Source organism: Zea mays, chromosome 4 (genome assembly GCF_902167145.1).
Source record: "Zea mays cultivar B73 chromosome 4, Zm-B73-REFERENCE-NAM-5.0, whole genome shotgun sequence".
Classification (NCBI taxonomy): domain Eukaryota; kingdom Viridiplantae; phylum Streptophyta; class Magnoliopsida; order Poales; family Poaceae; genus Zea; species Zea mays.
In genome coordinates, this window is record NC_050099.1 from 126,594,752 (window position 1) to 126,666,840 (window position 72,089).

Consider the following 72,089-nt stretch of genomic DNA (forward strand, 5'->3'; position numbering starts at 1 on the left):
GATTTGATTAAACATTGAATCGCTTCTTGGTGATTATAAAAGTTATGTAGTACTTTTTCTAAGATTTCCAAAAAGTATTGAATCACTCTTTTTAATGATCTAAAGATTAAGTTATGGATGTTAAAGTGTGAAGACTGAATCTGTCCAATTCTGGACAGCAAAGCCTTCTAGTGTCTTTTATCCTTAATTGCATATTTAATCACCTTGAGATATTTATAAATGATTTCTATAAAATTTCATTAGCTTTCCAGAAAGTCTAGGATCACCTGTTTTGGATGCATGAGTCTCTAGTTATGAATTTTTGAAACAAAGGGCATGAATCTGTCCAACCTGGATAGAGCTGTTATTTTGCACAATTCGACCTTGCTAAAAGTCTAATCATGTTGATACGATAATACCAAAGTTGTAGAGCATTTTATAAGCTTTACAAAAAGCATTTGTTCACTATTTTTGGGTAAAAAACGTGTGAGTGATGACGGAAACAAACAACTATTGTGCTGCTATCCTAAATGTGTTAGAAGTGATTGATTGCTCTACTCTATTGTGTTTGCCTTGAGTGACTGCTTGCTTATTTTGGTTTTAAGTGAATATGAGTAACAATGATAGTAACTAATATGATTGGGTTATATGTAAGTAACTAGTCCACGTCTCTCTAATAGTAAATTAAATTGTTGAAGTCTAGAATGTAATCAGCTTCAATCAACGTTATTTTAGCAAGTGTCGTTATATGGATAAGAAACACAATAAACGAGATGTTACCATTTTTTATACTTGCGTAGCAAATATAATATTGCTAAATAACCAACCTCATTAGACTAGTATAAGAAGTAGTGTGATTAGGCTGTCGCTTTCCGTGTGTACTCTTGGGTGTATGCTTGCATTAGAATATTGAGAATGTTGGTAGAACCCGATTAAGTAATTATTCCTTATTCAACTAAGTTTGTCTATATATAAGTCTTAGCGAACTTAGGTACTTAACTAATTTAATGTTAAGTAACTAATGGATGATTAAAGTGAACGTGGTAAATGCTTGTGCTCGTGATGTAGTGTTGTGTTGGGTAAATATAGGAAATGTCTATCGTCCTTCTAGTGGTGTTAATGTTGAAATCCAATGACATGTAGTTAACTAGCACTGGTGTGTGTGGTTGCTCATGATGTCTCGCTAATTAGTGTTTAATTCGCTAGCATGTACTTGCAGTATCTTGTGATATTTTTCATTATATTCATACATATGCATCTTGCATCTCATTTAGGACCGAGAGAGGATGATCGTACAAGTGATGTGGTGCCAACCACAAGATGCAGTTAGTGGACGACTGTCACACCCGGCTTTAAGGAACAAAGTCAGGTGCATCTCATACATGCGCCAAGAAGACAACAGATTGTATAGAGATAAATTTCACAAAACATCAAAGTATTTATTACATAGCGAAAGTCTTATTACAAAATAAAAGATAAATATAAAACAAACTAAGGATCGTCATTGGCGCAAAAGTCAACTAGGGAAACACCACCTAGATCAGATCGAACTCCTCAATACGTGACTCCTCCTGAACCACCTGTTCTTCTCCTATGGGGGGTGTGAGACAGCAAGGGTGAGCTCACACATGATCATCGCTCAACAAGTTGTGGGGAATAATGTGACATGAACTCACCAAAGGTGGGAGTTCATGTGATGTGTAAGGCTGATCAACAATAGGTGTTAAAGCTGAGCATTGCTTTTAATAAGTTGGTCAAAATTTTATTAGCAATTACTAGATGTAAGTAAATACCAAACCATAATAAATAATAATAGAACAAAATTAATAATAATCCCATGCATATGAAAATGAAAAAATTGAGTTTAGGTTCCATATTTAATCATCAGAGAGTCCCGAGCTGCTCATGACCGTGAGCTCGGCTAGTATACCAGTTTTACACTCTGCAGAGGTTGTACCCTTTACCCACAAGTCGTGTATCCCATGTCGCCAGGGTTAGCTAGACCCTTAGACACTACCGAGGTGAATGGCTAGGGTCCAATACGAGGCCTTTACAAAGTTCCACTAGCTTCTGAAAACCCGCTACAGTTTATGGGAAGAGCACTTGCAAGAATCCCCCGTCTGACCGCCATCGCAGCAAAATCAACCCGAGAACCTCCTTGCATGCAATCCCCTACTGCCCTTGCCCCTTTCGGGTAAGGTAGTCTTCCACTAGCTTTCCTAGTTAGTTGGCCAAGGGCGTCCCATTAAACCCTTGTGGTGGCACGTGTTTCTCAAGTTAAGCTCCATGTTCCAATTAACATTTAATGATCTTGACATGAACATAAATAGAATAACAAAATAACTGGAACATGGATATAATGAAACATTTATCCCAAAACCATGTAAAGCAATAGCAAAACTACACAAGTGATTCAGGAATAACAAGGTAAAGAGATAAACAATCTAGGGTGACCTATCAGGTCCCATCAAAATTAAGCCTATGCACGGTAAATGATTATAAAGAACATTATTGGGTAACAAAAGTGAATCAAGGGCACAACTTGCCTGGCACTTGAGATTCCAGTTACCACGGTGATCTTCAAATCCTCGTGACCTCACTACTAGTCGTAGCAATACAAACAAACATGGTATAGACAAAATTAACATCACACCAAACATAAGTACAAAACGAATAATAATGATCTACGCGAAGCTACGAGATCGTGGGATCGAGAACTACTAAGATCGAATTCGTGGTTAAGGAGTTATGATTTTATGGAAGATTTGTGTGATAAAAATATTAAACTATACTATAAATTGGTTAGTATAAATCATATGAGAGAATATCTTATAAATAATTAACTCACTTTGATCTAAGTTATAAATTGACCATAGATCATACTTTAATAAATTATAATGATAAGCAAATTAACATGACTAAACAAAATAAGTTAAATAAAGATCTAATTATCAAAGAATGAAACATGGTATAATCAATGTTGTTACTGCGTAGTAAATATTTATACGAGACTAACGCAACTGGAACGAGTCAATTTGGAATTAAAACGAAGAAGTTATGAATTTCCAAGGGTTTTATGTGTTTAGTACAAGATTAAATAGGACCTAAATTTTAATGTGACTTTTATGTCAAAACAGTGGTACTGAATGATAAACAATAATTTTATAAAATTATAGAAACTGGAATCGATTATTTTGGAGCTAAAATGAATTTAATATGAATTATATATGTTCTTTGGAATTATTTTTGTATTTAAAATTCAATTTCTCTAACTATTTATCTAGTTAATCGATTCACTAGACTGGGCACACGATTTTAGAGAAAGGCAGGGGTCTCTGCGAAACAATCTCTAGACTCAGCCAATAGTACACGGGACGGCGGGTTCATTTCTTGGTTAGCAGAGGGCTCTTATGAAAAACGTGCTCACGAAGGGGTATTCAGAGATCTCGGCCGCCCAATTACAAACAAGCGGCCCAGATCAAGTCCAGAAGGTAGTGTTTGAGCGGTCAACGCGGATCGCCGATTCCATGATGGATGGTTCGGATTTTAAAATGGCTAGATCCAATCGCGCTCATTAGATCCGAATCGAACGCCGCAGATTTACATGGATGAACCGTTAACTAGGGTCTAATCTCGACCGCACACGGTTTAATCTACGGCTAGCAGCTGTCTTCCTTCCTCAGCCGAACCAGCACGGCGGCACGACACGGACCGTGGCGGCGACGACGGCCATTGCCGGCGATCACATACCCCACGATTTCGCCCACGCAAATCCTAACTGTCTAGCGCATCTCAATGCTAGGATTCAATTTGAGTCGAGGGCGAGGAATTACCAGAGAAGTAGATGAGTGCGGTGCTATCCACGTGGACGTGATGGAGAAGAACTCCGGTGAGGAATCAAGGTCTCACCGCCCGACGATCCCACCAGCTAGCTTTTCGGACAACTTCGCTACTTCTCGGTGCAGGTCCCCGACTAGCTCCCGAGACCAAAACGACGAGCACCGAGGCGAATCGTAGTGGCGGCGTTGGTCAACTCGAGGAAAGGTCGCTACTCCCTTCACCCTCTCGGTTTGAGTTCCGGTTGTCAATGCGATTGAATTGGTCACAGGAACGCGACGCGAGCGGGTTTTTATATGCACGACGAGGCCAGGGCGGTCATGGCCGAGGATCTCGCGTCGAGCGCTGGCCACCCGCGCGATGCGGACGATTCTGTTGAAGAAGGGAAGTCTGACCGCATGGGCCCGCACGGCAGTGAAGTGGGACGCGAGGCGCGGGGGAGAATTAGCGGACGGGGCTGACAGATTTGCCCGCGAACGCAGTGAATTGCAGAGCGCGAGTGCGAGCGAGAGACCGCCAGGTGGGTCCCACGCGACAGTGCGCGCGGCGCGGGGAGCGGAATTGGGCTAGCCGCGCGAAGGGAAAGGTAAGTGGGCCAAATTCACGTAACTTGGCCCGCGAATGGAGGTTTCCTTTTTTCCTTTTTCTGGTTTATCTTTTCTTTTATTTTCTAGAATTCAAATTTGAATTAAACTTTAACTGTGAACTTATATTCATCTTAATTGTACAAGTTGAACCCAATTAGGATAGTTTCACTAATTTATCTATATTTATTTTCTTTATCTTTGTTTAGTATTCTTTCTTCTCTTTCTCAAATTCTTGAATTCCCTTTAGACCTTAAATTCCTATTTGGGAATTTAATATATTCCTTTTCACATTATTTTATGTTACCACAAAATGCACAAAATAAAATCCGGCATGATGCATAATTTAGTGGTATATCTTTTTATCATTTATTTGTTGTTTGAATATGGTATTCACATGTGATGATAAGTAAATTCAACACACACAAAGAATATGGGAAAATGACTTTTCTCTCCTTTTATTATATATTAAAAATTGAGTATTACAAATCCTACCCCCCTTAAAAAGAATCTCGTCCTCGAGATTTATGAAGATCTAGGGAAAAGGTGGGGAAAATCTATGCGGAGTTCTTCTTCTCTTTCCCACGTAGCTTCATCTTCCCCATGATGGCTCCATTGCACTTTGCACATCTTTATAACTTTATTTCTTGTAACTCGAGTCAAAGTATCAATAATCTTAATAGGGTATTCCGTATAAGTCAAATCTCCCTGAACACCGAGCTCTTCCATTGGTAGCTGCTCCTCAGGTACACGGAGACACTTCTTAAGTTGAGATACGTGGAACACGTTATGCACATCAGATAGATTATCAGGTAGCTCGAGTTGATAGGCCATCTCTCCAACTCGCCTAAAAACTCTAAAGGGTCCAATAAAGCGAGGGGACAATTTGCTCTTAACTTTGAATCTCTTCATTCCACGAAGTGGTGACACCTTGAGGTACACATAATCTCCTTCCTCAAATTCCAGTGGTCTCCTTCTATTATCAGCATAGCTCTTTTGCCTGGTTTGAACTACCCTCAAGTTCTCCCTGATTATATAGACTTGTTCTTCTGCCTCTTGAATAAGTTCAGGTCCAAAGAATTGTCTTCCTCTAGTCTAATCCAATATAGAGGAGTCCTACATTTCTTGCCATATAGAGTCTCGAACGGTTACATCTTCAGACTGGCCTGGTAACTATTATTATATGAGTACTCAGCATAAGGTAGACTCTTGTCCCAACTACTATCATGTTGAAGGGCACAAGCTCTCAACATGTCCTCCAATACTTGATTAGTCCTTTTGGTCTGTCCACCAGTCTGAGGATGGTAGGTCGAACTAAAATTCAACTTCGTATCCATATTCTCATGAAAACTTTTCCAAAATCTGGAGGTAAAATGTGATCCTCTATCTGAAATGATCTTCTTTGGTACACTGTGTAGAGACACAATCCGAGCCACATATAACTCTGCCAATTGAGATTCCTTATAAGTGAAATGAGCCACTTTGGTCAATCTATCCACAATAACCCATATAGAATCATATCCTTTCGGGGTGCGAGGCAATCTAGTAATGAAATCCATACCAATCTCTTCCCACTTCCATTCGGGTATCTTTAATGGGTACAATAGTCTAGCTGGTCTCTGGTGTTCAGCCTTAACTCTTTGACACACATCGTACATAGCCACATGTGCAGCCACATCTCTCTTCAATCCATACCACCATTATTTTTGCTTCAAATCCTAATACATCTTGGTACTCCCAGGATGAATAGAATAATCCGAGTCATGGGCCTCCTTTAAAATAGTCTCACGAAGGCCTTCACTATCAGGAACACATATCCTGTCCTTGAACCATATGATGCCTTGCTCATCTTCCGTAAACTCTGGACCTCGACCTTCAGTAATAAGTCTTGTATCTTAGCACCACCAACATGTCCTTTGTGGATTTCTTGCTCCAAGGTAGGTTCCACATCAATAATAACTCCTTCAGTGTGGCCAACTATCCCCAGGTTAAGTCTCCTAAAATCCTCAACAATCTCATCGGGTAGCTGGGCAACAACAGCTGAATGAACATGCTCCTTTCGACTCAAGGCATCTGCAACCAAATTTGCCTTGCCCGGGTGATAGTGAATCTTCAGATCATAATCCTTAGTAAGCTCCAACCAATGATGTTGCCTAAGGTTGAGATCCTTCTGAGTGAATATATACTTCAAACTCCTATGATTCATGTATACTTGACACTTGGTTCCCATGATATAATGTCTCCAAATCTTAAGCGCATGCACAACAACTGCCAGTTCTAAGTCATGAGTGGGGTAGTTCAACTTGTGTTTCCGCAACTAACAAGACGCGTAGGCGATCACATGTCCTCCTTGCATGAGCACCCATCCTAAGCCTTGGCCACATGCATCACAATAGATATCAAATCCCTTCTGTAGATCTGGCATAACCAACACTGGTGGTGACATTAACCTCTTCTTTAATTGATCAAATCTGTCTTGGCACTTTTCGTCCCACTTAAACTCTCTTCCCTTCTCCAGAAGCGAGATCATAGGCTTAGCAATCTTAGAAAATCCTTCAATAAATCTCCGATAATATCCTGCAAGTCCTAAGAAACTTCGGACTTCAGTAACTGTAGTGGGTATGCTCCACGCCACTATCTCCTTGACTTTAGCAGGATCCACTGATATCCCTCCATTAGAAATGATATGTCCAAGGAATGACACCTCGTCAATCCAGAACTCGCATTTACTGCACTTGGTGTAGAGTTGATTATCTCGTAGCTTCTGTAGCACCAATCTCAGATGTTCCTCATGATCACTATCACTCTTGGAATAAATTAGAATATCGTCGATGAATACTACGACGAATCCGTCCAAATACTCCATAAACACCTTATTCTTCATATCCATAAAGTAGCTGGTGTATTAGTTAATCCAAATGACATAACAGTGAACTCATATAATCCATATCGGGTCGAGAAATCCATCTTGGAAATATCCGATGGCCTAATCTTCATTTGATGATAACCCGATCGGAAGTCAATCTTCGAGAATACCCTTGCACCTCTCATCTGAATAAATCCTCAATGCGGGGTAATGGACACTTGTTCTTCACAGTGACATCGTTAAGGGACCTATAATCCACGTACATCCCTTGTGATCCTTCTTTCTTCTGTACAATTAGAATCGGCGCTCCACAAGGTGAAGAATTCGAACAAATGTACCCAGCCTCATGCAACTCCGTTAACTGCTTCTTCAGTTCCTTTAACTCTTCTACAAACATCCTATATGGTCATTTAGAAATAGGAGCAGTTCCAGGTAAGAGATCAATAACAAACTCAACTTCCCTATATGGTGGCATTCCTGATAACTCTTCTGGGAAGACATCCGAAAAATCTCTAACCACACGGATGTTGACACCAACAAACTTCCCATCTACTAAGAATGCCACTAGTCTGATGGTGGTAATTACTGCAATTTCAACTTCAAATCTTTCTCCTTTGGAACTGGTGAGTTCTACGGTTCCCTTAGCACAGTGTATATACTGCCTTTGCCTTTCTTAATCATGTCATACCAAGGATCACGTCTATAGTGTTCTCTTCTAACACTATAGAGGTAGCCCATCTGGGTTAGGAACACAGGGTAAGAAAGAAAGGATCGTAGACAAGGCGAGTAATTACGAGGAATGTTACTGCGGGGGATTTATTAGCTAAGTAGATTAGTGTGTCACCTACTAACGCTAATACATTACCTTATGGTGGTACATGCTAAGATGCCCGTCTATACTATTTCAATCAAACAAAAAAGCAAATCAGACATTGATCATCAGAACAATCAACCAACATTTTTAATAGAGAAAATAATTTTTATTTTTTTCTTAGGTCTCCTATCTCTTAAAAAGGATATAAATGTGGGATTCCAAGGTGTGAAATCCTTCTTGTCTTAGAGTAGAAAAGATAAGAATGATCAGAGTGGAACAGTAGAAGGTGAGACATGATCAAGATAAGTATAGAAAGAACCAGAGTAAGGTAAGTATAGAATGAATCAGAATAAGGTAAGTAGGTAAGGGTTTGTCCATTTCTATCTAGGTTTCGTCCTACAGTCAACATTTCCTCTGATACCACTTCTGTCACACCCGGCTTTAAGGAACAAAGCCAGGTGCATCTCATACATGCGCCAAGAAGACAATATATATAATAACAGAGAGTATAGAGATACATGTCACAAAACATTAGAGTATTTATTACATAGCGAAAGTCTTATTACAAAATAAAAGATAAATATAAAACAAACTAAGGATCGTCATTGGTGCAAAAGTCAACTGGGAAACACCACCTAGATCAGATCGAACTCCTCAATACGTGACTCCTCCTGAACCACCTGTTCTTCTCCTGTGGGGGGTGTGAGACAGCAAGGGTGAGCTCACACATGATCATCGCTCAACAAGTTGTGGGGAATAATGTGACATGAACTCACCAAAGGTGGGAGTTCATGTGATGTGTAAGGCTGATCAACAATAGGGGTTAAAGCTGAGCATTGCTTTTAATAAGTTGGTCAAAATTTTGTTAGCAATTACTAGATGTAAGTAAATACCAAACCATAATAAATAATAATAGAAAAAAATTAATAATAATCCCATGCATATGCAAATGAAAAAAATGAGTTTAGGTTCCATATTTAATCATCAGAGAGTCCTGAGCTGCTCATGACCGTGAGCTCGGCTAGTATACCAGTTTTACACTCTATAGAGGTTGTACCCTTTACCCACAAGTCGTGTATCCCATGTCGCCAGGGTTAGCTAGACCCTTAGACACTACCGAGGTGAATGGCTAGGGATCCACTATGAGGCCTTTACAAAGTTCCACTAGCTTCCGAAAACCCACTACAGTTTATGGGAAGAGCACTTGCAAGAATCCCCCGTCTGACTGCCATCGCAGCAAAATCAACCCGAGAACCTCCTTGCATGCAATCCCCTACTGCCCTTGCCCCTTTCGGGTAAGGTAGTCTTCCACTAGCTTTCCTAGTTAGTTGGCCAAGGGTGTCCCATTAAACCCTTGTGGTGGCACGTGTTTCTCAAGTTAAGCTCCATGTTCCAATTAACATTTAATGATCTTGGCATGAAAATAAATAGAATAACAAAATAACTGGAACATGGATATAATGAAATATTTATCCCAAAACCATGTAAAGCAATAGCAAAACTACCCAAGTGATTCAGGGATAACAAGGTAAAGAGATAAACAATCTAGGGTGACCTATCAGGTCCCATCAAAATTAAGCCTATGCACGGTAAATGATTATAAAGAACATTATTGGGTAACAAAAGTGAATCAAGGGCACAACTTGCCTGGCACTTGATATTCCAGTTACCACGGTGATCTTCAAATCCTCGTGACCTCACTGCTAGTCGTAGCAATACAAACAAACATGGTATAGACAAAATTAACATCACACCAAACATAAGTACAAAACTAATAATAATGATCTACGCGAAGCTACGAGATCGTGGGATCGAGAACTACTAAGATCGAATTCGTGGTTAAGGAGTTATGATTTTATGGAAGATTTGTGTGATAAAAATATTAAACTATACTATAAATTGGTTATTATAAATCATATGAGAGAATATCTTATAAATAATTAACTCACTTTGATCTAAGTTATAAATTGACCATAGATCATACTTTAATAAATTATAATGATAAGCAAATTAACATGACTAAACAACATAAGTTAAATAAAGATCTAATTATCAAAGAATGAAACATGGTATAATCAATGTTGTTACTGCGTAGTAAATATTTATACGAGACTAACGCAACTGGAACAAGTCAATTTGGAATTAAAACGAAGAAGTTATGAATTTCCAAGGGTTTTATGTGTTTAGTACAAGATTAAATAGGACCTAAATTTAATGTGACTTTTATGTCAAAACAGTGGTACTGAATTTAATATGAATTATATAAGTCCTTTGGAATTATTTTTGTATTTAAAATTCAATTTCTCTAACTATTTATCTAGTTAATCGATTCACTAGACTGGGCACATGATTTTAGAGAAAGGCAAGGGTCTCTACGAAACAATCCCGAGACTCAGCCAATAGTACACGAGACGGCGGGTTCATTTCTTGGTTAGCAGAGGGCTCTTATGAAAAACGTGCTCGCGAAGGGGTATTCGGAGATCTCGGCCGCCCAATTACAAACAAGCGGCCCAGATCAAGTCCAGAAGGTAGTGTTTGAGCGGTCAACGTGGACCGCCGATTCCATGATGGACGGTTCGGATTTTGAAATGGCTAGATCCAATCGCGCTCGTCAGATCCGAATCGAACGCCGCAGATTTACTTGGACGAACCATTAGCTAGGGTCTAATCTCGACCGCACACGGTTTAATCTACGGCTAGCAGTTGTCTTCCTTCCTCAGCCGAACCAGCACGGCGGCGCGACACAGACCGTGGCGGCGACGGCGGCCATTGCCGGCGATCCCATACCCCACGATTTCGCCCACACAATTCCTAACTGTCTAGCGCATCTCAATGCTAGGATTCAATTTGAGTCGAGGGCGAGGAATTACCAGAGAAGTAGATGAGTGCGGTGCTATCCACGCGGACGCGGTGGAGAAGAACTCCGGTGAGGAATCAAGGTCTCACCGCCCGACGATCCCACCAGCTAGCGCTTCGGACAACTTCGCTACTTCTCGGTGCAGGTCCCCGACTAGCTGCCGGGACCAAAACGACGAGCACCGAGGCGAATCATAGTGGTGGCGTTGGTCAACTCGAGGAAAGGTCGCTACTCCCTTCACCCTCTCGGTTTGAGTTTCGGTTGTCAATGCGATTGAATTGGTCACAGGAACACGACGCGGGCGGGTTTTTATATGCACGACGAGGCCAGGGCGGTCATGGTCGAGGATCTCGCATCGAGCGCCGGCCACCCGCGCGATGCGGACGATTCTGTTGAAGAAGGGAAGTCTGACCGCATGGGCCCGCACGACAGTGAAGAGGTACACAAGGCGCAGGGGAGAATTAGCGGACGGGGCTGACAGATGGGCCCGCGAATGCAGTGAATTGCAGAGCGCGAGTGCGAGCGAGAGACCTCCAGGTGGGTCCCATGCGACAGTGCGCGTGGCGCGGGGAGCGGAATTGGGCTGGCCGCGCGAAGGGAAAGTTAAGTGGGCCAAATTCACGTAAGTTGGCCTGCGAATGGAGGTTTTCTTTTTCCTTTGTCTGGTTTATCTTTTCTTTTATTTTCTAGAATTCAAATTTGAATTAAACTTTAACTATGAACTTATATTCATCTTAATTGTACAAGTTGAACCCAATTAGGATAGTTTAACTAATTTATCTATATTTATTTTCTTTATCTTTGTTTAGTATTCTTTGTTCTCTTTCTCAAATTATTGAATTCCCTTTAGACCTTAAATTCCTATTTGGGAATTTAATATATTCCTTTTCACATTATTTTATGTTACCACAAAATGCACAAAATAAATCCGGCATGATGCATAATTTAGTGGTATATCTTTTTATCATTTATTTGTTGTTTGAATATGGTATTCACATGTGATGATAAGTAAATTCAACACACACAAAGAATATGGGAAAATGACTTTTCTCCCCTTTTATTATATATTACAAATTGAGTATTACAATGACCCAAAGAAGGATGGACTTAACCAGTGGATGCTCGCCAAGCGAGTGTCATCTAGCAAACACTATCTAAGTGTTGAATTCTAGGCAAGCCCCGGTTTTATGCATAACCGTTATATATGCTATTTTACTGCAATTAATGTTTGTAGGCTTGTACCGTGCACTTAAGTGTAGGAGTTGCCTGAAACCCTAGTTGCATGAACTCAGGATTCCTTTTGAGATGGATACTAGTATGCTAGATCGAGTAGCTGCTATGCTAAATCAGGATCTCGGTAGAAGTCGAGTGATTTTTCTAGCACTCGCGCGAGGTCAGGAATTGGTTGTATCCATTTTCATAACGGAATGATGATGGTCTATGGACACGGATCCATGGGGATGCGTTGTCTACGAGACAAAATTGGAATAAGGATTAACGTGTGGATACCTGTGTCAAGCATGTGAACGTACTAAACACATGTCAGGAAATATGGTAACCGGTAAGCCTAGTACCTAAGTGAAGCCGGGCACGGACTTTCCCCCTCACTTGTCCTGAGACGTGGTCTCCCATTCCGGATATGGTGGGTACAAGTGCGGTCACTGCACGGCGGCAGCCGGGGTCAGTGGAGTTTTGTATGCCAAGGCGGTGAGCCCTGGCCGCGAACGAGGGATCGATGGGGACGATTGACGTGTGTGGGGACGGAGTGCCATAACATGTTGTGTGTTTAGGTTTACCTTGCAAGGTTAAAACTTGATTCGAATCGTCTGCTTCTCGCAGCTAATGAGACTGCTTGATCCATTGTACTACATTGAGTAAAAAGTGGAAATGAGGTTACTTAGAAAAGATGTTGATTGAAATAATGCTTGATACCATGTATGGATAGTTAGGTGCTCATCTAGTCTAAAAGTATTATTCTAGAACCTGGAAAGCTAAAATTTGATTTTAGACTCAGCTAGTGCTTTTGGCAAACCAAACCCCCTCAGCTAGACAGCTTCATGGTCTAGAGGTAGAGGAGTAGACTCCTCACACCGGGTAAGTCTAGCTGAGTATTAGTATACTCAACCTTGCTTGTGGCATAATTTTTGCAGGTACCTCCTTGAGTTGGTTGGTGGTGTGACTTGGCCTCCATCCCTGCCACCGGGATAGACGGTCGAGTGGGTTACTGCTTCCGCGGGAGAGGACCAGGAAGACTAGCGTGGCCAGGCTTCGCCATGTTACTCGGTTTTTTCCGTTAGTTATTTCCGCTGCATTTAAAATTATGGTTACTATTTCTGAAACTCTGATAATGTAATCACTACTGATACTTCCTTAAATTTGTGGTATTATGCTTTATTGTATTTCTCTGTGCCTCACCTTCGAGTGAGCTAGTGGTATTCGATCCTTGGTAAGTGGCTTTATCGGACTAGATCCGAGGGACTGACGGGTTATTTCGATTTAAGTGTGTTGCTGCTTTTAAGGGTGCGACTTGGGCACTTAAGCTGGAATAATTCGAGTGGTTCCGCCACACCTACAAGCCACCGCACCTTCCCATGTATGATGGGCATTCTGATCCGATGCAATTTCTTATGAGTTACGAGGCAACCATATCTTCAAATGGTGTCAACATGGCTGTCATGGCGAAATCCTTCGTCATGGCAGTCAGGAGCGTGGCTCAGACATGGTATTCTTCCCTTCGCACGAGAATGATCACATCATGGCAAAAGCTGAAGGACATGTTGGTAACCAGTTTTTACGGTTTTTAGAAAAACCAGTAACTGCCCAAGCCCTGTTCTAGTGCACACAAAACCATGAGGAATACCTGCAGGCATATGTCCGAAGGTTTTTGCGTCTCAGGGCTCAGGCGCCAACGGTGCTAAACGAGATTGTTATCGAAGCTATGATCAAGGGGCTTCGACCAGGACCAACAGCACAGTATTATACCAGGAAGCCACCACAAACTTTGGAAAAGCTCCTCCAGAAGATGGACTAATACATCAGGGGCGATAATGACTTCTGGCAGAGAAGGGAAGAGGCCTACAGACACTCAGAGATGACTAGGGGCTTCGGAGGAAGGCTCCACCCCAGACATGTCAGATCAATCCACAATCCCAGCTCAAGTGACGACAGAGGAAACCATGCTCAAGGCCATCAGCAAAGCTCCCAGTCTTCAGGGACGCAACAAAGCTCCTATAGACCACCATCTACAAGAGGCAGAGGAGGAAGAAGCTTTGGAGGAAGGTTCAATTCCCAACCTAGAAGGTTGTTCTAATTATTGTGCGGGGAAGATAAGGGACATACAACAAAGACGTGCCAAGTCACGATCCAAAAGCAAAAAGAGATAGTTGAAGCCGAAGCAAGGCAGAATCAACTGAAGCAGGTCCTGCATACTGCTTCGTGCTATTCTCCATACATTCCCGAGTATGTGGGCAACCAACAGCCCACAGCATCGGTTGCTTCGGCAAGCCACTTTTAAGCAGCATGAGCCCCACCACCACCACCCATGGCACCAACCTTGACTCACAATCAGCAGCTAGAAGGGCACCACCAAGTGCAGCAACAGCGTGACACACGTGAAGAGTCCAAAGCGTGGACATTAAACAGTATCGTGCCTGAGTCAAGTCATATTTACTGAAGCAATACAGGGCCTCAATCAGAAGATTTTCATGCGTAATGTACTCGTTACTATTATTTCTTTATATTTTTTCTTCGAAAGACAATATAAGAAGGTTCAACCTTCGGCCTGATGTAATGAATCTAGAGTTACACCATCGAGTGTAATAGAAAGGGTGACGAAGCTCCAAAGTCGTTCCTAAGGGAATGCAGAGCTAAAATACCACCTAAATAAAAGGTGAAGAAGCTCCAAAGTCGTTCCTAAGGGGATGCAGAGCTTAGCTCCAAAGTCATTCCTAAGGGAATGCAGAGCTGAAATACCACATAAGTAAAAGGTGAAGAGACTCCAAAGTCGTTTCTAAGGGGATGCAGAGTCTTATTTTTATGTTTTGTGCATCAATGTCATTTGCATCATACCATCACGTCGTATTGCATGGCATCGCATCATACATCATTTTGCATCGGCACAAACAGTAAAAAATGAAGGAAAATTGCTCCTTCAACCATACCGGCTAACCCATGAGGTTAAGTCTAGCTTCGGCAAAGATTCATGAAAGAACGTATCAATAAAGCAAGACCCATGCTTGTGACAGAGGTACTGGCGTACGAGGATTATGCCTTCGACAATGGTATTCTTATGCAACATCTATTGCAAGAGCTTCAGAATCGCTTCGGCAAAGAAGGGGAATTTCTTTCTTTATGAAGCGTGAAAAGAAGGGAAGGTGTTTTTTTGCCTACGACTCAAAAAATGGTACGTACGAAGATTTCACGCCTCACAAAGAAATATATTATATCATTAAATATACAGATAGTTAATAAGTGTTGCTTACAAAAGCAAAGTTATATACAGAGAATCTAAAGTCTTAACAAATAAGCTCTAGTCATCCTCCTTTAAAACTTTATCAGTAGCTTTGTTCAGTAGTCTGTTGACAGCTTCATCAACGGCTTGTAAGCAATCTTAATTACATCAAGCGTCCCCTTCACAGATGGATCAGCTTCAGGGTCATATGGCTCTGGAGGGAGAGAAAGCTCAGTTGTACCACAATATAAGTGTATGTTACTACCGAAGCTAAAATAATTTACGAAGCTAAATCATGAAAGGTATACCTATAATCCTGGCACGTTCAGTGGCTTCTTCAGCTCTTCTGGCCTATTTCAAGGCGTCATGAGATTCTTTCTCTTTCTTTCTAATAGCTTCGTCAGCTATCTCTCGGTCACCCTAGCCATACTTCGGAATAAAATTTTCCACCTAATGAAGTAGTTTCGGGCGAAGGGTTCTTAATATCGTTGGCTAAGAGCGAAAATCCTGGCTGAACCATAGCCTTGGCATGTTCGTAGCCAACCTTTTCCAGGACCGACATGGCCCCATGGGCACCGACAAAGGCACAGAAATCCCCTCCGTCACTAAGAATCTCCTCAAAAGCTTCGGTTTCACCATTAATCCACCGGATAACCCCGTCAGGATCACCGCGGATAAAATTCTACTCTAAGGAAAATGCGCCAACTTTATAAAAGCTATTCTTCAAATTCTTAGCACATTCTATAGCAACATTGTAGCACTCCTCTTTAGCTTGATGAAGCTCTTCGACATTTTTCTGCACTCTTAAGCGTTCAATATCAGATATTTCACGTTTTTAGCTCCACATTGAAATTTTCAGTTGCTTCGCCAAGTTTCTTTTCTAGTTCTTGTACTTCAGATATATGCAGTTCTACTTGAGTGGACAGTTTAGCTTCGCTAGATTTTTAGCTTTTCATCCAAAGAGAGTAGAATCTTATCTTTTTCAAGAGCTTCGTTCCTCAAAGTTATAACCTTCGATCGAAGGTTTCCAATTGCCATCTGGTACCTTTAATCCCATGCATCTTTTTGAGCTTTTAGAGCCTTACTAAGAATTAGACCCTGCCAGACAACGAATAAACAAAAAATAAATATAAGAATTACCACAAAAATAGTTCACCGTAACAAAAATTACCAAATGTGAAGCCAAAATGTATAAACATTTATGCTGTTGTAGGCAAGGCTATCAGCAAGTTGATCCTTCGTCATCGCACACAAACCAAGCTCAAGTTTTGGATAGCCCATCTTGTCCATCATCTCATAGCAAACATTAATCTCTTTACTGTCTGGCAGACAGTAGAGGAAGTCATCTTCGTCATTTCCTCCGTATACCAAGGACCCTCGGGGGTATTTCAAGTCCTTGCCATAATGTTGCACTTCGACAATTTGTTCTGATGATAACTGCTTTCCCGAAGCGTGTCGAACAATACATTCCAAATCACTCTGCGAAGGTGCTTCGGGAGCAGGTGACGTGGGCTCTTCTGGAAGTCTCTCTCCTATCAGCTTTACTGGCGCAGCTCCCGAAGGTCCTGCTTCAGCATGAATAGAAGTAGCGCTGGAAGTAACCACTTTCCTTGCATCTCCAATTTTCTTGCCAGAATCTTCGGCTGAAGCAGGAGTTGGCGTTTCCATCGATTCTAAAACAGCATCCAAAACACTAGCAATCCTCCTCTTCCTCGGAGTTGTTATTGTAGTAGTTGATAGCTTTGGCAACTCTGCCACTACTAGAGGGCTCAGCAGCTTTGGTTGTTCTTCTGCTGTTTTCCTTATTTCTGGCTCTTCTACCGCATCAGCACTAGCCTCGACTGGCATGGTAGGAACTGTTTCCGTAGCTACGGCTGGCATGGTAGGGATAGCTTCGACGCTCTCAATAGACTTCACCTCCTCTATCGTGGGCACCACAGCTGTCTTTTCTAAAGATTGCAGCTTCAGCCTACGGGTCAGGACCTTGGCTCTCTTCGGCTTCGGCGCACCAGAAGAGGTTGAAGTAGCAATTTTTCTTTTCCCTCCTTGCTTTCGAGCAGGAAAACAATAGTCAGGATAAACAAACCCAATCACATCAAAAACTCTATTTAGTCTATTTTTTCCTCGAGCACCGAAGGCAACGGTCATGGCCTCGTCCTCTGCCTTCGTGTAGGCCCCCAGCATCTCATTACTAGTTGTCTCAACAACATCTAGCCAATCGTCATTTGGTTCGTCAAACTGGTTTCTATACCGGAAGGTGTATCTAAGATAAACCAAACCACCTTGACTGGAGCCAGCAGCAGTTTCCTTCGGCATCTCTCACTCATTCACAAGAGGCCATACCTTGTAAGCAATGTGTTCCTGTACCAAATCCCTGGTATCCATGTAAGTACACACAGTGTTGAAAGCCATTAGATACGCTTGCACCTCATTTCCAATTGCAATTGACGGCCTTCTAATGCCGAAGCGTGACCATATTGGACGCTGAATAATGCCCCTCACATCCTCCCTCTCGCTCAGATCATTCTTTACATAGAACCATTGCTTCATCCAAGAACCCGACCATTTCTTCCAAAATATTGGCACAGGATAACTTGCCTCAGAGCGGGGCACAAAGCTGTAGCACCGGAAGTTGTTATAGATTGCTCCTTCCCAGTTGCCTTTGTCTAGTAAGATAATTCATGTATATTACAGAAGTACCTAGCATCTGGCTCTAGCCCTTGGCTCCTCATAGCCCAAATGAAAACCCCCACTTTAATCAATGCTTCGGGAGTAAGTTGATGAAGGTTTATTTCGAACGTCTTCAATACTTCAACCAGCATCTTGTGTGTTGGGTCTATGCTTCGTCGCCGAAGGTCTTATAGAAAGAAGTGATCCTCGGATGAAGCTGTTCGCACAAGATAGCCGAAGGTGCCTTTTCGCAGAGCTTCGGCATTACAAACCGACTTAAAGATAGAATGACCTTTTAGTCCATAAAGGTCTGAGTCAACGTTGTAAGTTCTTATAAGGGGCATACTTGTAATTCCTCACAGGCTGCGTCCTGTGCCTATAAATAGTGAACAGTATTCCGTTACTGTTCACGCATTTTTTTCTGACATTTGCAATCGCATTTCTCGGAATACAACCTTTGTCAAGGCATAGGTATCATTGTATTTTATGATTCAATATATTAAGTGAATATTATATAATGCATCTGTGAATCATTTATTCATTCTTACCTTTTATTTTACATTATTCTACAACGTTTATTGAAAGTTTATTACGAAGGTTCAACTTCGTAATAAGACGCTTATCAACCTTCGTCTAAGATCCATTATCCTCAAAGGAATAATGCTTCGCGGACGAAGGACAGTATCATTTAACATTCTATGTTGCCTTGTTCTTAATTCATAGCATTTGAGAACAAGTCCCCAACATTGGCGCCCACCTCCGGTGAACTCACTTCCACTTTTCTGAGCTGATGGCTTCGTTCAACAATCAAGCTGGAGTTGCTTCGGACCCGAAGCTGGTGCTCCCGATCACAGGTGGCTCGTCCTCAGAGCCAGCTAACAAGAAGCAGAAGAAGGAGGCACAGAGAAGAGTACAACATGTTGGGGTGCAAGGACCCTTCATCAAATCAAGATGGTCTCACATTCCTATTACCTTCTCTCAAGAGGACCTTCAGCTCAAAGATTACCCACACAACGATGCCATGGTTATCTCTTGTGTTATCAAAGGATTTCTGGTTCACAATGTCTTGGTTGATACAGGCAGTGCAGCTGACATCATATTTGCTAAAGCCTTCAGACAAATGCAAGAGCCAGAAGATAAGATTCATGATGCTACACATCCTCTTTGTGGCTTCGGAGGAAGACAGATTGTAGCACTGGGCAAGATCACCATGTCAGTAACCTTCGGATTCGTCAACAACACCAGAACCGAACAGGTTGTGTTCGATATTGTTGACATGGAATACCCCTATAATGCAATTATTGGTCGTGGTACCCTCAATGCCTTCGAAGCAATTCTTCATCCTGCTTATCTTTGCATGAAGATACCTTCGGATCAGGGACCCATCGCTGTTCATGGAAGTCAGGAAGCTGCCAGAAGGGCCGAAGGAAACTGGACTGACTCAAAAGCAATTCATAACATAGATGAAGCTGAGGCTTGTGAGTAGTACAAGTTTAGAAGGGAGAAAGCAGCTTCAGCAGATCAGCCGAAGCCCATGCTCTTATGTGAAGATATAGCAGAGCAGAAGGTGTTGTTGGGTTCTCAGTTATCTGAAGAGCAGGAGAAAACCTTAATAAGGTTTTTGTTCAACAACAAAGATGTTTTTGCATGGTCAGCCAATGATCTCTGCGGAGTTAATAGGGATGTTATTGAACATTCGCTCAATGTTGACCCATCTTTCAGACCCAGGAAGCAGAGGCTTCGGAAGATGTCGGATGATAAGGCCGAAGGGGCTCGCAATGAAGTAAAAAGACTCCTCGGTGCGGGAGTTATCAGAGAAGTAAAGTATCCAGAGTGGCTAGCTAACACTGTTATGGTGAAGAAGGCCAATGGCAAGTGGAGAATGTGTATCGATTTCACAGATCTCAACAAGGCTTGTCCGAAGGATGAATTCCCGCTGCCAAGAATAGACTCTTTAGTCGATGCAGCAGCTTCTTCAGAGCTTATGAGTCTCCTGGACTGTTACTCAGGCTATCATCAAATTTGGATGAAGAAGGAAGATGAGCCGAAGACTAGCTTCATAACCCCAAGTGGCACGTATTGCTATCTTCGAATGCCTGAGGGGCTCAAAAATGCTGGGGGAAGTTTTAGCAGAATGACTGCGAAGGTCCTCCAGTCTCAGATTGGCAGAAATGTGTTGACTTATGTAGATGACATTATTGTAAAAAGCACGAAGCAGGAAAATCATATTGTTGATTTGCAGGAGACCTTTGCCAGTTTCAGGCAAGCCGGCTTAAAGTTAAATCCAGAAAAATGTGTCTTCGGAGTGAAGAAGGGGAAATTTCTTGGATGCTTGGTTTCAACAAAGGGAATTGAAGCCAATCCAAGTAAAATTGAAGCTATACTTCGGATGGAGCCACCAACTACAAAGAAGGGGGCTCAAAGATTGACAGGAAGATTGGCATCTCTCAATAGATTCATATCCAGATCAGCAGAGAGAAATTTACCATTCTTCGAAGTGCTGAAGTCGGCCGAAGTCTTTCAATGGGGACCAATCCAGCAAAAAGCCTTCGAAGAGTTGAAGCAATACTTGATAGATCTCACAACATTAACTCCGCCAACGCCAGGGGCTCCTCTGTTGTTATATGTGGCAGCTTCGCACTCAGCAGTAAGTGCGGCACTTGTCCAGGAGAAGCTTTATGGCCAGCTCAAGAAGCAAGTTCCAGTGTATTTTGTATCTGAGGTCCTTAGTGTCTCAAAGAAAAATTATACAGAGCTGGAGAAGGTATTATATGCCGTTTTAATGGCATCCAGGAAGCTTCGGCATTATTTTCAGGCATACAATATCATTGTTCCTTCTTCGCAGCCGTTGAAGGATATAATGAGAAATAGAGAAGCTACTGGACGGATTGGGAAATGGGCTGCAGAGCTCAACGAATTTTACATTGATTATGTGCATAGATCTTCGATCCAGTCTCAAGCATTGGCAGATTTCATTGCCGACTGGACGCCAGGGGCTCAGGATGAAGAAGCAAATAAAGATGCCGAAGTGTGGACAGTGTTTTGTGATGGCTCTTGGGGAATCTTCGGAGCAGGTGCAGCTGCTGTGTTGGTTTCACCATCCAAGGTCAAAACTTGTTATGCAGCAAGACTTGATTTCAGCTGCACGAACAATATTGCTGAGTACGAAGCCCTGCTTTTGGGCCTTCGGAAATTAAAGGCAATGGGAATCAGAAGGGCAATTCTTAAAACTGATTCCCAGGTGGTTTCGGGTCATGTTGACAAAAGTTGCAAGACTAAAGATCCGAAGCTTGAAAAATATCTAGATACGGTCCGAAGGATCGAAGCATCCTTCGAAGGATTCTCTGTCAAGAATATTCCTCGAGGACAAAATGAGCATGCTGATTTGCTAGCTAAGTCTGCGGCACAGGGGCTGCTGTTACCTTCGGATGTGTTCTTCGAAACAATAAAGGCACCTTCAGTGGAGCTCCTTGAAAGAGCAGTCCTCAACATATCTCCTGTTTACAGCGAAGATTGGAGAACTGAAATAATCTCTTACCTTCAGGGTAAGTTCCTTTCAGATGACGAAGCTTACAATAAAAGAATAGAGGCAAGAGCTCGTCCGTATGTCATGATAGAAGGGGAATTATACAAACATGGAGTTTGCGCTCCGCTGCTCAAGTGCTTATCTAGAGCCGAAGGTATAGAGTTGATGAAAGAGATACATGCAGGCCTGTGTGGATCCCACATCGGATCCAGGCCATTACTTGGAAAAGTGTTCCGCCAAGGTTTTTATTGGCCGAAGGCAGCTTCGGATGCAGCGGAGTTAGTCCAAAAGTGCGAAGGTTGTCAAAAATGTGCAAGAGATCAAAAGCAACCTTCGTCTTTGACACAGCTGATACAACCCATCTGGCCATTGCAAAGATGGGGCCTTGACTTGTTGGGTCCATTACCACCGGCCCAAGGGAATCTAAAATATGTTGTAGTAGCTGTGGAGTATTTTTCCAAATGGATTGAGGCGAAGCCATTAGCTACAATAACTTCGGCCACTGTCCAAAAGTTTTTCTGGCAGAACATTGTCTGTCGCTTCGGAGTACCGAAGGCCATCACTGTAGACAATGGAACGCAGTTCGACTCCGAAGCTTTCAGAAACTTTTGTGATCAAATTGGAACGAAGATCCATTTTGCATCAGTCAGGCATCCGGAGTCGAATGGGCTTGTTGAAAGGGCCAACGACATTATAATGACAGGAATAATGAAGTTAATCTTCAATCAACCCAGGGGAAAGTGGCCAGACCAGTTAACCAAAGTGGTGTGGAGCCACAATACAACAGCATCAAGGTCTACAGGCTTTACCCCATTCAAGTTATTATTCGGAGACGAAGCAATAACCCCGGAAGAAGCCAAAGCTGGATCAATAAGAGTAGTAGCTTCGGCAGAATCAGGTCCCGAAGATGCTTGCCTTGTGGAAAAGGATGCTTTAGAAGGGATCAGGCTTCAGGCCGTGGAGAATATCAATAAATATCAGGCTGAAATAGTTAAATGGCGAGATAGAAAAGTCCGGCTAAAAAATATTGAGCCGGGACACTTGGTGCTTCGGAGAGTGGCTAACCCAGATACAGTGGGTAAGCTACAGTTGAAATGGGAAGGACCATTCTTAGTAGTATCTTCGTCAAGGCCTGGATCGTACAGATTGAAGGACATGGATGGCAACGAAATTCCAAGGTCTTGGAATGCGGATGAGCTTCGGCGATACTATGTATAACATGATGTAATTTTTTATGTTTTTTCTTTTCTTTTTCATGGCACCCTTTTCCTTTCCGAAGGGGGAGAAAGGTTTTTAATGGGGCCATCATGTGTAATTTCCTTTTTTAGTCTTATAAGAGCAAAATCCCCCAAAAAATGTAAATGTAACAGCTGAGAACGCACCATCGAGTGCAGAAACTGAAAAAGAAAAAAGAGAAGAAGCTCCAAAGACGTCCCTAAGGGGATGCAGAGCTCTCAGCGAAAAGTCAACGCTGGTACCGTCTAAGTAAAAGACGAAGAAGCTCCAAAGACGTTCCTAAGGGAATGCAGAGCTTATACCGCCTAAGTAAAAGGCGAAGAAACTCCAAAGACGTTCCTAAGGGAATGCAGAGTTTATACCGTCTAAGTAAAAGACGAGGAAGCTCCAAAGTCGTTCCTAAGGGAATGCAGAGCTGATGTGTGGTTGATTCCAAGGAAATAATGGTTGAGTGTGGCTTCGGTTATATGTTTTGGACATTCATTCGCACAACTCATTACATCATAGCATTTGCATTCATAAGCATTCATTCATGGGATCTGTGTTACTAAGTGGTTGCTTCGGCAAAAAGGAGAAGTATTCTTTTATGTTTTGGAGTGTACAAAAAAGCAAAGCTTCCGCAGAAAGAAGAAGCAGTCTTTAATGCTTCGTTGTGTACGAAAAGAAGGGAAGGTGTTTTTTTCGCCTTCGGCTCAAAATATTGATTTCGTCCACATCAAAGCGTCTTAATAAAAGGGTAAGGATATATTACAAGGTATGAACAAAGTTCCTTGAGAACGGTTTAATTGTATTTACAACAAGTTGTTACAAATTTTCCTCAGTATTTTCTAGCCTACTACTACTAATCTTCTTCAGGCTTCCGCTTCGGCGGCATATTCTTTAATCACCTTCAGCTTCGTCATCCTACATGAATCCAGGTATCCAGAGTAAAAATCAAGTATGAAGGAGAAGGTAAGTACAAAGTAGGATTTCTTACTGGTTCAAGATGACTTCGAGCTTCGTCTCCAGCCTTCTCCCGCCCGCCTTTTGTCCATATCATTTTTATAAATCTATTTGAGATACTTCGGGCGAGGTCAGGTATGTCGTCCAGGATTGATGGAGACAGGGTGAAGTTGGGCCTGTTGACAATCTTTCCATGCTCGCAGCCAGCCTTCAGGAATGCTGCAGCAGTACCCCGAGAAGCTACCCAGGCACAGAAGTCACCGTGCCCAGCTATAACTTCGTCAAGTTCTTCAATTTCAGCTTCGATATGATCGAAGGCTTTTGGTAAATCTTCATCCGAAGGGGTAAATTTCCCGCTGCTGGCTCCAACTGAGTAAAAGATCTTCTTTAGTTGTTGGATACAATTGTTGCTAAAATTCAAACATTTATCCTGAAGGCTTGTTAATGATTTCTTCAAATTTGAGTTGGCTTGGACTTCGGCTTCAAGTTTAGAATTAAGCTCTAGCTTTTCTTGTTCAAACTGTTTTGATTGACCGATAAGCTTCGAATTCAATTCTGATATTTTAGCTTCGGTCTCTGCCAGCAAGCCTTCGGTTGATTGAAGTTCGAAGTCTTTCTTTTCGATGATGGCTGATTGTTCTTTTATTTTGCTCTCTAAATTTCCAATTATAGCTTCGTGTTTTTTGTCCTCCAAATCCTGCTGCATCTTCAGAGCTTTGCTCAGTAGCATGCTCTGCACAAAAACAGTTTTCGTTAGTAACATTTTCATTATCCAAAGCAATAAGGAACAGAGAAAAGATTGTTTACCTTGAAATTGGAATAAAATAAGCTGCCGACGATATGCTGTCGTCGGTAGCGGCTGATGTCTGTCTCTAGTTTCGGAAAACCGATACTCTTTGATAGAGTACCGATGACCTTAGCCCCAGCTGAGTCCCGGATGCAGCCCAGTTTTTCATCATCAATGCCTCCAAATAGAAGAGCTCCTGGCTTGTATCCGCAAGATTTGGCGTATTCCTTAAGCTCTTCTTTTTCGGCCTTCGACAGTTTTTGCCCGACTAAATTTTGAAATGAGTAGGCTTCGTCGTCCGAAGTGTCTTCGGCTATTTCTTTCCCTTTCCCAGGCACTGTGGCCATGGTTTCTTCAGCAGTGGTGGCAGCTTCTTCTGCAGCCATGTCTGTTAAAATTTTGTTGATGTCTTCAATAGTAGATTCTAAGTTTACATCTTCGGCTGTAGCGGCTTCGGTAGCCGCGATCTCCGAAGGTGCGACTTCGACATTTTCTGTGCCCTCAACAGCTGGTGTTTTCTGAATTGACGCCCTCGGTGGCGTCTTGTCAATAACTTCTGTTACGGCAATAATTCTTTGCCTTTTCGCTTTGGCTATCTTCGTTTTTTCCGGCTCCGCCACCTTTTGAAAAAGCTTCGTCAGTCGAGGCCCTAATGGACTTAGCTTCGTGGGCATGGGTTCAGTCATTACCTTTAGAATTTCCTCCACGTCGCTAGTAGAAGGTGGTGTGGGGGTCCCCTCTTCTTCGGATAGTTTTCGCTTTGGAGTTGATATTTTTCTCTTGACAATTTTCTTCTTTTTTGGTGGTTGTTCTTCATCCTTGTTTAAAGCTTCGGCCGCTCTTTTTCTTCTCTGGCCCTCAGCACCCTTGTTCAGCTGCGCATAGTCAGGATATTCGAAACCCAGTGCATCAAGCACTCGGTTCAGCCTTCGCTTCGGACGGGTGCCGAAGGCTGCTGTCATCAGTTGATCTTCTTTTTTCGAATAATTTCCAAGAATTTCATTACACATCACCTCAACTGTATCCAGCCACTCTTGGCAGGGCTTCTTAAAATATTTCTTGAATTTGAAGTGGTAAGGAAGCCGGACAAGATCCCCTTCCTTCTTCTCCCCCTTTAACTTTGGCATTTCCCATTTTTTCAGAGTAGGGAAGACTTTGAATGCTAAGAATTCTTGAACCAGATCCCTGGTACCAATATGCTCTGCAATGATTCTGAATTCATCCATTGCCCGTTGAGTTTGACCCTCTGGTGTCATGTTGCAGTGGGGTCGGGTTTCTCCGAAAGTTAGCTCGAGTGGACTTTGCACAAGCTTCTCCTTGTCCTCATCAACCTTGACATAGAACCATTCTGATTTCCAGCCTGCCGGCCATTTGCTTCGGTAGCTGATTACAGGAAACTTTGCGGTTTTCCGGTAGGCAAAATTGTAGCAACCGAAGTTTTCATGAAGCCCATCTTTTCTGGCCTTTGTTTGATAATGCAATTCATGAACTCGACAGAAACTGTCAGCAAAAGGCTCCACTGCTTGGCTTCGGAGGGCCCAAATATAAACGCTAAGCCTAACGATAGCGTTAGGAGTTAACTGGTGAAGGTAGATGCCAAACCTCTTCAATATCTCCGCAACAATCTCGTGAACAGGGAATCTTAGCCCAGCCTTTAAAAAGCTTTTGAAGATGACAACCTCGTCCTTCTCTGGCTTCGGGGTGGTCTCTTCTCCCCCGAAGCGAAGTAGCTTCTTCTGATCTTCACTGAAAAAACCTGCTTTCACCATCTTGGCGAGATCAACCTTTGAAACAGTCGATTTTCCGAAGTCTAGGTGGCTGGGTTTGCTGGGCATGGCAATACGGTAGTCATCTTCGGAGTCGGTTTCTTCAATGTTCCCTTCTCCTTCGGCAGCTGTCGGGTTTGCTTCGGCAGCAGGCATTTCTTCCGCAGTCACCAGTCCGGAGCGCTGCATCGCTTCGGAGATGGGCACAGTCTCCGAAGCTTCAGTTTCGTCCCCCTCACGCTCAACCCTAGCTGTAGAGCGAACTCTGGCCATTTAATTATGAACTTGTGAAACTTTGATACTTTTTTCTCCGAAGCAGGCTTCAAGATGGAGCTTCGTTCAAATCTGACAAACAAGCTTCGGCGATGGTTAAAAATTTTGGCAGCAAAACAGTGCAAATAGCAGTAAATGCTGTGGTAACTTCACACCTACTCGTCTGTTTATATAGTGCCGCAGGTAAGAAGGTGAAGTGCTAGGAGTTTTACACCAGGCGGACACCCGCTCGCACTCGCTGTACGGTGGACCGCAGTGACCGAACAGTAACTCTGCAAGGTGGGGCCGCTGCGCGCAGGGAAATCCAATCGTTTCTCGACAACGAGCTCAGGGAAGGTGTTTTTTGAGACCTTCGGCGCTCTGAAGCTTAAGAAACTTTTTTCACGGATCAAGCTCGTTACGAAAAACGATCTAGCACCGCGAAAGGGGCTACTGTTGGGTCTATGCTTCGTCGCCGAAGGTCTTATAGAAAGAAGTGATCCTCGGATGAAGCTGTTCGCACAAGATAGCCGAAGGTGCCTTTTCGCAGAGCTTCGGCATTACAAACCGACTTAAAGATAGAATGACCTTTTAGTCCATAAAGGTCTGAGTCAACGTTGTAAGTTCTTATAAGGGGCATACTTGTAATTCCTCACAGGCTGCGTCCTGTGCCTATAAATAGTGAACAGTATTCCGTTACTGTTCACGCATTTTTTTCTGACATTTGCAATCGCATTTCTCGGAATACAACCTTTGTCAAGGCATAGGTATCATTGTATTTTATGATTCAATATATTAAGTGAATATTATATAATGCATCTGTGAATCATTTATTCATTCTTACCTTTTATTTTACATTATTCTACAACGTTTATTGAAAGTTTATTACGAAGGTTCAACTTCGTAATAAGACGCTTATCAACCTTCGTCTAAGATCCATTATCCTCAAAGGAATAATGCTTCGCGGACGAAGGACAGTATCATTTAACATTCTATGTTGCCTTGTTCTTAATTCATAGCATTTGAGAACAAGTCCCCAACATTGTGCATTGGAAAAAAATGAAGCCTAGCCTTCATGATGCTTTAAAAAACCACTACTTCATCTGCTTCGGGAAGAGGAACAGTGCTTTCTCCTCTAGCCCTCATAATGGATATATCGTGAAAATATTTTCCCTTCATCCCTTCAATCTGTCCTTGTTTAACACTGGACTTTCCAAAAACAACATGGCTCGGCCTCCACGGTCAATCTTCGGCATCTTCATTTCCACTCTCCACATCAAAGCTATCACTATCGCTAGAATCCCCAGATAGCCCAGCCAGCATCTCATTGGTAATTTTTTCAATGTTGGTCTTTTCCATTGCTTCGTAAAAATCAGCAGCTAAGGGGTCTACAATCTTCTTATCCTCAGCCATTTGATGATGATCACAGCAAATGCCGAAGCTCAAAAAACAATCGCGCTCGCAAAAGAAGAAGGCTAAAATGGCAATCACAGCACAAAATAGTTAGATGGCATGAAAAACATTCACAGCACAGGCTTCTGTATATATACTCAAAGCTCCACCGCTTGGTGGGTCCCATAGTTCAGAACGATTCGCTATTCTAGCGAAGGGAAGGTGTTTTTCGGACCTTCGACTAAAGGTCTTTGTTCATATCACAGTCTAAATTTGTTACAAAGAAACTAACTAACACTGCGATGGGCTACTGTTGGGGTTTTCCTCTTCTGGAGGTCCTCAAAAACATGACTAACCATTTGCTTCTAGCATAATATTGATTACTACAGGGAGCTTCAGTTCATGTTGGGAGTCTTCTCCTATGGCGAAGGTATGCAAGACGAAGGTATAGCCCGAGGATGATAAGAATGAACGCTGAAGATATAACCGAAGAGTAACAGCTTCAACTTAAAATGGTGACGAAGACCAAGCATGGTGCTGAGTCGAAGAGGAAAAGACTAGCTAGTCCCAAATGATTTATGTTACAATTGTGAGTAAATGTTAAGGACACAAATGTACTTTTACCCGGGCTGTGTCCCATGCCTATAGGTGAATAGTGCCACCGTACTATTCACGCTGAATTGTAATCGCTCTCGCATCAACACCTTCGAACAAGCCGAAGGTATGTAATGTAAATTTAGTTATTGTTCATGAGTGCATTATGAAATACATATGTGTATTTGCCGATGAATTACATTCATTATTTCTATGTACTCTTATCATCATGAATGATAAAGGCATGATCTTCATGACCTTCGTCTGAAGATCATTATATCCTAGAGGAGATAATGCTTTGGAGGATGAAGGTCCTTGACCTTTAAAAATTGTGTTGCCTTGTTCTTGATTCACAGCATTTGAGAACAAGTGACCAACATTCATCGCTCAACAAGTGTGGGGAATAATGTGCATGAGCTTGCCAACAATGGGGGCTCATGTGAAGTGTAAGACTGATCAACAAATAATGATTAAAGCTGAGCATTGCTTTTAATAAGTTGGTCAAATTTTATTAGCAATTACTAAGTGTAAGTATATACCAACCCAAAGTAATAAGAGATCATAATTAATAATAAAACCACAATGTGATGCATATGGCAAATTAAGTTTAATTTCATAAGTTAATCATGAGAGAGTCCTGAGTCACTCTTGACCGCAAGCACGACTAGTATACCAGTTTTATACTCTACAGAGGTTGCACATCTTTACCCACAAGTCATGCTACCCATTTGACAAGAGGTCTAGAAATCCTGTTCATCTCTACCGAGGACACGAGGTAGGGTAACACTACGAGGCCTTTCCAAAGTTCCACTAGTTCAAGAAAACCCGCTACAGATTCAGGAAGAATGAAGCATAGCAATCCCTCATATGGAAACCTAAACAGTCAGTCTAACCCGAGAACCTCCCTATACTCTGCAGCGACGCCTCCCCGCTTGCCCCTTTCAGGTAAGGTAATCTCTCCCTAGGTTTCCTAATTACTTGGCCAAGGGCGTCCCATTCTCACCCTTGTGGTAGCACTGTTATCTCAAGTTAAGCTCCATGTTCCAATTTACAAAATAGCCTTATCATGAACATTAAAAAATAGAATCACAATAATAAAGCATGATCATGAATCATAATTATCTTAACACCCAAAACCACATAGAGCAATAGAAGATACTACCCAAAAGTTCAGTGGTGAACAGGGCATAAAGTAAGGCAAACTAGGGTGACCTATTGGGTCCCAATAAAATTAAGCCTAAAAAATCACAGTGATTATATAGAACATTATTGGGAAAAGAAAACTGGTCAAGGGCATAACTTGCCTTCAATGAGCTCCTGCTCAGTATTTTCCACTTGCTGAGTACCGGGGTCCTCAGTCACTTGCTCGTCTACTCATAGCAACACAAATAAATATGATATAGAAGAAATTAACATCACACCAAACAGAAGAACATAATGCGTAATAATGATCTATGCATCGTAACGAGATCCTAGGTTCAAGAACCACTAAATTCAGAGTTACGATTAAAAAGTTATGATTTTCCGGAAGTTTATGTGTTAAATAAAGAACAAATTAAGTGCATGATTTTTAACCACTAGTAGCTAGCGCGCATCCTGCGCGCGAGGTTAATTTGTTTCTTTTAAGGCATTTGGTAGCGAGAAAGGTGGGTTTTCAGTTTACAAATGATTATCACAAACAATCACAGGGAATTGTGATCTAAAACAAAATAACAATCTTGGAACTCTATTACTTGGATTGTGAAAACGAACAGGAACATATGTGATCCTATAACTCCTAAGTTTATAGATTTAACAAAGTACCAAGACAAATGTCATTCAAAATTATTTTTTTGGCAAATACCTTAAGACGTAACCCATCATTATTATATCAAGGATTAATAATAAAAATAATAGAAGTAATTGTTAAATTAAAATTGATAGAGATGTAACTATCAATTATGTTGCGATGGGGAAAACATTTTTGCGATGCATATCTTCGAGTTGTACACCCAAAGTGAATAACATCATTGCATAAGACATATTTATTACATGAAAAGGTAGTTAATTAGAGTGATAAATCAATTGGTAAGGTTGACTTAGGTGCCATGGCATTTCAGGTTATGATGGAAAACAATATCTGAATTTATGAAACATAAATTTTGTTGGTTATTAAACAATTAGTGTGCAGATAGTTAATTGTACAGATAGAATGGAACATAAAATTTCCTTGACTATTAAAGTTAATTCCATAAACTTTCTTGATTGTTAAAGAAATAGCATACAAATAGTAATTCTATAAATACAATGCATCATGAAAATTTCTTGACTATTAAGCTGGCTATAGAAACATGCACAATTTAATAGGAACATTGTATCTGCAAATGTGACTTAATTAGGGGAACAATCGATAAATTTATAGCTTCAAGCTATGCAATAGTACAAATTAAGATGATGAGAAAGAGGAAACTAAATTATTACATTTTCATAAAGAAGCTATTTCACTTGATTTACTTGACCATTTACAGTCGAACTACCTTTTCAATAAAAAGTTAAGACAAAACATAAACATATACGCACATATCTCAGCAGAAAAGAATTTCTACTGGAAAACTAATCAAAACTATTCTTTTAGTAAAGAACTTACCTGATTTTTATTTCTTTTCTGCTAGCTAAGTTACTACATCCTCTGCTTGAGATGTCGATAATCCAAACAACCAGAAGATAGTTGGTAAGTCTGTTTCTGTAAGATCTAAAAGAGGTGTACAATATCTCTGTTTAGTAGCACTGAGCAGTGCATGACCTAATTATGATCAATACACATTCAAGTTATATAGCGTGCTATGACAATGGACATCCATAATCAATATCTTACATGCATCTTTAATTTATTTTTTGAAATGAAAGTGTCATAATAGTAAGCACATACTACCAAACATATTTTGTGGAGTTGGAGTTTTATTATTCGCATACCACATCAATACTTCAGAAGAATACATGAGTATAAATTATAAATAGTAAAAAATTTAAATAGGATAAGAACTAACTTTGTGGGGAACTGGTGAAATAACAAATGATAGGTTGTTGTGGTCTTGACTTGCGAATTTAGGATTCACAAAAGGCACGAGCAATCAAGTTAATGTCGCATAGTCTAAAAGAGTTATTGTTGGAAAAAGAATTACCTTAATGTTCTAGGGTTTTTATTCTTTATCTTTAATGCGAATAAATAATTTAAGTCACTGAACCATAAAAGATTAAAGAAATAAAGAATAAAGCACCAGCACAGACCTATAGTCCTGCTCGCGTCCCACTGCCTGCCTAGCACAATACTTCTCCGACTATGGTCTGGAGGCTTGCAATATTGGCACCATGACCATCTTCAAGGAGCTAATCAAATCAATCCAATAGCAAGCTCAATTAAAATCTGTTAGGATGTAACAATGACATCAAGAATCAGGAACATAGAGGGGAGTGAGGACGCACCTGCAGACCTGCTTCAGAGTTCCCTGATCTGGGTGGCTTGAATTCGTTGATGATGTAATTCTAGGATAGGAAAGGCTGGACAAAAGAAGGGATCTAACCTTTGAAGCTCTACGCGTTCTGAAGTGCCAAAGATGTCATCTTAGAGAGGGGAACAAAGTAAGTGTGGCCAGGACAGATGGAAGGGCATTGATTACCATGGAAGCGAGTCCAGCGATGATATGAATCCGATGGAGGCGCCCAAGCTGGTGTGCGACGGCACCTTGAAAAGAGTCCTGCACACAACTATAAGGTCCTGACTCTCCACTCCTGTAGAGGTGCAGTCTGGTTCCCGCGCACCGATGCACGTCCCCCGTCCCAGCCTCCCGCAGTGCTTCCTATTGCAACGCATGTCGCACGGCTCCATCACGCCCATGCCTCGTTCACTGTCCGCAACACACCTACGCGCTGTGTGCCACCGGCATGCCGCTCGGCGGCGTGCGCGCACGAAGAAGAAGGCAAGGAATTAACCCAAACGCACAACAAATTCTAATCTGAGGAAGCACGATGGAAGGCGTTCATAAATGTGGGAATGGGAACAGGCGAGACGAAGACAAAGGCAGCGCGGGGGAAGGGAGGCGGTGGAGGGGGGCATACCCGCCGTCGCGTTCATCGAGTTTAACAGCGTCTCCTCGTCGCGACGACGATGAAGTGGCCTCCGTCTTCTTTTTCCCACCGCCAATCGGTGTCGTCATGTGGCGTCTAGAATGCTCGAGCAGCCGATAGATCTCTGTATCTCGATGAGGACGTGGGGGATTCGCCAACATCGTCGGCGTCGACGTCATGGGTGATGGAGGGAAGGGCACCTGTTGCTTCTTCTATTGGTACTTGGCATCGAAGAAGCGCGAGGCAGGAGTAGGAGGCGGGACTGGTCATGGAGGAGGAGTAGGGTGCGGTGGAAAGGTCCACGCAGTGGTGGGTGGCGTTGAAGAAGCGCGAGGGAGGAGGGGACGCAGTGCCGGCATTGGAGGCGGAGGAGGGCGAAGTCCTCCTCATCGGCATCTGGGAATGGCCGGGAACGCACGGGGCGGACTGAGGTGTGGCGCGAGCCACGAGGAGCGTTCTGGAACCTGCTCGTCCGTGGGTGGTAGCTACAGTTTGTTGTCGTTAGATTAGAATCGAACGGTCGTAAAAAAAAGAGGCTGACGTGGAGCTTCGAGGAGCGAGCTTTGCGTCCGCGTTTGTTATATAGAAATAGGTTTCATAGTAATATAAGGTTACTAGATGATAAACAATATGAATATGAGTTTAGTGCAACTAGGATGGATTAAAAAGAAGTTGAAATGAATTACTTATGAATTAAACAAGTTTCTAAAATTATTTCTATACTAGAAATAATTTCCCATATTAATTTATCCAATTTATTTACTCTCTGGGCTGCGGGTACTATTTTGAAGTTTTCCATGGGGCTCTGTGTAAATTCTAGGACTTATGCTCTCTAATCTCTGTCCCTGTGTGGATGTCAGGTTCATTTACTAAAAGAAGGGGGTCTCTTATATAAAAAGGCACGGCTGAAGGTGTATTACTAGATTTGAACCATCCAATCCCAAATTGGTGGTCTATATTAGATTAATATGTGGACGAACCGGTACGCGATACCACGCGTTGGATCGGAGATTGTCACACCCGGGTTTTAGGGGTCCAAAACCCGGGCGCGAAATAATCACCAAGTGTGCTAGGACCAAGTTTCACACATATGATGAATCATGGTACAGAAATAAATGTCATATCTTTACTATATAATAAGAGTTCTATACAAAATAAATAAATAATTACATCATAAGGAGACAACAATCCAGCAACCCAAGTTGACTGGGAGACGATGGTCTAGACCTCTCACGAACTCGTCATAGCATCCTCCATGCGCCTCATCTTGCGGTACCTGTTCTTGACTTGTGGGAGGGTGTGAGACAACAAGAGTGAGCTCACATACGTTCATCGCTCAACAAGTTATGGGAAATAATGTGCATGAACTTGTCAAAGGTGGGAGCTCATGTGAAGTGTAAGTCTTACCAAAGAGGATGGTTAAAGTTGAGCATTGCTTTTTAAAGTTGGTCAAAATTTTATTAGCAATTACTAAGTATAAGTAGATACCAACCCAATTAAGTAGTAGAACAAAAGTTATAACAACACCTGCGATGCAATGCATATGACAAATTGAATTTTAGTTCCATAAGTTAATCATGTGAGTGTCCAAGCCGAAGGATACTACACACAGCTCGGAGAGTATACAAAAGCAAATACGACCAGAGCACCATCCCCGGCCGATGCAGGATGGCGACAAACCATGGACTCCGGCGAGGTGGGCTGGCTTTTGTGCTCACTGCTGCGCAACCCCACTGAGTGTCGTAGACACATCACCGTTGCACACCGAAGACCAAGCGATGGCAGAATCGTCGTGGTGTCTACACGATTCTCTCTTCCCGGCGAGCAGCGACACCGTCGGCAAGCTCTGCTTCAATGGATCAAGGATGCAGGGTACTGGACTATATATACTTGGGGTAGGCAGATCCTACCGGGGTCCTAGGATCATATCCCAACAAACCCAGTGGTTATGGGAGTTCTTAAAAAACTGTTGCACCAGCCCCGGGTTCGCGGCGAGAAGTTGCACCAGAACGTGAGCCTATCATCGAGGTCCCACACGACGGTGAACGATCTCCTGTGAACGATGACTGACAGCACGGCCCCACGCTCCAATGATCGAGCGAACGAACACGAGAGCTGGGATCCAAACGGCTGATACCGGCTCCACGTCAAGCCAACATGGGTACAAGCGCATGGCTAGGCGCCTGCGCTCGCAGTGCACACCCACCCGACGCGCATGGCCGGGACACTGTGTGGCCACGAAGCAAGGCTGAAGTGAGGAGAGTTGGACCAGGCGCTGGTTTCTCCTTCATTTTTTTACTAGGTGGGTGCCCGTGCGTTGCAACGGAAACATATCGTCAGTATAGGGAACGTGGCTCCTACCAATCTGGTATCAAAGATCTCGACGATCATGAGCTCTGTCGCTGCCCCAGCCAGCAGTCGCCGCCAGCATCAGGCGGCCCCCAGCAACGTCCAGCGCGCTGGTCGCAGCCCCTGCTTCGTCAGCCCAAACTTTAATGGTATGTAAAGACCACCTTATGACATTGATTTTGTGAAGAATAGATTAGTACTAATAGATTTAACATCATATCGGTAATATTAATGGAATATACCTAGCATCCATTATAACAATCTTCCTGAATATACCCCACATTGTGTGATGGATTGTATCCAAGTGGACTACAATAGCCATAATGTCTACAAAATCACAATGAAATATGGATTAATGCTGAATTTTGTGTAAAGGAATTTTTAATATGGTTAGTAGATCGACATATTCTTACCAACTAAAGTCCTGTTTGGCAACTCGGCAATATCATCAAGGTTCAAGAATATATGTTTTGGAAATGGCGGCATTTGAACTGGGACAGCGTATGGCTCTACGACAGTTTGTTGGGTGAAATACAACTCCATGGTACCATTTAGATGTCGAAAATTAAATGCACCCGGATTAAGACCAAACACTACGTTGTGCATCTTGTAGACATGCTTTTCATGGAGCAAACTGTTGAAGTATTTGACTATCTCATACCGAGTTGCAATGGCCTCGATCTTGGCTCCCTAATTTGATTTCAGCACAAAAGAGAGTGTGGTATGAATATTATATATAGTTATATAAATGAAACTTAAAGATATGTTGTCTTACATTGATGTCAGACAAAATGTAATGTTGCCTGTCACGATAACGTGGTTCCATCGGGAATTTAACTTCAACTCGAGCGACAATACTATACTTCCGTTGTAGCCCATAAAAATCTTCATCGCTATAGTCGTCGAACAACCTGAAGCTATATTAAACATGCGACTAAATAACGTTCATAAATGTGATAGCTATTGTGTTAACTATTGTTTATAATATAACTTACATAGGCATCCTTTTTTTCTTGTCCAATGCAACTCTTTCACGGTTCAATACGGCTGGCTCCATCAAAACCTTTTATCATTTGAAAATATTTAAAACTAAATTGTAAAATGGTCCAGTGCATTGATATAGCACGACGTAGGAGCAGTGTGGGTTGGTTGGTTGAGCACTTATTTTGGACTATAGGTGTGACTGTGATTAAGGCTTGTAGTTCATGAGTCTGCAGCTCATGGAGAGGTGGATGGCATGCATGATTGCGTCTGAAGGATTTGTATAGCCCTGTTGGTGCACAAGTACGGCGTCTACCGGACTCTTTTAAGTTGCAAGTTTTTTTCCTAGGCACCCAGGACTTTCTTTTTATGAGAATTCGACAATTTTTTGCACTGTCTAGGTGGCATGAAGGTTAAAGCTGATCGTGATGAGTCATCGCCTTATGCTGCTATGCTTGCCTCACAAGATGTCGCGCAAAGATGCAAGGTATTGTCTTACTGTGGAAAAATACATTTGTTATCGGTAAGTTAGTTCAGTTTCTTATTCTCTCTTTGCAGGAGCTTGGAATTACTGCATTGCACATTAATAGCGTGTTTGGTTTGATGGTTTGGCTCATCCATCGTGGTCTGGCTCCGGATGGAGTGGTCTTGCACTTTCTTGCGGAGTGAGCTGATCCCAAGTGTTAGTATATTATTAGAACAACATAGTGACGGACGACATCGTTCCGCGATTCAAACCAAATGATAATGTAGGCTCGGACGTAGGTCCGGATGACTCCGAAAGCAGTCCAACCTGCAAACCAAACATGTCGTAAGCTCTGTGCTACTGGTGGAAACAAGACCAAAACCCCTGGCCCTGGTGCTCAGTCTGCTCTTAGAGCTCTTGCTCGATCTGGCATGAAGATAGGCCGTATTGGTAAGCATGCTGACATGTGAATTTTCCCTTTTGCATCTCTCATTTATCTGTGCTAGATTTAAAAAGGTCCCATATGTATTCTGCTGTATATTATGCAGAAATTTGTTAGTTAGATGGTGTTTTCTATTTGAGCAGTAAATGGTGTTTGTTCTTGTATTTAATGGCAGATCCAAAAAAGAAGGAAGAGAAGCATGTGAGAAAGAGAATTGTGAACGGATGCAACTCACCGAACACAAATCATACTATTAGCTAAGCCTTCCCACTATCATTAGTTAAATAGCATCAACCTCTATATACAGGAAGCATGCATATAAACTTTACACTACCCCAATAAATACCCAAAATACACACAAGTTTGGAATATTATACTAATTACTGTGTCAATTAGTACGCGACCAATCAAGTGTTTCTAAATATTGTCTCTACTTAGATTAAATTACTTTTTACACAGTTGTAGAAATTCAGCAGAGAAATGCATCAACTCATTTTTTGGCTAGGTTGGGCCGTGGAGATCCACTTGCATTAGTGATTGTTTGGTTCCTAGCATGTATTTCTCTCGCATAAAAGAATATTATAATTAATTTTTTAATATAAACACATGCCAATTTAGTCCAACATTTCATCATAGTATGACTAAAAACAAACACATTTGACCATTCATTAAAGGAGCACCAATATTATATCACCAAGCAAAACTTAAAAAATGACTGAATCGATAGAAGTTGATATATTTGGGAGGGAAAGAAGCATACTTTAAAAGGAAAGAAGTAGCAACAAACCTCAACGAGTAGAAAATATATGTCGACTCTTTTGGGGGCAAAATGACTGTTGGACCGAAGATCAATGCGAACTGCAAAACAAGAACAAAAAACATGGAATTCTTTGATATAGATGACATATTTATTCCTGAACCACAGCATAGTATGACTAATAAACAAACACAATACCCTAAGCGCTAAAAGATAGATATAATGCTTCTTACTTCTAGAAGGTATGCACACCAATCTGGAACAGATGCACTCCTCTGTATAAGAGAGAAGGATTTTGCATATGATCAAGTAAGGGAACTACAGGATCAGTTGAGAATTAAGAATGAGGAATTTGAAGTGTTAGCAAAGTCACATCAACTGCAAGCAAACAGCTATGAGAAACAAATTTATTCTCTGCAAGAGAAAAACCATTATATGGAGGAGGTGCTTGAACAGGAACAACAGAAAAATGTAAATGCTTCTATTAGTACAGATGAGCAAGACAAGAAGGCCGCTCTTTTCACTGAATGCCAAAAGTATGCTGTGGAAAATCATTCAGCCAATATGTTGGTTTCACAGTTGATGGGGGAAGCTAGATATCATGGGGAGGAGAGAAAAACATTGCTAAAGCACAAAGAAAAACTGAGGCAAGGGATTTCAAAGCAAATGAAGGTTCTGAATATCTGCAAAGATCTAGCACCTGCTGATTTAGCTGAGGACGAAGTTCTGTCGCAAACTGTTTTAGATGAAACCATTAACACTTTGAGACTTAAGTTTGAAAAGATTCTGGGAATTCTTCACGGATCACCTAGAATTAGTTGACTTTGCCAGAGTCTGGACACTAAGTTGCGAGAGAGAAATCCGTTCTTTAGTTGCACTTTTAATTTGAAATATGTTGCACGTTTGCAACTACATTTCTGCTGATTTACAATGTCATCCAAATTCCAAATCTTAAATAAATATGTGATTTGGCAACATGCATATTGTTAAGCCTGTTACAAATATTAGCTTTATTTTATTTATTGCATGAGATGAAGTTTTATAAAGGAATTGTATAGCATTAATACATGTGAGTATTCTTCATGCTTTTCAAGATCTGAGTGCATTCGTATTTTGTGATGAATAATTAATTAAAACTATTTATTTGAACTGGCCATGCTCAGAGAAATAAATAATTAAAATTATTTATGTGAGTGTATTCGCTTTCAAGATCTAAGTTCCAATGTTTGCACAGTGGACATTGAGAAGCTGAAACATTTCTTACTACTGTGTTGCAGTCCTAGAACTTTCTGAGAAATATCAGAAGAAATTTGGTCCACATCGATATTTTGTGGCTGGAATACTAAAATTTTTATGTTTGCCTAGTTACTTCTATGAACTGGAATATCTTCCTTCGTCGAAGGAGATGGCCATGAATGGAAAAGGTACAGGTCAAGACAAGGCCCACCTGTCCAATGTCTATACCGATGTGATGCATAGTATATCAAAGAAAGAAGGAATTCAAGAGCCTCCAGTTTGTCCAGTATTGATTATATTATGACTCTGAGACGGATGTCGCTTGGGGATGTTGATACATCAGGTAGTACAGTGGCAAGCACTGAACCATCAGACTATGTACATGGTCTCGATCAGAAAGCAAAACACTTGTCTCTGGGAAGAAATAACATTGTTTCAGAACCTGAAGAAGTGCTACACCCTCAACCATGTCATGGATCATTCTGGCCAAGAACCAAGTCCAAAGCAAGGGCTGATAGAAATTCAGTTGGTATAACGTCTACTAATGACACACGGTCGTCTTGGGCAGCCCCATCAATGCACGATAAGGAACACATTTCCTCAACAATATCATACCCAGGACCTATTTGGGACTGTGAACCAAAGTGGGACACAGGGCCAAAATGGGATAGTGAGCTAACTTGGGAGCCTGACCACCCCATTGAACTTCCTAGACCACAAGAGGACATGGGAATTGGAGCACTGATGGAACTTGTGCCAAATTGGGATGATAAATGGGTAGTTAGGAAAGGGCACTTTCTTGGTGTCCTAGTATGCAGCCATTCATGCATGACAGTGCAAAGTCTGATGTTAGATCAAGCAAGAAGAGTATATGAACTGTTAAATGAACATTCATAGTAGTTGGTATTTGAACGAGTAGGACTGGGAAGCAGTGTGCAATGCTATTTAATCTTATTATTTTGAAACAATTTCATGACAGAGTTCATTATGGTAAACCTGAAAGCGATAGTGGAACAGAGGTTGGAAATGTGCCTGATGGTTCAATTCCAATAAGCCAGTCTGCACCTCCTCCAACTCTGAGCCCCTTCACCTATAAGTAACTATCCATCAGCTATATAATAGTTTCATGGAATGCCTACCGTACCTGTTTGCTACTGATGGTTTTGTGCCATCCTACTTCAGGCCCCTTTTAGCAGACACTGTCCAAGCAGAGGATATAAAGGAGATATGCAAGCTTTTAGTGGTGGTATCAGGAGAAGCTACAAAAGCATATGCTAGTACTGCTATTGTCTTTACGCTGATTTAACCTTCTGCGACTTAGAAACAGGAAGCGACATTCAGTTTTGTATCCATGAGTTATCTTGTTGATATGCAGTGAAGTAACTCACATAGATCAGCACCTATTTGTTTCAATATTAACTTCCCTGTCCATAACAGTACTTTATGTTACAACTAAATGAGGGTTAATGTCAAATCTATGTTAAGTATTGTGCCATTGAGGTGTATCGTCTAATGACTGAAGTTGGGTTTTCTGATGTTATTACTTTCTGGAAGCAAGATTTTGGTAATATTTTCCTGAGATGTTTTCAAAGGATCACATGTGAAAATTAAATCCTTAGAATAAAATTGTGGGGATTAACAAGGATGCATACATTTTTTCGGGTTCATCTGTAAGGAGGGCCTTGGATTTGGATATGTGTAATCACTACTACTTCATCTTATGGCATTTCAATGTTTTTTCACTATAAAAGGAAATCTAAACAAGGATGTAGTTGCTTAGCTGGATGGTTCGTTTTTATTGCTGATCAGTATTTACATGCTTAACATTTTTTATGGACCTAGACGCCTTCTCATGCTTAAGTCACAAAAATGCAGACTCGGTAAAGTTTATTCATATGAATGTCCTCATGTATGACTGTAATTTGGTTGCAGTTTTGAGTTCCGTCTGAGAGCCTCTCTTTCAAAGGATGGGGACTTGTCATTGATATCACGCATCAGGAATGTTAATGGCAAGCCATTCAGTTTCTCATTTGCTTATCACACATATCTTTCTGTTTATGACATCAGGTCAGGCATTATTTGCCCTGCACATCGTTCTGTATACCTCACTATCAAACTACTCCCTCAGGTGAATTTCCATGAGTGACATGCTACGTCTTGTTAATTCCAGTGAGGTCAGGATTGAAGGTCTGGAGACACATGATTATCTTGACAACCTTAGCCATAAACACACTAATTACGGAACCGTACACAAATCATACTATTAGCTAAGTCTTCCCACTATCATTAGATAAATAGCATCAACCTCTATATACAGGAAGTATGCATATAAACTTTACACTACCCCAATAAATACCTGAAATATACACAAGTTTGGAATATTATACTAATTACTAATTAGTGTGTCAATTATAGATCAGATAAGGAGAAAACTTATGTAATATGCACGCTGACATTAGAATACAAGTAAGTAACAGAACGATAGAACTAAATAATGGCAGTTATGTTTATATCTCCATACGACTTGGAAGCTCAGGTAAGCTAGGGCATTTTTCAAAGAAGCAAACATCGAATAAATAGCACAATGTGATGAGGCACCTATAGCTAGCGTGGAAATGAACTAATAAAAAGAGAAATAACAAAAACAATGAACTCATACAGCCAATAGGGTAAAAAAAAGGAAAGTACCTGCCAGTCGAGGAATCTGCAGCCATAAAAGGCACACCAGTCAGTCATCACAGAAACTGTTGCTGCTTGTCCAGACACCTATATAACACAGCCCACCAGCATCACTGACTAACCAGATCCTCCACCACAGGTACCACATAAACACAAGTAGTCTCTTAAACAGGTATCGTGTATTTAATATGCACGCTGACAGCAATGATAGATCAGATAAGGAGAAAATTCCAGAAATTACAAGTGGAATCAAGAATGCACAGATATATTACACGTATGTACCACATAAACACAAGAATGCCATAAAAATTCACATGATCCAACAATAGGGAAGGCCATAATACAGGCAGTTGAGGAGGTCGCAGAGGGAAAGTTGGATGATCACTTCTCACTTGTTATCTGGCAAACTGGCAGTGGCACACAAAGCAACATGAATGCCAATGAGGTTGGTGTCCTACACATCCAATATTTTTACTTCAAATCTTCCATAAAAACGTCAATTTTAAAGTAGTATAGCTGTTGTTTGGAATGGTAGTCCCTGCTAAAGTGTGAAAAGTTAAGCTTCAGTGTCCAAACACATGGTAAACTAAACCAACCTCCATTTGTGCTCCACTCTGCTGATTATCTCTAATTCTCTAATCTCTATGCAAAATAGTATTTAGTTTTCATGTAAGCTAATGTTCATGTGAATTTTATTGTGAACCTAGCATGTTTCTACCAGCTGTGCTATATTGTTTATGATCTATTTTCCGAATTCAGGTAATTGTAAATAGGGCATCTGAGATCCTTGGACACAAGCGCGGTGAGAAGTTTATAGCAATGAATTTTTTTTAATAGACAAACTTTGGATGACTATCCTCATATAAAGATTAAAGCAATGGATAGTTAAAGGTCAGGACAAATATGCAGTTTAGTGGGAAAAGGAAATTTTCATTCAACTGGTCTTTTCGCCTGATTTTGGTCTATAATTTTGACTTTACAGATGAACCCGACAAGTAAGTCTGAAGCACGATTAGGATCAAGAACATCAACAATTCCTACCCTTCATGGTTACAACCAATTTTCTCTACAAAGTTTTAAAGGCAGCTTAATCTTAATTAACATCACAACACATGGCTATACATATGTTATTTTTGCAATATTTTTCCCGTTGCAACGCACGTGTATTTACCTAGTTATCACATGAAGTAAGAGAGCAGTGTTGGGGACTTGTTCTCAAATGCTATGAATTAAGAACAAGGCAACATAAAATGTTAAATATCAAAGCCCTTCGTCCGCTGAAGCATTATTTCCCTGAGGATTTAATGAGCTTCAGACGAAGGTCACAGATGATGAACTACGAAGGTCTTACCTTCATAGTCAGAAGTAAAATAATGCGAAATAAAATATGAAGTATAAAACGTTAAAGAATATTAAGAATGGATAACATCATTTACTCATTTTACAATATAAACTCAGATATTAAAACATGATGTTTGATTACATTTATACCTTTGCCTTGACAAAGAGCAATAATTCCAGAGTAATGCGTTAGCAGTTACAGGATTGCGTGAACAGTAAAGGAATATTGTTCACTATTTATAGGCACAGGACACAGTCTGTAAGGAATTACAATCATGCCCCTTATAAAAGTTTACAACAATGACTCAGACCCTTATGAACTAAAAGGTCATTCTACCTTTAAGTCGGTTCGATCCTTCGTCTTCGGATATGCTATAACACCGAAGCTTCATGAGTGGTAGCTTCGGCATCACGTATAAGCAGCTTTAGCCGAAGCTATTTCTTTCTGCAGGACCTTCGGCGACGAAGCATGGTCCCAACAGTAGCCCCTTCGCGGTGCTAGATCGTTTTTCGTTACGAGCTTGATCCGTGAAAAAAGTCTCTTAAGCTTCGGGAAGCCGAAGGTCCGAAAAACACCTTCCCTGAGCTCGTTGCCGAGAAACGATACAGTTTCCGAGCGCGGAGCGGTCCCACCATGCAGGTTCACTTTCTTGGTTTTTGCGGCCCACCGTGCAGTGGGTGCGAGCGACTGTTTGCCCGGTGTAAAAATCCTGACGATTCACCTTCTTACCTGCAGCACTATATAAACAGACAGGTAGGTGTGAAGTTACCACAGCATTCATTGCTATTGCACTGTTTCGCTGCCAAAAATTTAACCATAGCCGAAGCTTGACTTTTGCATTCAAACGAAGCTCCAGTTTGGATTGTGCTTCGTCACGAGAAGAGCTTCGGAAAAAAGGTTATTAACTTCCAAGGAATTTTCAAGAAAATTTAAAATCAAATGGCCAGAATACGCTCCACTGCTAGGGTTGAGCGTGATGGAGATGAGACCGAAGCCGCTAACACTGTTCCGATTTCCGAAGCAATGAGGCGCTCTGGGCTGGTTTCATCAGAGGACACACCTGCTGCCGAAGCAACACAAGCTGATGTTGAAGAAGTTGGTTCCGAAGATGAGTACATCTGCGGGATGCCAAGTAAACCTAGTCATTTGGACTTTGGAAAGTCCACCATCTCTGAAGCTGATCTTCCAAAAATGGTGAAGCTGGGCTACTTCAGTGAAGCAAAAAAGGAGCTGGTTCGTTTTGGCGGAGAGGGAACTATTCCGAAGCCGGAAAAGAATGAGGTTGTAGTGTTCAAAAGCTTCTTTAAAGCTGGCCTAAGGTTCCCCCTAAATGGGATGATTGCTATTGTACTGAAGAAGTTTGGGATTTACCTTCATCAACTGACCCCCAATGCTATTGTTAGATTAAGTGTTTACATTTGGGCTCTTCGTAGCCAGGGAGTGGAACCGTTCGGTGAGGGTTTCTGCCGAGTTCATGAATTACATTACGAGACTAAAGCCAGAGGAGATGGTCTACATGAGAATTTTGGCTGCTACAACTTTGCTTATCGCAAGACTACGAAGTTTCCAGTGATAAGCTACCGAAGCAAATGGCCGGTCGGATGGAAGTCTGAATGGTTTTATGTTAAAGTTGTTAAGGATGAAGATAAATTGGTCCAGAGTCCGCTAGAGCTAACCTTCGGAGAGACGAGGCCCCAATGCAACATGATAAGGGGGAGCCCGAGCCAGATTGCTTTGGGTGAATTTCGAGTAATTTCAGAACATATTGGCACTAGAGACTTAGTGCAGGAATTTCTGGCTTTTAAAGTGTTCCCAACAATGAGGGAGTGGGAGATGCCGAAGCTGGAGGGAGAAAAGAAAAAGGGAGAACTTGTTCGATTGCCTTATTACTACAAGTTTAAGAAACACTTTAAAAAACCCTGCCAGGAATGGTTGGACACAATCGAGATTATGTGCAACGATATCCTCGGTAATTATTCTAAGAAAGAAGATCAGTTGATGACAGCAGCCTTCGGCAGTCGTCCGAAACAAAGATTGAATCGGGTGCTAGATGCCTTGAATTTTGACTATCCTGATTATGAGCAACTGGGCGGAGATGCCGAAGGTTTAAAGAGAAAAAGAATTGCCAGCGCCCTTGACAAAGAAAGCACCAAATTGGCTAAAAAGGAAAAAGAAATTTCTGAAAAACTCAGCCCTGAGCCGAAGGTAGCTGCTCCAAGGAAAAGAAAAGCTGTATCTCCAAAACCTGCATCTCCAAAACCAAAGACATCGGTCCGAGAGGAGGAAGCTCCTGCAACACCTTCTGCTGCCGAAGTGGAAGAGATTCTGAAGGTAATGACTGAACCTTTGCCTGTCAAGCTAAGTCCGCTGGCGCCAGAACTGACGAAGTTTTTTCAGAAGGACAAAGAAGCTTCGGCAGCAGAAAGTCCCGTAAAGCCGAAAAAACGAAGAATTATCCAAGTGGCAGATGTCATTCATCAGACACCGCCACCGATATCGGCGTCAAAAATTGTTGTTGCCGAAACCACCGGAGCCGAAACCACTGGAGCCGAAACCGCCGGAGCCGAAGCTACCGGAGCCGAAGCCACCGGGGCCGAAGCTACCGGAGCCGAAACCGGGACCACCGAAGATCCTAACCTGGAAACCACGCTTGATGATATTGACAATATACTTTTGAGAATGGCTGAAGAAGTTGTTGTGGTTGCGGTGAACACGACAACTGAAAAAGGAAAAGAGCAGATTGAAGACATTTTGGAAGAAGAAAATTTTAATTTTCAAGATATACTTAGACAAGAGTTAACAGACGCTGAAAAAGAAGAGCTAAAGAAATATGCTATATCCTGTGGATACAAACCAGGGTCTCTGCTATTTGGTGGGGTAAATGAAGGAAAGCTAAGATGCCTTCGGAATCGAACCGAGGCCAAGGTTGTTAGGACCTTCTCCAAAAGCGTTGGCCTGCCGAAGATAGAAGCAGACCTCTGCAGGTACCAGCGACAGCATATCGTCGGTAGCTTGCTCTATGCTAATTTCAAGGTAAAAAACTCTCAATTTATTATTATTATCTTTTTAAAAAAAATTAAGTTGTTTTTTTATGAAGGTTGTTTTGGCAGAGTATACTACTAAGTAAAGTGCTGAGAATGCAACAAGATCTTGAAGAGGAAAAAAACAAAGCTATCATCAAAGATCTAGAAGACAAAGTCGAAAATTACGAAGCTGCTCTGAAGAAAAAGGACTTCGTCATTCAAGACCTTGAAATCATAGTTAAAGAACACGAAGCTGCCTTAGAAAAGAAAGACTTCGTTATTCATTCTATGGAAGGTTCACTGGCTGAGGTCCAAGCCGAAAATGACAGATTAAACAGTGAATTACTCAAAAAGTCAGAAAAATCTGAGCAGGAAAAGAAGAACCTCGAAACAAGTCTCAAGACCGAGATCGAGAAGAATTCAAATTTGCAACAATCATTGAAGGAGCTTCAGGAGAAATGCTTAAATTTCGACAACCGATGTGTGCAGCGGCTGAAGGATGTGTTTCACTCAATTGGAGCCAGCTCTGATAAGTTTACACCTTCGGCTGAAAACCTGCCCAGCACCTAGGAATACATTGAAGGCGAGGTTGATGCACTTGACGAAGTTATTGTTGGGCATGCTGATTTCTGCGCCCTGTTAGCTTCTCGAGGCACGGCTACCACTTTCCTGAAGGCCGGCTGCACGCATGGGAAGATTGTAAATAGGCCAAACTTCAGCTTGTCGGTTGACATCCCAAGCCTAGCCTGAAGCATAGGAAACAGATTTATGACCCAGATTTAGGTAAACGGCGGGCGAAAAATGGCTGGTGACGAAGCTCGGAGCCACCTTAAGCCGGTGAGAAACTTATACTTGTTACTTTTACCTTCTCCTTGAAATTTGCACCTTTCTCATTCTTTTTCAATATGTACAGGATGATGAAGCTGAAGAATGACGGGCTGAAGCCAGTTGCTGTAAAAGACTTTTCTACAAAAAAATTCTGGAGAAATCTTTGTAATATAATTGTAGAAAAAACTTATGTAAATTTGTGCATACCTTGTAATATATCTTTTCTCCTTTATCCGTGTACGATCTGCTTTGCTGTGAACGAAATTTCACTTTTGAGTCGAAGGCGAAAAACACCTTCCCTTCTTTTCGTACACAACGAAGCATGAAAATTTCCTCTTTCTCCGAAGTTTTTTCCTCATAGCCGAAGCATCTGCCTTTTTTGTGTGGTATGATGATAATGATCATATATATGTCTAAATGAATGTTTATGAATGCAAATGTCATGATGTAATGTATCGTGCAAATGAATATCCGAATGTATATTCAAAACCATAATCATAGCCTTCATTCCCTTGGGAATGACTCAAATCTTTTTGTCGTTTATTTTTTGGCTTCACCGTTTACTTTTTGGTGTATCAGCGCTGACTTTTCGCTGTAAGCCTCCCTTAGGAGCTTCTTCGCCTTTTACTTTCGGTGGAATCAGCGTTTATTTTTCGCTGTAAGCCTCCCTTAGGAGCTTCTTCGCCTTTTACTTTCGGCGGAATCAGCGTTCATTTTTCGCTGTAAGCTCTGCATTCCCTTAGGAACGACTTTTGAGCTTCTCCCTGTTTTCTTTTCTCTTTCCTTTGCACTCGATGGTGCGTTCTCAGCTTTTACATTTACATCTTTGGGGGATATCGCTCTTATAAAATTTAAATAAGGAAAAGAAAAATTACATGTTGTGGCCCCATTAAAAACCTTTCTCCCCCTTTGGAAAGGAAAAGGGTGCCACAAGAAAGAATAGAAAAAACTACATCAAGCTAAACATAATATCGCCGAAGCTCGTCCGCATTCCATGATCTAGGAATTTCGTTGCCGTCCATATCCTTCAATCTGTAGGAACCGGGTCTTGACGAAGATACTACCAGAAAAGGTCCTTCCCACTTCAGCTGTGATTTGCCTACTGTCTCTGGGTTGGCTACTCTTCGAAGCACCAAATGTCCTGGTTCAATGTTTTTTAGCCTAACCTTTCTATCACGCCATTTTATTGTTTCAGCTTGGTATTTGTTGATGTTTTCCACAGCTTGAAGCCTGATCCCCTCTATAGCATCTTTTTCCACAGAGTAATCAGCTTCAGCTTCGTCTTCTGCCGAAGCTACTATTCTTATTGATCCTTCTTTGGCTTCTTCCGGAGTTATTGCTTCGTCACCAAACAATAGTTTGAATGGTGTAAAGCCTGTTGATCTTGATATTGTTGTGTTGTGGCTCCACACCACTTTGATTAATTCGTCTGGCCACTTTCCCCTGGGCTGATTGAAGATTAACTTCATTATTCCTGTCATTATGATGCCATTAGCTCTTTCAACAAGTCCATTTGACTCCGGATGTCGAACTGATGCGAAATGGATCTTCGTGCCAATTTGATCGCAAAATTCTCTAAAAGCTTCGGAATCAAACTGCGTCCCATTATCCACAGTAATATCCTTCGGCACTCCGAAGCGACAAACAATATTTTGCCAGAAAAACTTTTGAATAGTGACCGAAGTTATTGTGGCTAAAGGCTTTGCCTTAATCCATTTAGAAAAATATTCCACTGCCACTACAACATATCTTAAGTTCCCTTGTGCTGGTGGTAACAGACCTAACAAATCAAGGCCCCACCTTTGCAACAGCCAAGTGGGTTGTATTAACTGAGTTAAAGATGAAGTTTGTTTTTATCTCTTGCACATTTTGACAACCTTCGCACTTTTGGACTAATTCCGCTGCATCCGAAGCTGCCTTTGGCCAATAAAATCCTTGACGAAAAACTTTTCCAAGCAAAGGCCTAGATCCAATGTGAGATCCACACAGGCCTGCGTGTATTTCCTTCATCAATTATATACCTTCGGCTCTGGATAAACACTTGAGTAACGGAGAACAGACCCCACGCTTGTATAGTTCACCTTCTATTATAACATATGGTCGAGCTCTTGCCTCTATCCTCCTGTTATAAGCTTCGTCATCTGAAAGAAAGTTACCCTGAAGGAAATAGATGATCTCAGTTCTCTAGTCTTCACTATAGACAGGGGATATGTTGAGGACTGCTCTTTCAAAAAGTTCAACCGAAGGTGCTTTTATTGTTTCGAAAAATACTTCCGAAGGTAAGGGCAGCCCCTGTGCTGCTGACTTAGCCAATAAATCAGCATATTCATTTTCTCCACGAGGAATATTTTTAACAGAAAACCCTTCAAAGGAAGCCTCAATCCTTCAGACCGTGTCTAAATATTTTTCAAGCTTCGGATCTCTTGCTTTATAACTTTTGTCAATATGACCAGAAATAACCTGGGAATCAGTTTTAAGAATCGCCCTTCTGATTCCCATCGCCTTTAACTTCCGAAGACCCAAGAGCAAAGCTTCGTACTCAGTAATGTTATTTGTGCAACTGAAATCAAGTCTTGTTGCATAACAAGTTTTAACTTTGGAAGGTGCGACCAACACAGCAGTTGCTCCTGCTCCGAAGGTTCCCCAAGATCCATCGCAAAATACTGTCCAAACATCGGCATCTTTACTTGTTTCTTCTTCCTGAGCCCCTGGCGTCCAGTCAGCAATGAAGTCTGCCAATGCTTGGGACTGAATCGAAGATCTATGTACATAATCAATACAAAACTCATTGAGTTCCGCAGCCCATTTTCCAACCCTTCCAGTAGCTTCTCTATTTCTCATAATATCCTTCAACGGTTGTGAAGAAAGAACAACTATATTGTATGCTTGAAAATAGTGCCGAAGCTTCCTGGAGGCCATCAAAACAGCATACAGCACCTTCTCCAATTCTGTATAATTTTTCTTTGATAAACTAAGAACTTCGGATACAAAGTATATTGGGGCTTGCTTTTTGACTTGGCCTTCAAGCTTCTCCTGGACAAGTGCTGCACTTACCGCTGAGTGCGAAGCTGCCACATATAACAACAGAGGAGCCCCTGGCGTTGGTGGAGTTAGTGTTGTTAGGTCTATCAAATATTGCTTCAGCTCTTCGAAGGCTCTCTGCTGGACTGGTCCCCATTGAAAAACTTCGGCTCACTTCAGCACTTCGAAAAATGGTAAATTTCTCTCTGCTGATCTAGATATAAATCTGTTGAGAGATGCCAGTCTTCCTGTCAATCTTTGAGCCCCCTTCTTTGTACTTGGTGGTTCCATTCGAAGGATAGCTTCGATTTTATTTGGATTAGCCTCAATCCCTTTTGTTGAAACTAGGCAGCCAAGAAATTTCCCTTTCTTCACTCCAAAGACACATTTTTCTGGATTCAACTTTAAACCGGCCTGTCTAAAATTAGCGAAGGTCTCCTGCAGATCAGCAATGTGATTATCTTGCTTCGTGCTTTTTACAATGATATCATCAACATAAGTTAGCACATTTCTGCCTATCTGAGAATGAAGAACATTCGTTGTCATTCTGCTGAAGCTTCCTCCAGCATTCTTGAGCCCCTCAGGCATCCGAAGGTAACAATATGTTCCACTAGGGGTTATGAAGCTGGTTTTTGGCTCATCCTCCTTCTTCATCCAAATTTGATGATAGCCTGAATAACAATCCAGCAGACTCATAAGCTCTGATGAAGCTGCTGCATCAACTAGAGAATCTATCCTTGGCAATGAAAACTCGTCCTTCGGACAGGCCTTGTTGAGATCAGTAAAATCAATACACATTCTCCATTTACCATTGGCCTTTTTTACCATAACAGTGTTAGCCAGCCATTCTGGGTATTTTACCTCTCTGATAACTCCGGCACTGAGGAGTCTTTTCACTTCATTCCGAGCACCTTCGACCTTGTCATCAGACATCTTCCGAAGCCTCTGCTTTCTGGGTCTAAAGGATGGATCAACATTGAGCGAGTGTTCAATAACATCCCTGTTGACTCCGTAAAGATCATTAGCTGACCATGCAAAAACATCTTTGTTGTTGAACAGAAACCTTATCAAGGTTTTCTCCTGTTTTTCGGACAGTTGGGATCCCAATAGCACCTTCTGCTCTGCTATGTCCTCACATAAGAGCATGGGCTTCGGCTCATCGGCCGAAGCAGCTTTCTCCCTTCTAAACTTGTACTGCTCACAAGCTTCAGCTCCATCTATGTTATGGATTGCTTTTGATTCTGTCCAGTTTCCTTCGGCCCTTCTGGCAGCTTCCTGACTTCCATGAACGGCAATGTGTCCTTGGTCCGAAGGTATCTTCATGCAAAGATATGCTGGATGAAGAATTGCTTCGAAGGCATTGAGAGTACCACGACCAATGATTGCATTGTAAGCGTATTCCATGTCAACAATATCGAACACAACTTGTTCAGTCCTTGTGTTGTTGATAAATCCGAAGGTTACTGGCATTGTGATTTTTCCGAGTGCTACAATTTGCCTTCCTCCGAAGCCACAAAGGGGATGTGTGGCATCATGGATCTTGTCTTCGGGCTCTTGCATCTGTCTGAAGGCCTTAGCAAATATGATATCAGCTGCACTGCCTGTATCAACCAAAACATTATGGACCAGAAATCCTTTGATCACACAAGAGATAATTATAGCATCATTGTGTGGGTAATCCTTGAGCTGAAGATCCTCTTGAGAAAAGGTAATTGGGATGTGAGACCATCTTGATTTGATGAAGTGTCCTTGTACCCCTACGTGTTGTACTCTTCTCTGTGCCTCCTTCTGTTTCTTGTTGGTCGGCTCTGAGCATGAACCGCCTGTTATCGGGAGAATCAGCTTCGGAGCCGAAGCAGTTCCATCTTGATTCTTTGCCGAAGCTATCAGCTCAAAAAAGTGGAAGTGAGTTCACCGGAGGTGGGCGCCAATGTTGGGGACTTGTTCTCAAATGCTATGAATTAAGAACAAGGCAACATAAAATGTTAAATATCAAAGCCCTTCGTCCGCTGAAGCATTATTTCCCTGAGGATTTAATGAGCTTCAGACGAAGGTCATAGATGATGAACTACGAAGGTCTTACCTTCATAGTCAGAAGTAAAATAATGCGAAATAAAATATGAAGTATAAAACGTTAAAGAATATTAAGAATGGATAACATCATTTACTCATTTTACAATATAAACTGAGATATTAAAACATGATGTTTGATTACATTTATACCTTTGCCTTGACAAAGAGCAATAATTCCAGAGTAATGCGTTAGCAGTTACAGGATTGCATGAACAGTAAAGGAATATTGTTCACTATTTATAGGCATAGGACACAGTCTGTAAGGAATTACAATCATGCCCCTTATAAAAGTTTACAACAATGACTCAGACCCTTATGAACTAAAAGGTCATTCTATCTTTAAGTCGGTTCGATCCTTCATCTTCGGATATGTTATAACACCGAAGCTTCATGAGTGGTAGCTTCGGCATCACGTATAAGCAGCTTTAGCCGAAGCTGTTTCTTTCTGCAGGACCTTCGACGACGAAGCATGGTCCCAACAAGCAGGTAGACTACTAAATTCCAAAATTTCTATTTTCATTATTGTTTTTTATATTACTATTGTTTTGATGTTTTTTCTTCTTTTGTGTACCATAATATCTTCAATGTTATGCAGGTTGACTTGGTGCATACTCAGTTCAAAAGAGCTAAGGAACGATCGGATTCATGTGACGATGATCTTTTTAATGACCTGATGTCTCTCTATAATTCAAGCAGCAGTGCGAGTGTTGACGCAGATATTCTTCGAAGGTTATCTGAGAAGTTGCAGCTTATCACGATATATGACCTAAATCATGAATCTCTGACCTTGCATGAGATGGCTAGTGGCGGTGATCCTGGTGGCATTGTGGTGCTTTATTATTAATTAGTTGGGTAAATGGTGTCCATTCCTGAATATTGCAGTATCGAAGAATAAGAAACAAAAAACCACTCTCTAAAGTACCACCACGTTCGAATCCATCATGTATTTTGCAAGGATCAAACACATTTCTCACACGCCAACACTCTTACACCATTTTCATATCGGTCAGATGTACAAACCAGCAATGAAAGGAAGCTAAGAGTCCCTCAAATCAAGACATGGCATCAAGTCATCCTGCTACTACACGCGAGAAAATAGACAACAAGGTATGCTTCCCAGGGATGAACCACAAAGTTTTTTTGGTCAGACAATTAAATATATGACGCAACACCATTTCAGATTTTCAGGAAGCCCTATGACAAGAATATCCTTGTCCTTGCAGAGATATTAGAACCTTGGGTATTTAATTTCTAAAGGAATTTCCCCTAGCCAAGTATATTTCCAAAAGAAGGTCCCGTCCCCATTGTTATGTTGAGATGAATTTATCTGCTCTAGGGAGGAGGATTAACAAATCTGGAAGGAGAACGCATGGCATACCTTGGTCGAGGCCCCCGGCGACCGCAACAAAATTACTTCCTCTCCGACAGAGGGGCAAGCTTTCCTCTCCAGCGACGGGGGCGTGGGAATGTAGGGGAAAGAGGAGATGGCAGGGGTATGCATAACCTTCGATGGGATATGGTTGGTGGCTACCGGATGAGGATGTTGGCATGGTCGGGCGGGCGGTTCGCGGAGGTCACGGCGGCTGCAGAGGCCGCGGCGGGATTGCGGCGTTCGCGGCTTTCGCAGAGGTTGCAGCTTTAGTAGGCGCGGCGGGATTGCTGCGTGGGGGGTTCGCGGAGGTCGCGGCGGCTGCATAGGCCGTGGCGGGATTGCGGCGTGCGGGCGTTTGTTGGGCGGTTCGCGGCGTTCGCGGTGCAGCCTCCGCGGTTTCCGGCGTACGGGCAGGCGGAGGCGGGCGCGTGGTTTTCGGGGGCGGGGGCGGTCTACACTGAGCCCTTAAAATAGTTAGTAGAGATTCCTATTTTTCTTTATTTCCTGTGTTCAGTGTCGTACTAAAAGTTTTCAAATTCAACTGGGTTTTAATATTTAAATTCACACCAAATGCACAACTCAAAGACCCGACGTGATGTAAGTACATGTTTTATTTACTTACTTTTTTTTATTTAAATAATTGCTTCTATAATACACGATTCATAAAAAGACCAATAATTAATGAAGGTTTAATTCATTACTTATTTTCTGAGTTTCAAAAAAATTGAACACTCAAAGATTAACATTACCATTTATTTGTTATAGGAAAAAAATATTTTTTAAAGGTAAGAATATTCTATTAAAAGACATCTTGGTTTAGATCATTTGAAAAGTTATACTAAATCCTAGAATAGGATTTCAGGGTGTTACAGAGATCATCGGTGGGGATAATATCTACCCTAGATCTATTTCAACCTGTTGGATCGAGATCACCGGTGTTGACTGAATGTGGCGAGGGGTACCTATCCTTCTAATCTGAGCCACCCAGAGGGGGATCAACGGCCCGCAATGCACCACGCCACCCATTAATCCCTGCCCTCCACAAGATGATCCATGGTCAGGACTCCCTCTTCCTCCTCAGCTACTAGCACGGCGGTGCGAGGCATCACCCCGACGGCGTCGTCGACGATGACGGAGAAAACGGCCCAAATCCGACTACGCACAAATGATGCTCCAACCATCGCAAACAGGTTGACCGCCCACCTGCATTAGATTAGCGTGAGCAGGCCTACCCATGGCGCACCCTGCGCTCGCGATGACGCCATAGTCGGCGCACACACAACCGGCCCACTGACGACCTATACATGACCAGCGCGGACCTACACCTAACGGAGTCTTAGGTGAACATAGGGGATCAGCGCTTACCGGTGATTTGATTGAGATGAGCTCGGTCCCCGACGCAGCACGGCACAACGACAATTCCCAAGTCCGGCGAGCAATCGCCCAAGCTTCAACGGTCCAGCGGCGGAATTGATGGCAGTCGAGGCTCCTAGGCACCATGCCACCGCACCAGAACACCACGCCAAGACCTAGGTAACCGCGATTTGCAAGCTCGCCAACGACGGATCTCCGCTCTCTAAATCTCGATTTCGCGGTGGTGATAGCACCCGACGGTAGATGATTTGGTGGTCAGGGCTTGTGAGAGGGTAATATATGGGAAAAAGGTCGCCGGGACTCTGATTTATCTCCTAGGATCTCGGTTGGGGGAAGAGGGAGGTCGATAACAACCCCGATGACGGCGGCGATAATCCTGCGCTGGTTGTTACAGTAGTGAGGGAGGAGCTGGTGCCTGGGGGCCCACCGATAAGACAGACACCCAAGTATAGATGGCCAAAAAGCACGAGGCCCGTGAGCCCGGCACGAAGCCCGCTTTTTGGGCCCGGTCCGAACCCGGCACGGTAGAATAAGCGGGCGGGCTTGGACAGGAAACTAGGCACGGCGGGCTAGCCCGGCACGGCCCGTTTACCTCTAAGCCCGTTAAACCCGGTTTTTTACACTAAAACGTGCTTACCGGCCCGTTTAGCCTGCTTTTTGGCCCGTTTTTTCGTGCTAAACGGGCCGGCCCGGCCCGTCTAGGCCCGCTGCGGGCCGGGCTTGGACAGAAAATTAAGCCCGCTGGCACAGCAGGCCCGGCCCGGTTTTTGGCCGGGCTTCACCGGGCCCGGGCCGGGCCGGGCCGGGCGGCCCGTTTGGCCATCTCTACACCCAAGGATTGTGCGGGCGGCGTCACCATGAGATGCACTATGAGTGAGGACCCAGTGGCCAGTGAGCGGGGAAGATAATAAGGACACGGAGTGTGGCTGATGCGTGGGCCCTTTATGTCGGTGCCAGGACGCGGATATGGCGCGGTTGGGCCACGGGGGCGACTGGGCCAAGCCAGTGTTATGGGCCCAAGGTGTTTTTATTATTTATTTTTCTTTTCTTTTTCTCCTTTTTCTATCACTTCATATTTCAAATTCAAAATTAGACATGGATGATAATTCCAAATATCCGCAATCAAAAATTCAAAATGATGCTAATCATATATTTATTTATCATTCTTTTCTCCCAAATGGTAGAATGCTTCATCACACATAAACTTACTATAGAGTGAATCATACCATAATTAAGGATCCCGTGATTATTTACAAAGGTTCATGTCTCTATAACAAAACACATACTACAATAACTCTAATATTATTTCTTAAATAACTAAAGTCGTAGAAATCCTTACTATTATTCTTACAAAACAATAAATAATTAGCTAAACTTCATAAGGTATTTGTTGGGGTCTACTTCGTCGCCGAAGGTCCTGTAATAAGAAACATCTTCGGAAGATCAACACAGAAGTAAAGCCAAAGCTATCATCCAGGGAGCTTCGGTATAGTGACACGCCTTGAGACGAAAGGTGGCACCGACTTAAAGATGAAAAGACTGATTAGCCCATGTTAATCTGTGTCATGATTGTAATCAGTTATAAAGGACATAAATGTAAATCCACACAGGGTGCGTCCTGTGCCTATAAATAGATGAACAGTACCCCGAACTGTTCATGTTGACTTGTATTCACTCGCACGTCACTTGAGTTTTCACCTTCTGTCCAGCCGAAGGTACAAATGTAATTCGACATTATTCATATTTGTTCATGTTAATATAATAAAAATATCTTAATGACGTTATATGATTATTCATGTTATTTTCCATGTTTCATATGCTTCTACTTTCATTATTATAATACTGAGATGATGAAGGTACGTCCTTCATAACCTTCGTCTGAGGATCATTATATCCTAAGGAAGATAATGCTTCAAAGGACGAAGGTATTTAACCATTAATACTTTGTGTTGTCTTGTTCTTATCTCATAGCATTTGAAAACAAGTCCCCAACATTGGCGCCCACCTCCGGTGAAGTCACTTCCACTCTTGAGCTGATGGCTTCGTTCAACAACCAAGTCGTAGCACCTTCGGCTACGAAGCTGGTACTCCCGATAACAGGCGGCTCAAGTTCAGAGCCGGCTAACAAGAAGCAGAAGAAGGAAGCACAGAGAAGGGTGCAGCATGTTGGGGTGTAGGGACCCTTCATCAAGTCAAAATGGTCTCACATCCCAATCACCTTCTCCCAGGTGGACCTTCAGCTCAAAGATTACACTCACAATGATGCTATGGCCATATCTTGTGTCGTTAAGGGATTTCTGGTCCATAATGTTCTGGTTGATACAGGCAGTGCAGCAGATATCATATTTGCTAAGGCTTTCAGATAGATGCAAGAACCAGAGGACAAGATCCATGATACTACACATCCTCTATGTGGCTTCAGAGGAAGGCAAATTATAGCACTTGGCAAAATCACAATGCCGGTAACCTTCGGTTTTGTTCACAACACAAGGACTGAACAGGTTGTGTCTGACATTGTTGACATGGAATATCCTTAGAATGCAATCACTTGTCATGGGACACTTAATGATTTAGAAGAAATACTTCATCCAACATATCTATGCATGAAGATACCTTCGGAACAAGGGCTCATTGTTGTTCATGGGAGTCAGGAAGCTGCCAGGAAAGCCGAAGGAAATTGGACAGACTCAAAAGCAATTCATAATATAGATGGAGCCGAAGTCTGTGAACAGTACAAATACAAAAGAGAGAAGGCTGCTTCGGCGGATCAGCCGAAGCCTATGCTTCTATGTGAAGACATAGTAGAGCAAAAAGTACTGTTGGGGTCTCAGTTATCTGAAGAGCAAGAGAAAACTTTGATAAGATTTTTATTTCACAACAAAGATGTCTTTGCTTGGTCAGCCAATGATCTCTGCGGTGTCAACCAAGATGTCATTGAACATTCACTCAATGTGGACTCATCCTTCAGGCCAAGAAAGCAAAGGCTTCGGAAAATGTCTGATGATAAAGCCGAAGGTGCTCGGAATGAAGTGAAAAGGCTTCTCAGTGTTGGTGTCATTAGAGAGGTAAAATACCCAGAGTGGTTAGCCAATACTGTCATGGTGAAGAAGGCCAATGGCAAATGGAGAATGTGCATTGACTTCATAGATCTTAACAAGGCATGCCCAAAAGACAAATTCTCGCTACCAAGAATAGACTCTCTTGTAGATGCAGCAGCTTCTTCAGAGCTCATGATTCTATTGGATTGTTATTCAGGCTATCATCAAATCTGGATGAAGAAGGAAGATGAGCCGAAGACTAGCTTCATAACTCCTAGTGGCACCTATTGCTATCTTCGGATGCCTGAGGGGCTCAAGAATGCTGGAGGAAGCTTCAGCAGAATGACAGCCAAGGTCCTTCATTCCCAGATAGGCAGAAATATGTTAACCTATGTTGATGATATCATAGTGAAAAGCATGAAGCAAGAAAAATCACATTGTTGATTTGCACGAAACATTTGCCAATTTCAAGCAAGCTGGTCTAAAATTAAATCCAGAAAATGTGTTTTTAGAGTGAAGAAAGGCAAGTTCCTTGGCTGTCTGGTATCAACGAAAGGAATTGAAGCTAATCCAAGCAAGATCGAAGCTATCCTTCGGATGGAGCCACCAAACACGAAGAAAGGGGCTCAACGGATGGAAGGAAGATTAGCATCATTAAACAGATTCATATCCAGATCAGCGGAAAGAAATCTGCCGTTTTTTGAAATACTGAAGTCAGCCGAAGTCTTTCAATGGGGCCCGACACAACAAAAAGCTTTTGAAGAGTTGAAACAATATTTGATTGATTTAACAACATTAATTCCACCCACGCCAGAGGCTCCATTGCTCTTATATGTGGCAGCTTCGCATTCTGCAGTGAGTGCAGCACTGGTACAGGAGAAGCTAGATGGTCAGGTTAAAAAGCAAGCTCCAGTATACTTCGTCTCTGAAGTTTTAAGTCCATCAAAAAAAATTACACAGAATTGGAGAAGGTATTATATGTTGTGTTAATGGCCTCCAGAAAGCTTCGGCATTATTTTCAAGCATACCATATAATTGTTCCTTCGTCACAACCTCTAAAAGACATCATGAGGAACAGAGAGGCTACTGGAAGAATTGGAAAATGGGCTGCAGAGCTTAATGAATTCACCATTGATTATATGCATAGATCTTCAATTTAGTCCCAGGCGTTAGCAGACTTCATCGCTGATTGGACGCCAGGGGCTCAGGAAGAAGAGACAAATAAAGATGCCGAAGCTTGGATAGTGTTCTGCGATGGTTCTTGGGGAACCTTCGGCGCAGGAGCAGCTGTTGTTCTAGTAGCACCTTCGAAAGTCAGAACATATTATGCAGCCAAGCTAGATTTTAGTTGTACAAATAATATTGTCAAATACGAAGCACTCTTGTTGGGGCTTCGAAAGTTAAGGGCAATGGGAATAAGAAGGGCTATTCTGAAAACTGATTCTCAAGTTATTTCTGGCCATGTAGATAAAAGTAGCAAGGCAAGAGATCCGAAACTTGAAAAATATCTGGATACAGTTCGAAGATTGGAGGCTTCTTTCGAAGGTTTCTCTGTCAAGAACATTCCAAGAGGCGAAAATGATCATGCAGATCTGTTAGCCAAATCAGCGACTCAGGGGCTCCCTCTACCTTTGGAAGTATTTTTTGAAACAATAAAGGCACCTTCGGTTGAACTCATGGAGAGAATAGTGCTCGCCATTTCTCCAGTACATAGTGAAGATTGGAGGACTAAAATCATATCCTTTCTCCAGGGTAACTGCCTCTCGGATGACGAAGTTTATAATAAAATAATGGAAGCAAGAACAAGACCATATATCATAATAGAAGGGGAATTATACAAACATGGAGTTTGGTCCCCCCTTCTCAAGTGTTTATCCAGAACCGAAGGTATAGAACTAATGAAGGAGATACATGCAGGATTGTGTGGATCTCATATTAGGTCTAGGCCTTTGCTGGGAAAGGTTTTTAGACAGGGATTTTACTGGCCGAAAGCAGCTTCGGATGTAGCAGATCTGGTCCAAAAGTGCGAAAATTGTCAAAAATGTGCAAGGGACCAAAAACAACCTTCGTCATTGACTCAGTTAATACAACCAACCTGGCCATTGCAAAGATGGGGCCTGGACTTGTTAGGCCCACTTCCACCAGCACAAGGTAATTTGAAATATGTTGTGGTGGTTGTAGAATATTTTTCTAAGTGGATTGAAGCAAAGCCTTTGGCTACAATAACTTCGGCTACAGTCCAGAAATTCTTCTGGCAAAATATTGTTTGTCGCTTCGACGTGCCGAAGGCTATAACTGTGGACAATGGAACACAGTTTGATGCCGAAACTTTCAAAGATTTCTGCGACCAGATTGGCACAAAGATTCATTTTGCATCAGTCAGGCACCCGGAGTCAAACGACCTGGTTGAAAGAGCAAATGGTATTATAATGATGGGAATAATGAAGTTAATCTTCAATCAACCCAGAGGAAAAGTGGCCAGAAGAGTTGATTAAAGTGGTGTGGAGCCACAATACAACTATATCAAGGTCAACAGGTTTTACACCATTCAAGTTATTGTTTGGTGACGAAGCTATAACCCCAAAAGAAGCTAAGGCAGGCTCAATTTGAACAGTAGCTTCGACAGAGGACGAAGCTGATTATTCTGTGGCAAAAGATGTTATAGAAGGTACCAAACTTCAGGTTCTGGAGAATATCAATAAATATCAAGCCGAAACAATAAAATGGCATGACAGAAAAGTTCGGCTGAAAAACATTAAGCCAGTGCATTTGGTACTTCGGAGAGTGGCCAATCCAGACACAGTAGGCAAGCTACAGCTGAAGTGGGAAGGACCCTTTCTGGTGGTATCTTCGTCAAGACCCAGTTCTTACAGATTGAAGGATATGGACGGCAACAACATTCCTAGATCTTGGAATGCGGATGAGCTTCGACGATATTATGTGTAACTTGATATAATCTTTTTCATTTTTCCTATGGCACCCTTTTCCTTTCCAAAGGGGGAGAAAGGTTTTTAATGGGGCCATAGTTTGTAATTTTTTCCTTTCTTATTCTGCTCTACGAGAGCAAAATCCCCAAAAAATATGTAAAATGTAAAAACTGAGCATGCACCATCAAGTGCAGAAAAAGAAAAAAAATAGGGAGAAGCTCGAAAGTCGTCCCTAAGGGGATGCAGAGCACGACGAAGCTACAAAAAGTCGTTCCCAAGGGAGCGCAGCATAAGTTTTCTGCTCAAAAGTCGTTCCCAAGGGAGTGCAGAGCCAAATACCGCCGAAATAGAAGGCGAAGAAGTTCAAAAGACGTTCCTAAGGGGATGCAGAACTTACACCGAAAAGTCAACGGTGATACCGCCGAAATAGAAGGCAAAGAAGTTCAAAAGACGTTCCTAAGGGAATGCAGAACTTACACTAAAAAATAAGCGGTGCAACCGAAAAATAAACGGCAAAGAGATTTCAGCTATTCCTAAGGGAATGAAGAGTTTTGATGTGGCTTCGTAAGCATGTGTCTGGACATTCATTTGCACAATACATCACATCATTCATTGCATTCATATACATTCATTTAGACATACATAGGATCATTGAAAGGGAATTAGGCTTACACCTATTTCCTAATTGATTCTGGTGGTTGAACTGCCCATCACAAATAATTGGACTAACTAGTTTGCTTTAGTCTATAAGTTATACAGGTGCCAAAGGTTCACACTTAGCCAATAAAAAGACCAAAAACTGGGTTCAACAAAGAGAGCAAGGGATAATCGAAGTGTGCCCTGGTCTGGCGCACCGGACTGTCCGGTGTGCCACCGGACAGTGTCCGGTGCACCAGGGGACTTCACGCTAAACTCTTCACCTTCAGGAAAATCCAGAGGCGCTTCGCTATAATTCACCGGACTGTCCGGTGTACACCGGACAGTGTCCGGTGCCCCAGAGGAGAGCGACTCTGGAACTCGCCAGCTTCGGGAATTCGCTCCGCTATAATTCACCGGACATGTCCGGTGAGCCAGCGGAGCAACGACTACTTCGCGCCAACGGTCACCTGCAGAAGCATTTAATGCGCGCCAGTGCGCGCAGAAGTCAGGCACGCGCGAAGTGGCACAACGGACACTCTACAGTACATGTCCGGTGTGCCACCGGACATCCAGGCGGGCCTAGCAGTCAGAGCTCCAACGGTCGGAACCCAACGGCCTAGTGACGTGGCTGGCGCACCGGACACTGTCCGGTGTGCACTGGACTGTCCGGTGCACCATGCGACAGACAGCCTCCACCAAACGACTAGTTTGGTGGTTCGGGTTATAAATACCCCCAACCACCCCACATTCAAGTAATCCAAGTTTTCAACCTTCCAACCACTTACAAGAGCTAGGCATTCAATACAAGACACACCCAAGTGATCAAATCCTCTCCCAATTCCACAAAAGCTTTAGTGTTAAGTGAGAGTGATTTGTTGTGTTCTTTTGAGCTTTTGCGCTTGGATCGCTTTCTTCTTTCTCATTCTTTCTTGTGATCAATACTCACTTGTAACCGAGGCAAGAGACACCAATTGTGTGGTGGTCCTTGCGGGGAAGTTTTGTTCCCGGTTGATTTGAGAAAAGAAAGCTCACTCGGTCCGAGGGACCGTTTGAGAGAGGGAAGGGGTTGAAAAAGACCCGGCCTTTGTGGTCTCCTCAACGGGGAGTAGGTTTGCAAGAACCGAACCTCGGTAAAACAAATCCGCGTGTCACACTCTTTATTCGCTTGCGATTTGTTTTGCACCCTCTCTCGCGGACTCAATTATATTTCTAACGCTAACCCGACTTGTAGTTGTGATTAACTTTGTAAATTTCAGTTTTGCCCTATTCACCCCCCTCTAGGCGACTTTCAATTGGTATCAGAGCCCGGTGCTTCATTAGAGCCTAACCGCTCGAAGTGATGTCGGGAGATCATGCCAAGAAGGAGATGGAGACCGGCGACAAGCCCGCTACAAGCCATGGGAAAGCTTCATCGGGAGAGTCCCGCAACAAAGGGAAAGGGAAGGAGAAGAAACCCTCTTCCTGAGAGCACCTAGAGGGGGGGTGAATAGGTGATCCTGTAAAAACTTAAACTTATAGCCACAAAACTTGATTAGGCGTTAGCACAGTTTATGCCAAGTGGCTAGAGAGGAGTCAAAACACAATAACCACAAGAATCCAATCACAGAGATGACACAGTGGTTATCCCGTGGTTCGGCCAAGTACAAAACTTGCCTACTCCACGTTGTGGCGTCCCAACGGACGAGAGTTGCACTCAACTCCTCTCAAGTGATCCAATGATCAACTTGAATACCACGGTGTTCTTGCTTTTCTTTTCTCAATCCCGTTTGCGAGGAATCTCCACAACTTGGAGCCTCTCGCCCTTACAAAAGATGTTCACAGAGAATCACAGAGCAAGGGAGGGATTAGCAACTCACACACGACACAAAGATCACAGCGAATACGCACACACAAGACCCAGACTTGAGCTCAAAAGACTAGCACACTAGAACGGAGCTCAAATCACTAGAATGTCGAACAAGTGCGCGAGATTGATGTGTGAGTGATCAAGAGTGCTCAAGGAATGCTTGGTATTCTTCCTCCATGCGCCTAGGGGTCCCTTTTATAGCCCCAAGGCAGCTAGGAGCCGTTGAGAACAAATCTAGAAGGCCATCTTTGCCTTCTGTCGTCGGGCGCACCGGACAGTCCGGTGCACACCGGACAGTGTCCGGTGCCCGATTCCTTTCCTTAAATGGCGAAGCCGACCGTTGCAGATGCGGGAGCCGTTGGCGCACCGGACATGTCCGGTGCACACCGGACAGTCCGGTGCCCCCTTCCGACCGTTGGCTCGGCCACGTGTCCTGCGCTGATCACGCGGCCGACCGTTGGCCCTGGCCGACCGTTGGCTCACCGGACAGTCCGGTGCACACCGGACAGTCCGGTGAATTTTAGCCGTACGCCGTCAGCAAATTCCCGAGAGCGGCCTCTTCGGCCGAGGCAGCCTGGCGCACCGGACACTGTCCGGTGCACCACCGGACACTGTCCGGTGCACCACCGGACAGTCCGGTGCACCAGACCGAAACAGCCCCTTGGCTGCACACAGCCAAGTCTTCTCTTCTCTTCTTCTTTCTGTTTCTAACACTTAGACAAATATATTAGTGCACAAAACCAATGTACTAAGACTTAGAAACATACCTTTGTTGAAGATTTGCACTTTGTTCATCCATGGGCATTGATTTACATTTAAGCACTTGTGTTGACACTCAATCACCAAAATACTTAGAAATGGCCCAAGGGCACATTTCCCTTTCAATCTCCCCCTTTTTGGTGATTTATGCCAACACAACATAAAGCAACTAGAACAAGTGCAATATCACTTCAAATAAAAACTCAAATTTATTTTGATTCAATTTGGCATATATGGATCATCCTTTGCCACCACTTGGTTTGTTTTTGCAAATCAAACTCAAATCTCTATCTCTAAGTCAAACACACATGTTGAGGCATAAAGAGAGTCATTCCAAAAGAGATTGATCAAGGATTTCAAAAACTCCCCCTATTTCCCATAATCACCACTTCTCCCCACAAGAAGCCAACTTTTGACAAAAGAGACAATACAAGAGTTTTGACAAACCAAAAGCTCTATTATACTTTTTCAAAATTTCTCAAGTGGTAGCTGATCCATTTATTGGTTTGGCCTTTATTTTCTCCCCCTTTGGCATCAAGCACCAAAACGGGATCAATCTTGGCCCTTTAGCCCCATTGCCTCACCAAAGTCTTCAATTAAGAGCAAATGGCAATAAGATTTCATGAGATGAACTTGGAATTAGTTACCCTCTCATCGGAGTGCAGTGGAAGTCTTTCATGGTCCAAGTCCACCTTTTCCCTTTCAATCCTGCTTCGAGACTAAATTACCAAACTCAAGCACATGGTTAGTCTCAAAGGGTCAAGTTGTAACACATCTCCCCCTAAACATGTGCATTACTTTGCAACGGACTTGTGAGGTCCAGGGAGTGTTTGTACAACTTGAGCACCATAATAAGCAACAAAATGCAGAATGAACATGATCAAGGGCATAAACACATGTATGCTACAATTCAATCCAAGTTCCGCGAATCTAAGACATTTAGCTCACTACGCAGCCTGCAAAAGGTCTTCTCATCTAGAGGCTTGGTAAAGATATCGGCTAGCTGGTTCTCGGTGCTAACATGAAACACTTCGATATCTCCCTTTTGCTGGTGGTCTCTCAAAAAGTGATGCCGGATGTCTATGTGCTTTGTGCGGCTGTGTTCAACAGGATTTTCCGCCATGCGGATAGCACTCTCATTATCACATAGGAGTGGGACTTTGCTCAGATTGTAGCCAAAGTCCCTGAGGGTTTGCCTCATCCAAAGTAGTTGCGCGCAACACTGTCCTGCGGCAACATACTCGGCCTCAGCGGTGGATAGGGCAACGGATGTTTGTTTCTTAGAGTTCCATGACACCAGGGACCTTCCTAAGAATTGGCACGTCCCCGATGTACTCTTCCTATCGACCTTACATCCAGCATAGTCGGAGTCTGAGTATCCAACTAAGTCAAAGGTAGACCCCTTTGGATACCAGAGCCCGAAGCAAGGCGTAGCAACCAAATATCTAAGAATTCGCTTCACCGCCACTAAGTGACACTCCTTAGGATCGGATTGAAATCTAGCACACATGCATACGCTAAGCATAATGTCCGGTCTACTAGCACATAAATACAGCAAAGAACCTATCATTGACCGGTATGCTTTTTGATCAACGGACTTACCTCCTTTGTTGAGGTCAGTGTGTCCGTCGGTTCCCATCGGCGTCTTTGCGGGCTTGGCGTCCTTCATCCCAAACCGCTTTAGCAGATCTTGCGTGTACTTCGTTTGGGAGATGAAGGTGCCGTCCTTGAGTTGCTTCACTTGGAACCCAAGGAAGTAGTTCAACTCGCCCATCATCGACATCTCGAATTTCTGCGTCATCACCCTGCTAAACTCTTCACAAGACTTTTGGTTAGTAGAACCAAATATTATGTCATCGACATAAATTTGGCACACAAACAAATCACCATCACATGTCTTTGTAAAAAGAGTTGGATCGGCTTTCCCAACCTTGAAGGCATTAGCAATTAAAAAGTCTCTAAGGCATTCATACCATGCTCTTGGAGCTTGCTTAAGTCCATAGAGCGCCTTAGAGAGCTTACACACATGGTCGGGGTACCGTTCATCCTCAAAGCCAGGGGGTTGCTCCACGTACACCTCCTCCTTGATTGGCCCGTTGAGGAAAGCGCTCTTCACATCCATTTGGAACAACCTGAAAGAATGGTGAGCGGCATATGCTAGCAAGATACGAATTGATTCTAGCCTAGCCACCGGAGCAAAAGTCTCCTCGAAATCCAAACCTGCGACTTGGGCATAACCTTTTGCCACAAGTCGAGCCTTGTTTCTCGTCACCACCCCGTGCTCGTCCTGTTTGTTGCGGAACACCCACTTGGTTCCCACAACATTTTGCTTGGGACGAGGCACCAGTGTCCAAACTTCATTGCGCTTGAAGTTGTTTAGCTCCTCTTGCATGGCCAAAACCCAATCCGGATCTAGCAAGGCCTCCTCTACCCTGAAAGGCTCAATAGAAGAGATAAAGGAGTAATGCTCACAAAAATTAACTAGTCGAGATCGAGTAGTTACTCCCTTGCTAATGTCACCCAGAATTTGATCGACGGGATGATCCCTTTGAATCATCGCTCGAACTTGGGTTGGAGGTGCCGGTAGCGCTTCTTCCTCCATCACTTGATCACCTTGTGCTCCCCCTTGATCAAGCGCCTCCACTTGAGGTACCTGTTCGTCATCTTTGGTTGGGGGATGCACCATAGTTGAGGAAGAAGGTTGATCTCGTTCATCTTGTTCCTGTGGCCGCACTTCTCCAATCCCCATGGTGCGTATAGCGGCCATCGGAACATCTTCTTCATCTACATCATCACAATCAACAGCTTGCTCTCTTGGAGAGCCATTATTCTCATCAAATACAACGTCGCTAGAGACTTCAACCAAACCCGATGATTTGTTGAAGACTCTATACGCCTTTGTATTTGAGTCATAACCTAACAAAAACCCTTCTACAGCTTTGGGAGCAAACTTAGAATTTCTACCCTTCTTCACTAGAATGTAGCATTTACTCCCAAATACACGAAAGTACGATACATTGGGTTTGTTACCGGTTAGTAGCTCATACGACGTCTTCTTGAGGAGGCGATGAAGGTAGACCCTGTTGATGGCGTGGCAAGCAGTGTTAACGGCTTCTGTCCAAAAGCACTCGGGGGTCTTGAACTCTCCTAGCATCGTCCTCGCCATGTCGATGAGCGTCCTGTTCTTCCTCTCTACCACACCATTTTGCTGTGGTGTGTAGGGAGCGGAGAACTCGTGCTTGATCCCTTCCTCTTCAAGGAACTCCTCCACTTGAAGGTTCTTGAACTCGGACCCGTTGTCGCTCCTTATCTTCTTCACCTTGAGCTCAAACTCATTTTGAGCTCTCCTGAGAAAGCGCTTGAGGGTCCCTTGGGTTTCAGACTTATCCTGCAAAAAGAACACCCAAGTGAAGCGGGAAAAATCATCTACAATAACTAGACCATACTTACTCCCTCCTATGCTCAGATAGGCGACGGGTCCGAAGAGGTCCATATGCAACAGCTCCAGAGGTCTTGATGTCGTCATCACATTTTTGGTGTGATGAGAGCCTCCCACCTGTTTCCCTGCTTGACAAGCTGCACAAGGTCTATCTTTTTCGAATTGAACATTAGTTAGACCTATCACGTGTTCTCCCTTTAGAAGCTTGTGAAGGTTCTTCATCCCCACATGTGCTAAGCGGCGATGCCACAGCCAGCCCATGCTAGTCTTAGCTATTAAGCATGCATCTAGACCGGCCTCTTCTTTTGCAAAATCAACTAAATAAAGTTTGCCGTCTAATACACCCTTAAAAGCTAGTGAACCATCACTTCTTCTAAAGACAGACACATCTACATCTGTAAACAGACAGTTATATCCCATATTGCACAATTGACTAACAGATAGTAAATTATATCCTAGTGACTCTACTAAAAACACATTAGAGATAGAGTGCTCATTAGAAATTGCAATTTTACCTAACCCTTTTACCTTGCCTTGATTCCCATCACCGAATATGATTGAATCTTGGGAATCCTTATTCTTGACGTAGGAGGTGAACATTTTCTTCTCCCCCGTCATATGGTTTGTGCATCCGCTATCAATAATCCAGCTTGAACCCCCGGATGCATAAACCTGCAAGGCAAATTTAGGCTTGGGTCTTAGGTACCCAACTCATGTTGGGTCCTACAAGGTTAGTGCAAATGTCCTTAGGGACCCAAATGCAAGTTTTGTCTCCCTTGCATTTTGCCCCTAGCTTCCTAGCAACAATTTTCTTATCCTTTCTACAAATTGCAAAGGAAGCATTCAAAGCACAATAAATTGTAGAAGGTTCATTCACTATTTTCCTAACAACATTTCTTCTAGGCATTTGATGAACAACATTTCTTCTAAGCCCATTTCTACCATGCATAACATGAGAACTAGAAGCAGTCATAGCATAAGAGTCATAAGCATGTGAATCAAAAACATCATGACCTCTAAAAGCATTTCTAGAATATCTCCTATCATAGTACATGAAAGCATGATTCTTCTTAATACTATTAGCCATAGGAGCCTTCCCTTTCTCCTTGGTGGAGATGGGAGTCTTATGGGTTGTTAAGTTCTTGGCTTCCCTCTTGAAGCCAAGCCCATCCTTAATTGAGGGATGTCTTCCTATTGTGTAAGCATCCCTTGCAAATTTTAACTTATCAAATTCACTTTTGCTAGTCTTAAGTTGGGCATTAAGACTAGCCACTTCATTATTTAACTTTGCAATAGAAGCTATGTGTTCACTACAAGCATCAATATCAAAGTCTTTACATCTATTGCAAATAACAACATTTTCTACACAAGTTGTTGATTTACTAGCTATTTCTATCTTAGCATTCAACTCATCGTTAATGCTCTTTAATTTTGAAATTGTCTCATGGCATGAAGATAATTCACAAGTAAGCATTTCATTTCTTTTAACTTCTAGAGCATGAGATTTTTGAGCTTCTAAAAATTTATCATGCTCTTCATACAATAAATCCTCTTGTTTCTCTAAGAGTTTATCCTTCTCATTCAATGCATCAATTAATTCATTAATTTTGCCAATCGTAATTCTATCTAGACCTTTAAATAAACTAGAATAGTCTATTTCATCATCGTCACTAGAATCATCACCACTAGAAGAAGCATAAGTAGAGTTTCGAGTACTTACTTTCTTCTCCTTAGCCATGAGACACGTGTGACGCTCGTTGGGGAAGAGGGCCGATTTGTTGAAGGCGGTGGCGGCGAGTCCCTCATTGTCGGAGTCGGAGGAGGAGCAATCCGAATCCCACTCCTTGCCTATATGCGCCTCGCCCTTGGCCTTTTTGTAGTGCTTCTTCTTCTCCCTTTTGTTCCCCTTTTCCTGGTCACTTTCATTATCAGGACAGTTAGCAATAAAATGACCAAGCTTACCGCATTTGAAGCATGATCGCTTCCCCTTGGTCTTAGTCTTGCTCGGCTGTCCATTGCGACCCTTTAGCACCGTCTTGAATCTCTTGATAATGAGGGCCATTTCTTTATCATTAAGACCGGCCGCCTCAATTTGCGCCACCTTGCTGGGTAGCGCCTCCTTGTTCCTTGTGGCTTTGAGAGCAAAAGGTTGCGGCTCGTTGATCGGTCCATTCAAGGCGTCGTCCACATACCTTGCCTCCTTGATCATCATTCGCCCGCTGACGAATTTTCCTAGGACTTCTTCGGGCGACATTTTGGTGTACCTGGGATTCTCACGAATATTATTCACCAAATGAGGATCAAGAACGGTAAAGGACCTGAGCATTAGTCGGACGACGTCGTGGTCCGTCCATCGCGTGCTTCCGTAGCTCCTTATTTTGTTGATAAGGGTCTTGAGCCGGTTGTATGTCTGAGTTGGCTCCTCGCCCCTTATCATCGCGAACCGTCCAAGCTCGCCTTCCACCAACTCCGTTTTGGTGAGCAAGGTAACGTCATTCCCTTCATGAGAGATCTTGAGGGTGTCCCAGATCTGCTTGGCATTATCCAAGCCGCTCACTTTGTTATATTCATCCCTGCACAATGAAGCTAGAAGAACAGTGGTAGCTTGTGCATTCTTATGGATTTGCTCATTAATGAATGAAGGGCTATCCGAGCTATCAAACTTCATTCCACTTTCCACAATCTCCCAAATGCTTGGATGGAGAGAAAATAGGTGAGTACGCATTTTGTGACTCCAAAATCCGTAGTCCTCTCCATCAAAGTGAGGAGGCTTGCCAAGTGGAATGGGGAGCAAATGAGCATTTGAGCTATATGGAATGCGCGAATAATCAAAAGAAAAGTTTGAGTTAACCGTCTTTTGTTTGTCGTGGTCGTCGTCCTTTTGGGAAGAAGAGGACTCATCGCTGTCGTAGTAGACGATCTCCTTGATGCGTCTTGTCTTCTTCTTCTTCCCATCTTTTCGCTTGTGGCCCGAGCCCGAGTCATTGGACTTGTCATCCCTTGGCTCGTTGACGAAGGACTCCTTCTCCTTGTCGTTGATCACAATTCCCTTCCCCTTAGGATCCATCTCTTCGGGCGGTTAGTACCTTTCTTGAAGAGAACGGCTCTGATACCAATTGAGAGCACCTAGAGGGGGGGGTGAATAGGTGATCCTGTAAAAACTTAAACTTATAGCCACAAAACTTGATTAGGCGTTAGCACAGTTTATGCCAAGTGGCTAGAGAGGAGTCAAAACACAATAACCACAAGAATCCAATCACAGAGATGACACAGTGGTTATCCCGTGGTTCGGCCAAGTACAAAACTTGCCTACTCCACGTTGTGGCGTCCCAACGGACGAGAGTTGCACTCAACTCCTCTCAAGTGATCCAATGATCAACTTGAATACCACGGTGTTCTTGCTTTTCTTTTCTCAATCCCGTTTGCGAGGAATCTCCACAACTTGGAGCCTCTCGCCCTTACAAAAGATGTTCACAGAGAATCACAGAGCAAGGGAGGGATTAGCAACTCACACACGACACAAAGATCACAGCGAATACGCACACACAAGACCCAGACTTGAGCTCAAAAGACTAGCACACTAGAACGGAGCTCAAATCACTAGAATGTCGAACAAGTGCGCGAGATTGATGTGTGAGTGATCAAGAGTGCTCAAGGAATGCTTGGTATTCTTCCTCCATGCGCCTAGGGGTCCCTTTTATAGCCCCAAGGCAGCTAGGAGCCGTTGAGAACAAATCTGGAAGGCCATCTTTGCCTTCTGTCGTCGGGCGCACCGGACAGTCCGGTGCACACCGGACAGTGTCCGGTGCCCGATTCCTTTCCTTAAATGGCGAAGCCGACCGTTGCAGATGCGGGAGCCGTTGGCGCACCGGACATGTCCGGTGCACACCGGACAGTCCGGTGCCCCCTTCCGACCGTTGGCTCGGCCACGTGTCCTGCGCTGATCACGCGGCCGACCGTTGGCCCTGGCCGACCGTTGGCTCACCGGACAGCCGGTGCACACCGGACAGTCCGGTGAATTTTAGCCGTACGCCGTCAGCAAATTCCCGAGAGCGGCCTCTTCGGCCGAGGCAGCCTGGCGCACCGGACACTGTCCGGTGCACCACCGGACACTGTCCGGTGCACCACCGGACAGTCCGGTGCCCCAGACCGAAACAGCCCCTTGGCTGCACACAGCCAAGTCTTCTCTTCTCTTCTTCTTTCTGTTTCTAACACTTAGACAAATATATTAGTGCACAAAACCAATGTACTAAGACTTAGAAACATACCTTTGTTGAAGATTTGCACTTTGTTCATCCATGGGCATTGATTTACATTTAAGCACTTGTGTTGACACTCAATCACCAAAATACTTAGAAATGGCCCAAGGGCACATTTCCCTTTCACTTCCCACAAGTTGCATCGGAGTGGGGACAAGAAAAAGAAGATGAGGAAGGTGGTCTACTACGAGACCGACACCTCATCGCCATCTACCTCCGGCTCCGACGCGCCGTCCGTAACTTCTAAGCACCATGAGCGCAAGAAGTTTAGTAAGATCCCCTTACACTACCCTCGCACTTCTAGACATACTCCATTACTTTCCGTTCCATTAGGCAAACCGCCAACCTTTGATGGTGAAGATTATGCTAGGTGGAGTGATTTAATGAAATTTCATCTAACCTCACTCCACAAAAGTATATGGAATGTTGTTGAGTTTGGAGCACAGGTACCATCCGTAGGGGATGAGGATTATGATGAGGACGAAGTGGCCCAAATCGAGCACTTCAACTCCCAAGCCACAACTATACTCCTCGCCTCTTTAAGTCGAGAGGAGTATAACAAGGTGCAAGGATTAAAAAGCGC

The 72,089-nt window shown here is 42.8% G+C and overlaps 2 protein-coding genes and 1 pseudogene across 2 annotated transcripts; 2 read left to right on the forward strand and 1 right to left on the reverse strand.

The window, feature by feature from the left end:
- Nucleotides 1-33,757: 33,757 nt before the first annotated feature.
- Nucleotides 33,758-55,046, reverse strand: LOC118476946 (uncharacterized). The gene is made up of 4 exons (XM_035967325.1): nt 54,591-55,046; nt 41,576-41,653; nt 37,682-37,752; nt 33,758-33,942 (listed from the first exon to the last, which is right to left on the reverse strand). Exons 1-4 carry the CDS (start codon nt 54,723-54,725, stop codon nt 33,828-33,830), a joined length of 399 nt encoding a protein of 132 aa, XP_035823218.1. The 5' UTR covers nt 54,726-55,046; the 3' UTR covers nt 33,758-33,827.
- On the forward strand, nt 36,178-37,115 carry LOC118476947 (40S ribosomal protein S14-like). The gene is made up of 3 exons (XM_035967326.1): nt 36,178-36,473; nt 36,545-36,570; nt 36,799-37,115. The coding sequence occupies exons 1-3, from the start codon at nt 36,393-36,395 to the stop codon at nt 36,920-36,922; spliced, it is 231 nt and encodes a 76-aa protein (XP_035823219.1). The 5' UTR covers nt 36,178-36,392; the 3' UTR covers nt 36,923-37,115.
- Nucleotides 39,123-40,292, forward strand: LOC103653655 (sphingoid long-chain bases kinase 1-like; annotated as a pseudogene).
- Nucleotides 55,047-72,089: the final 17,043 nt, after the last annotated feature.

Excerpts from the sequence above, each read along its gene's own strand:
- LOC118476947 (XM_035967326.1), top strand. The coding sequence starts at position 36,393 with ATGAAGGTTAAAGCTGATCGTGATGAGTCATCGCCTTATGCTGCTATG. Across the intron at positions 36,474-36,544 it reads ATGTCGCGCAAAGATGCAAG|GAGCTTGGAATTACTGCATT; the intron begins GTATTGTCTTAC and ends CTCTCTTTGCAG. Across the intron at positions 36,571-36,798 it reads GGAATTACTGCATTGCACAT|TAAGCTCTGTGCTACTGGTG; the intron begins TAATAGCGTGTT and ends CCAAACATGTCG.
- LOC118476946 (XM_035967325.1), bottom strand. The coding sequence starts at position 54,725 with ATGGTGCCTAGGAGCCTCGACTGCCATCAATTCCGCCGCTGGACCGTT. Across the intron at positions 41,654-54,590 it reads TCATCTCAATCAAATCACCG|GTGTCTGGACAAGCAGCAAC; the intron begins GTAAGCGCTGAT and ends TGTGTTATATAG. Across the intron at positions 37,753-41,575 it reads GCAGATTCCTCGACTGGCAG|TTCGCATTGATCTTCGGTCC; the intron begins GTACTTTCCTTT and ends CTTGTTTTGCAG.